The sequence below is a fragment of the Ornithodoros turicata genome, chromosome 9 (genome assembly GCF_037126465.1).
Source record: "Ornithodoros turicata isolate Travis chromosome 9, ASM3712646v1, whole genome shotgun sequence".
NCBI classification, from domain to species: Eukaryota; Metazoa; Arthropoda; class Arachnida; order Ixodida; family Argasidae; genus Ornithodoros; species Ornithodoros turicata.
Genome location: NC_088209.1, coordinates 2,203,916 through 2,276,004, shown reverse-complemented (window position 1 = coordinate 2,276,004; position 72,089 = coordinate 2,203,916). Strand labels below are relative to the sequence as shown.

Genomic DNA, 72,089 nt, shown 5'->3' with positions numbered 1-72,089 from the left:
GTGATGACTTTTTGAGCGCAATCGCTCTCAGTGCGACGAAAGGAGGTTCCTAAGCCAGCCCACAGAGTGATAGTAGAAAAAGTAACAGTTCCTAAAATTGGGAGAGGGAAAGCATTATCCCAACGAAAGTTGGACGTGATAAGCCGTGTCTGTTTATCTCTTTCTGCGATGTCGGGGAGGGCTGGGTTTCCAACTTCCTTTCGTCGGACTGACAAAGATTGCGCTGAAAAATTCATCGTGCGCATTCTGTGCGACCTCCGTAGAGCATGATGTTCGGCTATTTTTTCCGATGGGATAGCTTCTGAATATCCCTGTCAATTATCATTAATTTCACTAAATTAGACACGCTCTTCACATTGGTGGGGTAAAAAAGTGACCTTTACTGAGCAAATTTCCGACTTAAGCTCGCAAAAATTTACATAATTAAACTTACGTTACACGACATTCACACGAGGAGGTGGCAAAAACCCAGTAAGAAGAAATGCCATTGACCACATGACTCTAGGTGGCGTAGTTTTTTTATTATAATTCAATTACACGTTTTCTGGGACACCCTGTTGAGGGTCTGTATATTAAATGACTGCATATTTGTCGTTCGCTGCAATGTATTTATGGTATCTGTACCGCCTATGTCAGCCCGAAAGGACAACTGCGCGCCACACTGATAACATTTCTTGGCTGACCTCTTTTGCAGCTGATATGTCGAGCATGTCGAGCATGTCAAGCATGTCAAGCATGTCGGAGATGTCTGGCATGAGCGGTAAGTCAGCTGAAGTATTTCTAGCTCATTGCGAATTTGATGGCTAGTCACGTGAGACGTTCGCAAAGAGCGTCACGCACAGTGCTGGAACACTGACTGTCTACTCGCTGTGGAAACTGTTGCTGACCAGCAAAATGTGGCTCCCTATGTTGGACGCACAATAGCGGCTCTACGGGGGAGGGGGGGAGGGATGCGAGCAGTGAAACGGTTACCGGTCACACCATGGATTCGCGCAGTTGCATCCTTATTAGCAAGCGGTAGTATACCGCTGATAACGTGGCCGTTAATTTAGCGTGCCTAGCGGAACCAATGACAGAGCTGGATGGTTGCGGTCTGCGCCGGGAACGTGGACGCCCAGTCGGTAATTAGTTTGCTGGAGCGCGAGGCTTTCAGAAATACCAAAGTTATAGGACAACTGACCTGCGTTCCGTAGCAGAAAGTTGTGACTTTGGGCAACGCAAAGGGGCATAGCCCTGCGCACGACGACACCGTACCGTCTGGAAGGAAATGGGTTGGCTGAACCAGCGATACGCAACATTAAGTTCTACATGACCGTCTACCCTGGTCACCGAGGAGGTTGGAAGGGTGCGTTAGAAGGAGCCGTGCACCACCATAACAGGTGACACACCGCAGCATTAGGTTGTAGTCTCCACTACGCGGTTTATCGAACTGCGCCGACGTTCCGGGCTTACCAGGAGTTGAGAATTGCAGACAAGATCCAACACAGAGAATGTCCACTGACAACTGAGATGGAGGCAGAATACAGGCGACGCACGAAGAGAAACTTCGACCGACTTCACAACAACTTGCTGCCGAAGCTGAAAGTAGACGACATGATACTCGTTCGGTATGGTTTGAGGGGCAGCCGAAACCCGTTCAAGGGTCCGTACCCCGTCAAGAAACTTGTCGAAATTGGGGGAAATCTGAAGGTCACCACCTATACTGGACCAAACGTACCGAAAGAGCGTCAATGGAAAACATCATACCCTACTATCCATGAAGGGATGTGAGCGACAAAGAGGATGCGGAAGCTCAATAAACGGTCCATCCAAGGAAACGGTTGTCCGGGTCTCTATACGGTAATCAGGCATGCTACATCTTTGTGTCCACCGGGCCGTATAACTTAAAGGTGAGCTATGCCGATATCCCAAATAGTCGAAACGGTTGAGATATTCTGAAAGCCCACATCCAGCTCTCCCCGAAATGCACCTTCGTCCTCCCAGTTCGGTACAGTACTACGTGAAAAAAAATAGATAATTCATTCCGAAACACACATGGGCGCAGCCATTTTTGTGACGTAGATGTACCCGAATGGGCATTGTGACGTGTACGAGCCTTCGTACTTGTCAGTGGATTCCAGCTACGGCTTCTCGCGGCTTCACGTATCTGTGCTTGAAGATGGCGGACAGCCGGGTTCCACCGTTCCGCGATAAGTAAACAGTGCAACAGCTGCGAACTCATTCGCGAATCAACCTCTGTACGATGTTGTGACTGGAATTCGGCGTTTGTGTTTTGTGAGCACGTACAATTTGTATCAAGTCGCATCTGCGTTAGCCCTTCTACAGCGCTTGCCCATTGTAGAGACTGACGTTTCGACAGCTGTTTTAGCAAGAAAATGCCGACAGCGTTTTATTCTTGCAGGAAAAAATTGTGCTATGTATGTGAGAAACCGCATGCTGCTATGGGACAAGTTTTACGTACGATTTATCAATATGCAACACCGTCTACGATGGTATGTAACGACGAGAGACGTAAAATGAAATACAAATCACATTTTAAACTTTTTGTGGGATTCTGTGCATTTTCCAGAAGCTTTCTTTGAATCACACACTCCCATGTCACGCTGCGTTGTGTAGCACGCTACAAACTACTGCATTTTATGTCTAACATCTGGATATGTTTGTAATGAGCATCGTAGCCAAAAACATGCACACGAAAGCTCCAGAAGCCATGTGGTTGCACACTATGCAGACGCAAAAGAAGTACCAGAGCACATATTGCCACTTAGAAATTGTGTTTTTAGAAATGTGGTGTCTGAAGAGTTAGGGCATAGCATAGATCCTAGAAATCAGGTGCACCTTATCCTTCTGTAGAGTGCCGTTTCTATTCATAACTCAGCCCATGGGGTGTAAAAGTGTTAGAGGCAATTATGTGACTTGTCGTCCTGGGTGACATCACTGGCCAGCCTCGGAATTAATTCCGTGCTCATGAATTATTGTACAAATCACTTTGTATTTAATATTGATCACGTAGGACATGATAAGCAATATGTAAATTGGAACCCCATCTGCAGCATTCTCGATCGCGTCTTACGTTAGAGATACGTTACCAAACCATTTGCAAAGTGCACTCTTACAGGGGCCGTGTAATATAAAATTTATATAAAATAAAAAATAAAATTTATAAAAAGAATTTATAAAAAATAAATAAAATGGCTTCTTAGAAGCATGCGTTAGCATACCCATTGCACATGAAGCACAATTATATATGCTTGGACATCATCTAATTAATCTTCTGAACCATATGTGTGGCCGCATACGAAGTTTTTATGCGCATGCTCTACCTTCCTATTCCTACATGTGCACACGAATAACAGTGAATATGTGGCAAGTGGCAAAAAGCAATGCTAGACTCTACCATCATTGTGCCCCTTTAACTTTTCCACATTTATGTCTGGTTAACAAGGGATATCTCACTAGAAAAGAAGACATTTGTGCATTGTTTTGCGAGCAAATAAATATATTTATTTACATTTTCCATCAATCAACTATGTTGTGACCTGGTGCAAATATTAATGTCAAGGAGGAAAGTACTTACAAATTATTCATATGTACTCAAATGCAGATATGACAATTCTTTTTTTTTGTACTTCAGCACAGTACACACTCTTAAAAATGAACTTCACCTCATAGCACGCTCCTAGCCAACCATTATCTCGAATGATATCGTTATCTGCCCTGATTTGTTGAAAACGGGGGGCGTACGCCATTTCTGTGACACTTATGCTGTTCATAATTGTCACAGAAAAGGCGTACGCCCCGTGTTTTCAACAAATCAGGGCAGATAACGATATCATTCGAGACAATGGTTGGCTAGGAGCGTGCTATGCGGTGAAGTTCATTTTTAAGAGTGCAGTTTCGAAATTAACAAACTGCACAGCATCAGCAGTATCTTAAGTATCTCAAGAGGGGAATCACATAAAGCTCCAATAATAGACTGTGCAAACAAAGCTAAAAACAAAAACAAAGTACCTAAAGAAAAATCTGAATAATCGGTTACCGTTGTGATATGTACTACTATGCACAGTTCATTAATGGAACATGTTATCTCATTGCATTGACTCCATGTGAGCTTTTTAGGTCGCTCTTTTCGTGTTTTTCTATGGTGTTTTTTGTTTTCTGTTTTTGCAATAGCAAGCATGGCCATAGTGAAACACAAGCAGCCAAGGACAGGATGAGACATCTACAAGGCGACAGCTGGCTCTAAACTGATATATTTATTAGCAGACCCTGGAATATACACATATATGCTGCTAAGCAAATGACAATTTAACCAATAGAATAACAGATAAGAAAAAAGGGTTATATACAGACTTGTACACGTTACCGAAAAAAACGAACTAAATACCGTTACTCGTTACAACGAAAAAAAAGGAACTAAATACGTTACCCGTTACCAAAGTAACAAAAGGAACGCGTTCCCGTTACTCGATAGTAACGAGTTACTTTTACGTTACCATGCTATTACAGAGCCACAACCATATCAAAATTGACACGTGCTTCATTTGGTCCGACAATTTCCATGGAATTTGCTTTGAAGAATAGTTGGCGCTCGAAATGGGCATCGGTTATTTTGGTGCGTTTGCTCGAGAGAGCCTCTGTGGCAAGACTGAAAAATTGCTGAGGAAAGGCATGGTTGCATCAAATACAACCACCTTTGTTTGATGCATGAGTTGGATGCGCCTGGTTAGTAGCGAGGCTGACTTTCCTTCTTTTCTTGTTCTGTGAATTCAACGTCAACAGCTGCTTTTATTCCCTTATTTTGGCACCACGGTTAGGAGGCTACACGACGTCAGCGCGATATTGTGCGTTTATGTTCTGATAAATATGTGATATATCTAATATGTTCTGATAAATGCTACACCAACGTCTACAAGCCGTTGTATAAGCTGGCTCTTTGCATAGCTAACCTTTCCTTTCTTTCAGTAAACATACCCCCCCCCCCTCCTGTTGTAAGCCATCAAACCAACAAAGGTTCTCGGGCCTCACAACACGGCATTTGCTCCACGAGGTATTCGATGGGTTCGTGGAAAGCAGTGCCTTTAACGTGTAATCCTCGATACGGTAACTGATACAGCTAACTAAAATATTGAAGACGCTTACCTGGGCACGCTTCTCCAAATTCGAATGCGACGAGTGAGATGCACTCGGTCATTTTTGTTTGGGAAGGGAAAGAAGACACTAAAATACTACACTCCCGTCACCTTTTTCCGCATTCACCCTGAACGTCTCGTCCAACCCAGGCCACACTTACGTGATTATCATCTGCGCCGTCTTACAATCCAACGAGTGATCCTCACTGGAGCTCACAAGTGTGGAGGCGGGAGCGAAAATACGGGGACTAATGTTTCTTCCTGGGATACGCTGGTAGGCCAATGACACGCGCGAGCTGCATGTAATAAACCTGGGATTTCGTAGTCCACGTCGGGTGGACCCAGTTTACAACAACACGGCGAATCAGCAGAGATTGACAGTGCCATCTCAGGATCCGAGTTTCGGCGAGCTTAGCTACTCTAGTATATCCATTGGCAGCTGCTGGGAGATAACGCCTACACCCACAAACAAATCCAGGGTATTTTTCCAAGAATGCTTTCATGGTCAATGACACGACCGGGAAGTTTTGCGGCATTCGTCATGTGAGTCACCTTAGGACCCAACAAAAGAGTGACTGTCGACCAGAGGCTCCCAGGAGCTGAACATCCAGGTCAGGTCACCTCGTGTTAGAAGCCTACGAGATTTCGGGAATTTCCACATACTAACTGACCATGTCGTCCATGTTGAAGCCGAGCGTAAACGAAGGAAAGGAACGAGTAACGTGAGTAACAAGTTACCGATTTTTGTAACTGAATACGTTATTAGTTACAATTTTTAGAAAAGTAACTAGGTCGTTACTTCGTTACCGAAAAAAGTAACTGGTTACTGGGTAACGAGTTACTTGTAACGAGTTACGTACAACTCTGGTTATATATCTCCTCCTCTCCTCATTCTATTTCACAGGCAGCCATAGTATCATTCTGAGTGTGTCCATGCGTCCCCTTTGAGATAACGTATCTCGGACAGAAGCAAATCCAACAGCGGACTGCTTACACATGCAACTGTCTTGGACTTCTCAAACCATTTGTTGTTTAACCGCTGCCTTGAGCTCTGTGTTCTGGAAATTTAGGCAGCATCCAGAGTCCCTGTAATGTGTTATGTTTCTCGAGGGCATCAAAACTCTGTCCTTGGCTGCCTGTGTTTCACTATGGCTCTCAGATACAAACTACCCCATTTCAACACAGTAGGAAACACAGATTTGTAAATAGCATATGTTGATTGCACTGTGCATACCCTCCATATAAAGGATCATAGTGGATTCTACATCTTGTGCGATAATGTCAGGAACACAAAAAAGCTAGATTTGAAACCACTCTTACGTCGTAGTAGTAGTATTTGTGTGAAGCTACGCAATTCCTGTCCTGCAAATAATTTAAACCATATGTTTCATCTGCCAGCGTGATGATCCCCTGAAAAGCAGTTCACACTTGGCCGGAACTACCGGTTCTGAAACCTATCCCTGACATGTGTAGCCGTCAGGGAGGAAACCCAAGGGCTGCGGTGAAAAAGACAAACACACACCGGCTATGTTGCTGCTCTGGCCACTGAAAAGAATATGTTCTAAATTAATACAACATGGCTTGACATTATATGCCGGCGAAAGCGAACCAATAAATTAGTAGTTAAAAGTAAATACATAAACACTTGCCATAACATGACAGTTTCTTTCCTGCATTGATGCGCTACCATTCAACCCACATAATGAGTGTACTGATTTTTTTTATATAGCATTACACGTCGTTGAAGCTAGGAAGCAAGCGAGTTGAAGATGATGCATGATGTAAAACCCCGAGACTTTGGATCACAAAGGGACGTGTTTGTGTCTGTCCCTAGTCTTTGGGTTTTACATCATGCATAACGTGCAGCTTTCCATTCATGCTTAATGGCCGTAGCAGTAATGCATGAAGGCCACTGCTAAGTTGTGTTGAGAAACACCACTTTATGTTTGACATGTCTAAATGAAACGTACCTGACCTGATCCAAATTAACCGTTCTGAGTCTGGAACACACAAAGAGAAAAACTCAACACACGCCACAACATTAACAGATAGGCAAATGAGCTGTGGTGAGCTCCACCTTGGGACAAAGTCAACAAGTAATTCACCAAAAGCCAATGAGTGCCTGAAATGTAACATCTCTGACTGGTAGCCAGGACGGTCAACGTTCAGTTCCTGGTGCAATCACTGACTGGCTTTTTCAGGAATTATTTGTTGAAGTTTCGATGTGCTTGAGAACATGAACCATTCGTCAACCATTGTGTCCTCATGAGGTGATGAGGGTTTGTCATACCAAAGAGACTCTTTCTGGCATGTGTAATTATGGTTGGTCATCACTGCAGAAAAAAAGAAGAAAAAAAGAAAAAGCATTTAATGACAAGAAATGGATAGCCATATTTACTTTATAATGATTGTGCACAACAGCAAGAAGACTTTCGCACAGAAGGCTGTACTTCTTGAGGTCTAACCTCAAGTTACAAAATTCCAGATATTATTGTTGTAATGACATGTTGTAAGGTGGAGAACAAGTAGAGTTATTGAGTTGTCGAGTTGAGTTGAGGGGGGAGTTGTACTCCCTTTTTATTTTATTATATATGATTGTATAATTATTTTTATGTCTGTACCAACCCTCGCTCTCTACATTACAACATGTTTTATATATTCTGGGATTTTGTAACTTCATGTTAGACATTAACAAGAGCAGCCTTGTGCACGAAAGTCTCGTCTCATTAAAATTTAGATGCTCTCGACAGTCTTCTTTCTGTTGTGAATCTCTATCGCAGCATACCTGCACACTGCTGTTCTACGTACTGTGACTTTGCATTAAGAGTATATGGACTTTCTGTAAAAAGACTACACAGTACTGCTCAGGTACTTTTGCCTATCGAACAGTATGTATGTATGCAGTATGCACACAGTATTTGTGCACCGGACCCACTAAAAAGTTAATGAATATGGCATTGCCCACGGTAATGCACCAAGTTTAACACGATTATTGTAGAATCCAGGTATTTCACCTTACATGTCAATCCAGTACCACACCCAGTGTGAAGTTGCGACAAATAGATAGTTTCTATTTTTCTTAGCTCTGAGAACACAGACAGTGGATTAATAAGAGTAGGCAATGTTAACATGAATTCTGTGCTATTCCTCAATTGAAGATTCACAGATAGTAAAGGCACCTTCCTCAATGGACGTTGATGACACTGAAATTTCTAAAATCGTTATCAGGGGCGACATCAGCTTCTGCGTGTCAGAAAGGATTGCGTGTCCAACAGTAATCCAGCTAACAGTAACAAAAATGTGCGAAAGACAAATTAACTGAACTAGTGTAACATACCTTCTACAGGGTGCCTCAGATAAATCCCCGGTCTGAATAATTCGGGAACGGCGCCGTCTATCGGGAAACTTTCTTTTTTGTTGCTATCTCTGAGATATCGTCCACCAGCCATGCAGTGTGAAATTGATGTGCGCACTTTCATTAATTAGCTAAAAATAAAAATCAATTACCCGGAAATGACAGCTTTCAAAGTACGCGTCCGACGGTACCGCGACATCTACGCCTCAGAGGAAAAAAAATCATCGAGTCTAGTCATTTTCGCGAGTAATTAATTAGTTTCGGTTTACACATTTCCCTCGCGTAGGACCGCAAACACAAGTTCTTTCACATTGTTATCCGCCTCGGAATTACGTGTTCTTCCGCATGTTTTGCAGCAGGGAGTGCTGATAGAAAAGTAACAGCCGCAGAACCCGCTTCGCCAACCTTCCTTCCTGTTTATCTGATTGATGTACAGTCCGCTCTATAGGGCCGTCGTGTAGTCGAGGTAACCCAAGCAGCACAATGTACTGAAAGTCGAGTGCAATAGGGGTGGACGGTATGTTTGTTATCAACGTTCTTTAGCGTTATGAGTCTGTTCAAGGCCTTCCACCTACCCGTCCACCCCTATTGCAAAAGCACGTTAACGTGCTTTTGTCGCGAAAACAAAGAATGTACGCACGAAACAAACAAGCAAAACAAAGGAGTGAAGCGGGGATTCTGTTGTTGTCCTGAGCTTTCGTACCATGAAATAACAAGCCATCTGACCAATTGACCTTCTATTCACTTCCAATCTCGAAGCGGGAGAAATTATGCGTATCATGCCATTTCCCCACTTGGTTTCGGCTCTGTAATGCATTATTCTCTGAATGTCCATAGACGATCATTGGACGATGTATCGACGGTGGTGTGACAGTGCAGAGAGCGATGTGCTCCTTATGCACCGCCACGACGTATTCTTGTGCTTGCAATCGCAATGAAGATTCGTTCTTTACTTATAATGAAGGCAACCTCTTAAGTTCAAACTACAAAATTAGGAAAACACAAATTTGATTGATTGCGGCACAGAAATCACAGGACGTGTTCAAAATACCTTCCTTCCGCGGCAAAGCACATACGGAGCCGCTTTTCACTAGATCGGACAAAGATATTTCGTCGAGGTAGTCTTGGACAACGTTCCCGAGCACTTCACCGATGTACCTATGTGAAGTTAGGTGCCCGTCAAAAATGTATGGGCCAATGACGTTGTCACCATGAATGCCACACCGGACATTAATTGACTATTGCCACTGGTGCTTAACATGCAGCAGCCAGTACGGGTTAGTAGGATCCCAGTAGTGCCGATTCTGGGTGTTGACATTTGCGTCCCGCCCAGATCGCGATTCTGCCGTAGTCTTCTGCCCGTTCCGCGCAGATGGCTCTCTCGTATGGGGCGTGATGAAATTGCCGTAGATACACTGCACTGTACATATCCAAACTTTCTGCAGGGGAATTTAGAGGCCTATTGGGATGGCGGAAGGGGCTCCGGGGGCTACTCCCCCCCCCCCCCCCAGATATCCTCAAGGGGCTTAAATATTCCCCTGCAGAAGGAGCGCGAGCTATGACGGTTCGATGGTAGTACTTCACACACGTGAATTCGCTTTGTGTATTCCATTTCACGTAAAGGCTCACCGTGCCAGAGCTCGAAACGGGATACAAATCCGCAGTGCATGTAAGAAGCGCCGCATTAACCTGTGCCGAGGACAAAAGCGTCTGCTACTCATTTTCTTTTCTTTATTTAGACTAGCTCGAGTTTGAGGGACGTAGGCATGAATTGAAAGTGCATGGTGGTTGTTTCTCGGCTGGGGGAGGGGGGCACCGTTTAGCAGGTACCCAATAAATTCCGTACGTTGTGACGACCCTGGTGAAGTCAACTTTGTCTTGGCAATGATGTGCTGATTTCACTAAGGTGTGCACACAGTGAGACTGGCCTTGATCAACGCGATCTGCCAGCACCTGACTTCGTACGTGGCATTGATAGGGTAGGATAAATCGCACTTTATCGCACATGTGACACTGATATGTCTTCTTGTTTTCATTGAGCGCAACTTCCCAAGTAGCACAATGTACTGAAAGTCGAGTGCAATAGTGGTGGACGGTATGTGTCTTATCAATGTTCTTCAGTTTCACGAGTCTGTTCAAGGCCTTCCACCTACCCGTCCACCCCTATTGCACTCGACTTTCAGTACATTGTGCTGCTTGGGTTTGGTTTGGAGGCAATAAAAACCCCAGAATATTGCGCCATGTCAAATGTCAAGATATGGGTTCCTACGCCAACGAAGAACGAGTGGACATGATCCTGGCCTTCGGGGAATCTCAAAGGAGCGCATCTTTGGCTGCAACAATTTACGCCCAGAGGTTTCCCCAGAAGCGCCACCCGGATCATAACACAATATTATCCGTCTACAGAAATTTTTCAATCTACGGCACCTTCGTCAAGCCCCACACGAGAGAGCCATCTGGGCGGAACGAGCAGGTCACGTCCAGTGTTCTCGAACATATCCGCGATCATCCACATGCAAGTGTCCGTTCCACAGCAGCTGCCCGTGAAGTGAGCCGAGCGACAACATGGCGCATATTGAAAAAGGCCGGTTGACGTCCTTACCATTCCAAATACATCAAGGACTCATTCAGGCTGACTACGCCATGCTAGAGGGCGACGAGGACTTTCTATCAAAAGTCATATGGACCAATGAAGCGCGATTTGGGCGCGATGCAAATGTCAACACCCAGAATCGGCACTACTGGGCTTCTACTTACCCGTACTGGCTACTGCCTGGTAAGCACCAGTGGCAGTGGTCATTTAATGTCTGGTGTGGCATTCATGGTGACCGTGTCATTGGCCCATGCTTTTTTGACGCACACCTAACTTCACATAGGTACGTCGGTGAAGTGCTCGGGAACGTTGTCCGTGACTACCTCGACGAAATGCCTTTGTCCGACCGACGCGGCGTCTGGTATCAGCACGACGGCGCCCCAGCTCATGCATCGCGGACGTCCTGCCTATGGTTAGACTCCGTTTCCGGAGACAAGTGGATAGGCGCAACAGGTCCTGTTCCCTGGCCAGCCCGATCCCCTGACCTGACTCCTTTGGACTTTCTTTTGTGGGGATACATAAAGGACAGTGTACGACACCGATCCAGCGATTCGGAAAACTTGAGGCGAAGGATCGAGGAATGCTGCACACAGATAACCGTTGAGCAGCTACGAGAAACCGTGGAATCAATTGAAAAGCGGCTCCGTATGTGCCTTGCCGCGGAAGGAAGGCATTTTGAACACGTCCTGTGATTTCTGTGCCGCAATAAATGAAATTTGTGTTTTCTTAATTTTGTAGTTTCAACTTAGGAGGTTGCCTTAATTATAAGTAAATAACGAATCTTCATTGCGGTTGCAAGCACAAAAATACATCGTGGCAGTGCATAAGGAGCACATCGCTCGCTGCGCTGTCACACCACCGTCGATACATCGTCCAACGGTCGCCTATGGACATTCAGATAATATGGCATTACAGAACCGAAACCAAGTGGGGAAATGGCATGATACGCATAATTTCTCCTGCTTCGAGATTGAAAGTGAATAGAAGGTCAATTGGTCAGAAGGCTTGTTATTTCGTGCTACGAAAGCTCAGGACAACAACAGAATCCCCGCTTCCCTCCTTTGTTTTGCTTGTTTGTTTCGTGCGTACATTCTTTGTTTTGGCGATAAAAGCACGCTATCTCGTCTACACGACGGCCCCGTAGAGCGGACTGTACACTCTTAAAAATGAACTTCACCGCATAGCACGCTCCTAGCCAACCATTATCTCGAAAGATATCGTTATCTGCCCTGATTTGTTGAAAACGGGAGGCGTACGCCTACCGTTTTCAACGAATCAGGGCAGATAACGATAATAACGATTCGAGGTAATGGTTGGCTAGGAGCGTGCTATGAAGTGAAGCTCATTTTTAAGAGTGTACATCAATCAGATAAACAGAAAGGAAGGTTGGAGGAGCGGGTTCTGCGGCTGTTACTTTTCTACCAGCACTCCCTGCTGCCAAACATGCGGAAGAACACGTAATTCCGAGGCGGATAGCAATGTGAAAGAACTTGTGTTTGCGGTCCTACGCGAGGAAAATATGTAAACCGAAACTAATTAATTACTCGTGAAAACGACTAGACCCGATTATATTTTTCCTCTGAGGGGTGTGTACTCAAGATCCCCAATGGTGTAGTAGATGTCGCGGTACTTTGAAAGCTGTCATTTCCGGGTAATTGATTTTTATTTTTAGCTAATTAATGAAAGTGCGCACATCAATTTCACACTGCATGGCTGGTGGACGATATCTCAGAGATGGTAACGAAAAAGGAAGTTTCCCGATAGATGGCAGAGTTCCCAAATTATTCAGCCGGGGGATTTATCTGAGACATTATGTATACCAGACAGTGAAGCTTGTAACACCCCATCCACAGGAACCAGTGTCCAGACAGCAAAAGTGATTGAACTGGCAGATAGCAGCTAATCGGAACGGCGACCTTTGTTTTCCACCCTGAAAGCACAGGTTGTAACTTTGAGGGCAGATTTAAAAGTGGTGTCAAGATGTCTGCATGCGAGCGCACATGAAAAGTTCAGCATAGGTGAATACTCAAATTATAACATTACATTGTCATACCTGTTGGTGGAAGTAGACTGCAACTGACGTGTCAGCAATTTCTCGCACCAGATGCAAGCCAGATCCTGCTTCATTTCCGCCTTCAGCGTGCACCTGTGATAATTCAGAAGTTAGGTTGTCAATACTATTGTGTTGTTAATCGTGGTTATATCGGAGTAGGTGCAGTAGGACAGCTGCACAATCGATTCATTAAGCTTGCTACTTTTTATATCTGACCCTCGACTTACCTTTTTTGCTCTCGTTTTTTTGCCTTGATCCTCCGTGGCACGTTCAAAATGTTTTGCGTCGGGCACCTCAGATTTCCATCAGACGATTTCGTGCCAAATTGCCTGTGGAGTCGCGCGTAACCTATGATAACATTCGCGGGCGAAATCCTTGCAGTGGAAATTACGTAACTCTTGAATGCTCCGATGAATTGTTCTAACAGCGTAGCACCGTCGCATCTACGACAACTTCGCTAAGCCATATCACGTATCATATCGCTCAAGCACATAAACGGCAAGGTCAGAACAAGGAAGTGCACTTTCCAGACGACGCCGTGCCAAAAAATACTCACATGCTTTGTTTCCTGCTTAGCAATAACATAACAGCTGTTCGCTTACGCACGATGCACAGAGGACGAAACGAAAGAAGCCAAGCGGTCAAGCCAAGACTTCATGCCAAGCCAAAGACATATAAACCGAGAGCAGTGACGTCGGTGCGCCAGTGCGCAGGGTTTGCCGACGGTCTGACGGGCGGGCTTGAGAACTACAAAAAATGTTTTCTAAAAAACTACGAACAGTTGGACCAGGATATTTCGCACACATATTCAGTCTTCGCTAACGAACACACAGAGAGTATCGCTCAGTTCTGCGGCACTTCAAAATCGGCATATCTGACCTTTAACCGTAAAAGTGGCGTCCATGCTGCTCTAATTTGTTGCAAAAAAAAACTGTAGTAGCAATGGTACTGCGCAACATCGAACTCAATGTAAGGTTACACTACAATGCATCTATATGGTCTGCGGTTCCTATGCGGCACTAAGTTACATAATGGGATTCAGAGTGGTGATCAACATTATTGCGTCATGGGCTGAGGGTCGTTGAGCCCTTCAGGTCATATGACTCCACGTAGTCCGTGTTGGCGTGACAACACACTGCAAGTGAGGTCACGCTCTGTGATTCACAACTCACATAGGAGTGCCAGGAAATGCAGTGCCAAGGATGCTCCTCAGTAGGTCGGGGGCTTTATATTTGATAGTAACACCTGCCAGTACTAACATTCTAGTAATCCATTTCATTTCCTGAATCCTCTGTGTTATAGGAATTTCCACAACCGGAGGTGCTGAAGAAAGTAAGTACGTCGTATTTGGAGTAGTTTGCAATCATTTCCATCAAGGTGAATTTGAAAACAAAAATATATCGAACGAATTAGTTTGGAATCGAGTGGTTTCTGGCGCGCCGTGAAGAGTACTAACTCCTCCCCCGGCTGCTATATTTTTAACGAACTGTACCGGGACTAGGAATAGAAGGTGCGACGTCCATCGTGCTTGAATATATATTCATCACCGTATCATACCTCCATAACGATGTACTGGGCTAGTGCTAGGTTCCCGCATCATGCCATGCACATACATTTCAGCAATTTCGAGGGTGCAGGCAGATGTCGAGTTGAGACAAGCGTTAACGAATCCCAAATCAATACACGGACCGACCAGCCTTACGTCCCGACTAGTGACTAAATAGGGAAGCAGAGTATCACATTCATTTTTCACTCGGCGTCGCCGTTCATTATTCGCGAATCCAATCAAGTCACGTGCTTTCACCTGCCAGGTAGAGTCACTAAATAAGCTACGCTTCACAGTATCGACACTGAGTTGAAAGGGAGCGCCATCTTGTTTCCGCACCACACCGGTACCATCCCGAATTGAGGATCAAAGACTGCTACCATAATGCTCCCTATGGGATAGAGAAGCGTGCATGATTGTTGTGCGATAATCCATATGTTGTCAACCAGTATCGTTACTCTGCTCTCTATTTAGGGTCGACCGACCGGAATAATCCAGTGACTTTCTCCCGTTGTGTTCTCCTTAAACGGACATTCGCATCCGGAAGCGTGTCTTTGAGACCATAATGTCTGGCGCTGCTTCACACTTAACTGGCTCGCATATTAAATGTACAAGTTAAAAATAAAATGTAAACGTAAAGGGTAAACAAGTTACTAAGTAAAAGTTTGCAGTTCCTCTGCGGATAAGAAAGTCCCGGTGGTATTAACACCATGATCTCGTGTCACACGGTGAATACGCTGGAATCCTCGGTAAATGCACTCAACTTTGCTTACTAATGTGAGTTCTGAAGCGGCCTCGTTGCTTAGAACACGGTGCTGTGCTCCTCGCTGTACGAGCTAGAGCACTGCACAGGCTGCATTCTTAGGCCCAGCCCGACCCAAGCTTTATAGATTTCCGGCCAGGGTCTGGCGCAGGCCGGATAAATTTCTAGGTGACGCGTCCAAGCCCGGTCTAAGCCCAAGCCCAAGCCTAGTGTAGCCGGCTGTAAAAGTTGCATAGATGTAGACGAGACTAAAAAAATCTCCCGTCTCTGACAGAGGATGTGGATTCGAATCCCACTGCTGGTACGTTCTCTTCAAGTGTCATAATTCAAATGTACCACTTGACCACGGCTAACTAACAGTGGGTTAACACCGGGACCGTCCTGGGCCCATACAGCCACATGGGGCAGACCAGACTATTGCGTAAGCTCGAGCCCGTGCACTGCTCTAGTACGAACACGTCCTACGCTAACCAGAAGCAAAATTTCACAAGCCCGTCACAGACTCTAAGCAGATAAGGTCCTTTAAGGTACTCCATGATTGGCCCCGCCCCAGGGACGTTTTCTTCCATTTATACGGAGACAATTCTGGTATATACCCTCAACCTCCGTCGTCGACTCTTCCAATGCATTCCATGAAGCTGCACAGAATTAAGCTGCTCCTCTAATTCATGATGACGAAAAGCAGCAAGAAGACGAGGACAAGACGACTGCAGACTCTCAACTGAAGTTTAGTAAAGGAACACAGCATCTTAAACGCTAACATCTAGGTCACTGACTATCACCTAAAAATGTACAGAGGGCAAGGTTTATGCTGCCGGCTGGGAGATAGTACGCAACATCTTATCTATGCGTAGAAAATCTATTTCCACATCTGCTAACGTGACAGAAGGGGAGCTGACACATCTGTCTTCACACGTGGCAATACGAAATGCCTCCATTATCTCCCGCACCAACTGATCTTTATGAACTGCCGGCACATCGGTCTGATTGAAAACACGACATACACTTACAATCACGGCAATGGACGCTCAAGTGACCTGATGGGGTTCTTCCAAGTCTTCTCGAGGCGTGTTCCATAAGCCTAATGTTAAGGCATCTACATGATTGACCAAGATAGCATCTGCCACACTGAAGCGGTATGCGGTAGACGATATCAAGCTTGCAATCCACGAATGGCTGTCGATGTTTCACATTACATTCTAAAGGCCTATGCCGTAAATTGATTCTTGCGCAAAGAGACTGCAATTTCAACCGAGCCTTAAATATAACATTCACTCCACATTTCGTAGCCACCTTTTTTTTAAGTTGAGATACCCTGTGGATATATGGGTTGGCTACTGTCCTACCAATTATGACGGTCTGCCCTAGCGGGTGACTTACGCTTACTGAACTCCCTCAAGAGGACCTCCGCAGTTGACAGCAACACTTGCTCAGGGTAACCCGCATTCCTCATTCTAGAAAGTTGCATCAGAAAACTGGAGGGGGCAGTGTGCACACAGGACTTAATGAGAGAAGATCTCATAGCCGACTTAACTATTGCCCTCTTGACCACCTTGGAATGGGCTGACCCATAAGGAAGCAAGCCCATTTTTGTATGCTGTGGCGTTTTCTCCATGTGTCAGTCCAAAAACTGCAAGACATCCTCTCTAGGGAGCTCAGACGTCAACCTGAGCCTTTCGGCACAATTTCTGAACACATCCAGCACTGTCTCGGCTCCTACCTTAGCGGCTTAATCGTATATCATCCACGTACCTAAAGACATGACACTGACATAAGTTGTTCAATTCCCCCTCAATGCGGTCGTCACATTTTCCAATTAAGATTTCAGAGTATGCGCGAAACACCTGAAACGATGGGAGTTCCGCATTTTAACATATCTTCATGTTTGATCAACGTAGCCGCAAGGTAGGTAGAGAATAATTCAAGAAATGAACTCGCGGACATACCAGCAGCATTCTGATAACCCACCAACCCCTGTCCCTCAGTTTGGGTTTCAACCGCTTGTAAAAGAGCTGCCTGTGGGATTGAATAGAATAAATCCTGGACATGTATAGACAAGTCCCATTCTGTTGCAACCATTCTGCTGAAGAAACTGCACAACAGCGTCAGAGTTTTTCATTGTTCCGTTGTTCCGTTCATTGTTTGTAGTGAAAGACGCTGACGCTGTTGTGCAGTTTCTTCAGCAGGATGGTGCAACAGGATGGGACCTCTTGTGTATTGTGTCAAGGATTTATTCCGCAGGCAGCTCTTTTACAAGCGGTTGAAACCCAAATTCAGAGACAGGGGTTGGTGGGTTTTCAGAATGCTGCTGGTATGTCCGCGAGTTCATTTCTTGAATTACAGTCTACCTACCTTGCGGCTACAGTGATCAAACATGACACGTTTTACATCCAAAAAAGCGGAACTTCCATCAGTTCAGATATTTCGCTCATACTCTGTGAAATCTTTCTTTGCAAATGTGACGAACGCATTGAGGGGGAATTGAACAACTTATGTAAGTGCCATGTCTTTAGGTACGTGAGTGATTTCCTAGTGTTTTACGATGAAGCCGCTGAGGTAGGAGCTGAGGCAGTTCTGGATACCTTCAGGAATTGTGCCGAAGGGCTCAGGTTGGACGTCTGAGCTCCCTAAAGAGGATGTCTTGCAATTTTTGGTCTTACACATGGAGAAAACGCCACAGCATAGGTGCAGGATGTATAATCCTGGAACAAAAAAGGGCTTGCTTCCTTATGTCAGATCATTCCAAGGTGGTCAAGAGGGCAATAGTTAAGTCGGCTATGAGATCGTCTCTCATTAGGTCCTGTGTGCACACTGCCCCCTCCAGTTTTCTGATGCAACTTTCTAGAATAAGGAATGCGAGCTACCCTGAGCAAGTGTTGCTGTCAACAGCGGAGGTCCTCTTGAGGGAGTTCAGTAATCATCAGTTACCCGCTAGGGCAGACCGGCATAACTGGTAACCCAGTAGCCATCCCATATATCCACAGGGTATCTCATAATTTAAAAAAAAGTGGCTGCGCGATGTGGAGTGAATGTTATATTTACGGCTCCGTTGAAATTGCAGTCTTTTTGCGCAAGAATAAATTTAGTGCATAGGCCTTTAGAATGTAATGTGAAACATCGACAGGCATTCGTGGATTGCAAGCTTGATATCGTCTACCGCATACAGCTTCAGTGTGGCAGATGCTATGTTGGTAAATCATGTAGATGTCTTAACATTAGGCTTATGGAACATGCCTCGAGAAGACTTGGAAGAACCCCATCCGGTCACTTGAGCGTCCATTGCCGTGATTGTAAGTGTATGTCGTGACCGTTGTGCTGCCAGTTCATAAAGGTCAGTTGGTGCGGGAGATAATGGAGGCATTTCTTATTGCCACTTGTGAAGACATGTGTCAGCTCCCCTTCTGTCATGTTAGCAGATGTGGAAATAGATTTTCTAGATTCATAATAGATTTAAATAGATTCGTCAGCGTTTAAGATGTTGTGTTCCTTGATTAAACTTCAGTTGAGAGTCTGCAGTCGTCTTGTCTACTTCTACACTGTCCTCGTCTTCTTGCTGCTTTTCGTCATGAAGAATCAATACCAACTACCCCGGATTGCTCCTATTGTCCACTAATTCACATCGTGTTTTCGGCGTCTGTGACGAAGGGGGAGTAAAATGACATTGTAGTGTCAGAATGGACTGCGACGTATGCGACTGTCCCTTTAAAGGAAGTTTCTAATGAGTGCACGGAAACGGAAATGACACCCTACTATCTGTAACCAACGATGTTTGCGCAACGCAGTAGCTAGCCAACAGTACGCGACATCATAGCAAATGTTGCTACCACTCTATCATATATGTTCGACTGTGGTAGCCGTGTATTCTAACGCATGTGTTTTTTCGTTGCAGAAAAAGAGTAAGATATTTCTTTAACTGTATTGCAATGCTTAGCAAACTAGTGAGGCTATAACCCTAACGTCGTCTCGTTAACGGAATCGTTGAAAGCGTAGTGAAACAAAGCATCGCTGTGGTACAGGGGCGGCGCGACGTCCTAGATTCAGGGGTTCCCCAGATCCCCCTTTCATCCCCCACCCTCACCACAATCCATGTCCGGGTTCCAAAAACCCGAGGCTGTCCTAATGCAAAAAGTAGCAAGTACAGCTCATGGCACGCATGAGACAGAGTTGTGTAAAACATAATGGAACCGGTGAATACTTTCAGGTCATGTCGTCACGAGTTCTACCGCATCAATCGACTGATCTTGGAGTGGAAATTTGATCGATTCAGGAAATGGGTTTACGGCATTTTATTTCCATGCGGCACACGAGAATCATTCAAGAGTGAACCGCATGGCCCGAAAAGCGTCCGAATTGTTTCCGAACCGAATTCGGGACTGAACTGGAGAACATAATTTTTCGGAAAACAGAATTTCGGGCTGAGTTCCGCCCGATCTGGCCAAGCTAAATTTCTCCTTCGAAATGGGAAGTGACGCCAATCGAAAAAGTAGAAGCAACCACTGGCTATTCAGCCGGAAGGAGAACCAGCAACGATGATGAAGCAATCGGGTCGACTGTTGCCGTGGGTGCGACTTTTATCCCTATGAATACAGGGATTATCTCAGTGAGCTGGATGATTGAAAGGCGATGTCCCCCACGATCAGAAGTCTTCGGCCGAAATTCGGGGTGCATTTCGGTAGCTTACCGTGGTGCACAGAACAAAAAAGTTCGGTCCCGATTTCGGTTCGGCTAGTTTTCCGTGCCATGCGGATTTGCTTTGCTTCAAACTTTTTTCTACAAAGTGATAGCATTTCAAAAAAAAAAAATTATTAAAACTTGAGGTGAATGAATATCAGTATGCAAAGTTTGAAGCACTAGAAACGACATTTTCTATTTTTACAACGGGACCAAATGTGTTGCCGGCGTGAACTTTACGAACACTTCATGTGTTGAAAGTGTCGTGCCTTTGCTCCACTGAGTAAAATCATCTCCAATATTTTCAGCGAGGACAAGAAGAAAGTGATCATGGTCGCGGCCGTTCTTTGTCTATTTTTGCTAGGGATTGGAGTAATCGTGGCTGTAGCGACGTCCGGCTCCTCCAGTAAGTTCAAGGTTTCGTTTCAGCATCTGCCCGGGTACCCTGGTATTGTGCCAGAAAATATACGCGGATCTAACTTCTATTGCTCGTTCGAACGAGAGGAAAGCAGTGCAGAAGTGCACTCTAAAACCAAAGTGTCACCGCATAGCACGCTGTGCGCCAACCATCGCCACGAATGATAGGATTATCGCTTCGGATTCGAGGAGAGAAGGGGGCGTACGCCTTTTTTGTGCCAATTTGGGTATACACTGTTAAAACAGAACTTCACCACATAGCCGAGGCTATGTACGCCTTTTCTGTGAAAAGGCGTACGCCTCCCGTTTTCAACAAATCAGGGCAGATAACGATATCATTCGATATAATGGTTGGATAGGAGCGTGCTATGCGGTGAAGTTCATTTTTAAGAATGTACGGTGACTGCCACAAAAAGACGTACGGCTTCCTCTCTCCTCGAATCAAAAGCGATAACCCTGTCGTTCGCGGCAATGATTGGCACACTACTTGTTATGTGCTGAAGTTCTGTTTTTAGAGTGTGCTAAATTGAAATCGTGAAGCTTCTGTCGTGTTCGTCAACTCAGTGTTTCTACACTCTGAAAAATGAACTTCACCGCATAGCACGCCACTAGCCAACCATCATCTCGAACGATATCGTTATCTGCCCTGATTTGATGGAAACGGGAGGAGTGCGCCTTTTTTGTGACACTTATGCTGTTCATATTTGTCACAGAAAAGGCGTACGCTTCCCGTTTTTAACAACTAGGGTAGATAACGATATCATTCGAGATCATGGCTGGCTAGGAGCGTGCTCCGCGGTGAAGTTCACTTGTAAGAGTGTAGATTACGATGCAATGAGTCGTTTAATGACGCCGACGTACCGGTAGCATCATAAATCTAAGCCATGTCACTGTATCCCACGTGATTTGTCCGTGATTTGTCCCTGCGCAGTATATTGTGGGACTTGTTCGTTATTACTATACATTTTGCTGAACTGCCCGTAAAGCAGGATTCATTTGTACCAGCGAATACTAAAACCGATCATTTTGATTACCTTTGGTGTTTGGTGATATTGACCGCAGAGTTCAAGGTAACTCGTTACAAGTAACTCGCTACTGTAACTAAGTTCCTGTTTTTGGTAACTTGTAACTTAACCCGCTGCTATTGCGCCGTGGTAACTCTCAGAGGAATCGTTCCTTTTTCAGGTAACTTTGGCAAAGTAACTCGAGTTAAGTTCCAAATTACTTTTCACTCTCTCTCTCTCTCTCTTCACTCATGTCCACATATTTTCTTGTTTGCTCTCCGGTTCCTTCATGGCATATTTTGCCATAAAACGTGATATTCGATCAATGACAGTATTTTATTCAGGAAGTAAGCACCACTGCCATTGAAATAAAGCCGAACCATTGTGCACCCACAGGGAGTAAGATGCAAAGCGTTCGAGTAAAGCTCTACCAGAGAAACGTCATCATGACATTGGTAGACAGACTGAAACCGAAACAAATCAGAAGGAGAGGGCTGGGTTCCACGAACGGGCACTTGTTCGCTGCCTCCCATTGAAAGAACAGTGGGGCCGAGGGTCACGTCCCTTTAAAGCAACAGTTCGGACCTCCGGGGGTTTTCGGATTGCGACTCCATTCGATTGTGCTCCACACGTATATCATCCACGTAAAATAGAAAGGGTGAAAACTTCCCTGTTTTAGAGAAATTGAATTAAAGCCTACGGTTAACCCATATCCGGTTTCGTTTTCTCCGTGACGTCACTCTTGTTCCCGACTTCATAATTGCGCAAGACGACACAACAACACTCGGCGCGGAGATTATCAGGTGACACTTGACACACTTGGGATTGGCGATTTGTTTATTAACTTATGTTATTCCTAACTATGTAGCTTGTAACATTTTCTATGCAGGTGTTGGTGCTGTAACTCAGAGAGACGCACCTGACAAATGTTTATGATGTGTAGGCCATACCTGTGACGAGAACAAGGTCAAAACTTAACAACACTTACTTGGGTTTTCAAAAGGCATTGGTACTGTTCCGAGGTTTTATCCAGGACGGTGAATACTGCATGGCTACCCCCAACTGTTTTAGGGGTTCGGTCTCCGCAAACCCCAAAAATGACACGGACGTTGTTCTCACGATGTACTAAGGAACACATATGCTTCATCGCTCTACATACACCGTCACATATGCAGTAACCAGTCACTGTTAATAAAAGGCAGGAATGCCATGCGTACTGAAACTACGGAAACCAAGAACTGCGGCGCACAAAGAATAGACAGCCCGCCGAGTGGAGCCGAGCAGACGCCGCAAAGGCCGGAAGAGAACGCTCCTGGCGTTACGACTGTCCAAGTGCGGTTTCCAGTCGGGGGCAAAAGATGCAAGTGTAAGATTGCATTGAAATTCTGGGAGCCGAATACGAACGAAATATTTGGCATTGCGGCATGAGAAGGTATAGGGAATTATATGATGAGTCCTATTTACTTCACATCTGGGGCTAGACTGTCCCTTTAAGGGACCATATCGTAGCCCGCTCAAGACCGTGGCTTTCGGACGCGACCTTGTTCACCTCTAGCTTCGAGCGTAGTTCAATTCTACCAAATTTGTGGCGCAGTCGAACACTATGACTTCATTTGTTTACAGACAGGGACAGGTCTACTGTTGGACATAAATGAAAACGATCTAGGCATGTTGCACTCCTCCGCAGGCAACTCAAGGTCTAACTCAGCTGCTCACGCGCGCTGCACCTGCGTAACGCCATTTTGTGTACGAAGTAACTTGGAAGTAACTCGTTCTTTTTCTAAGTAACTCAGTAACTGCTAGTTACATTTCACGCTGAAGAAATTCGTTATTAACTTTTTACGTTATTAACATTCTTTTTGACGGGTAACTTCTCAATCTATGGTCGACTGTTACCTCGTGGGAACGGTTATGGCGACCGGAGCTGTCTTCTGAGCTGATTTTCACGTAGTGCGTCTCATCTGAGCATCGGTTTCACACTACGTATTTGTCGTCCGTTTACTCCTGAAGCAATAGAACATAACTTACGCAATCCAGCCCCGCATTTTCAAAGGGATCCATTTTGATTTCGTTAAAAACGCAGACCAGAAAAACGGCAGCGTGTTAGCGGCTTGGAACAAATTCCACGTGAACAGGTTTCCACCTGATTCAACCTGGTCCAATCCGCACCGAAGACCGCCGTGAACATTATGTACAGGCTATTTCCTTCTACACTGTTAGAAAAAATTATACCGTTTAGGGTATAAACGGTTTGTCACAGGGCGCATACCTTTTGAGGCATAAACGCTATCCCTCCTTCGAGGTATAGGGACTTTATACCTCCCTGAAGGTATATTATTTGCACCTCATGGTATAAACATATATATACCCTTGAAGGTATATACTTAAAGCCGGGTGTAATGATGGAAAACTGGAATATTCGATTTATTTCAGCGTTATATAAGAGTGGCACTTTCCTGATCCAGCTCGTAACAAAATTAGAACAAAATAATATTGCGCAACAAGTGCTTTAATAACAACTACCGCGAGAAGGAAAGCGAGAAAGACAATACCTGGAGACGCACGCACACAAACGTACCCACAACGACATATTCATAAAGTGAAGGTGTTAAACGGAGAGGAGAGCTCCTGCAGAATACACGCCACGCAAGAAGCAACTTGGGAGGATTTGGTGGAGAACAGATACTGGTATAATGCATCGTGGCTTCGCAAAATGTGAGGCGCCTTCGTCCTGCGAGCAACTATGAGTGAGGACGTGTAGATTTGGTCATTTCAGGAAGAAATAGCACGCTGCTATAAACCACCCCCCTATTAATTGCGATGGAACTGTATTACTGACTGTGTTTCCTAATTAAATTACTGTTTAGCTGAGATGGTACTGTCTCCACCACAAATTAATGTGGTACCACAGGTACAAAAAAGGTATACAAAAAGGTATAAAGGCAAGACAAAAGTACCTCATCATACCCTCAACTCGTGTGGAAGGTATAGCCTCGGCGATTTATACCTCCCACATGGTTTAAACGTGGTATAGACGTTGATGATGAGGTATAAATACGGTAGTTTAGTCCTGGCTTATACCTTCGTTATACACCTTCTATACCTTTTCTTCTAACAGTGTAAGGCGTTTAAGACGTTTTAGAAGTACTATGGGGGTACATATTCTGCTGAAAATGAAGCATTATTAAGTTTCGTTTTCCATTAACCAAAGGCATATTCTGTTTCAAAACACTTTTCACCTGAAGCGTTGCTTTTTTTTTCTTTTTTAAACTCTTTTTAAGGAAATGCTTCGAAATGTTCGAGATTCGTAAGATTCGTGGAACCTTCCTTCGGATTCGGATTCGGACTCGAAAAATCCCTATATATCTGACTATATATCTGACAGACATTTCAAATATACGTATTCGTGAGGATCAAAGGAGCAAAGAGATTCTGCAGAGAGAGAAAGAGAGAGATATTCTATAACATTGTTGTAGGATTCGAATACTCCTTCTGATTGCATGGGAGTCTTAGGATTTCCGCTATGGCTTGGGTAGTTAAAATCAGCTTGGGCAGTCAGCAACTTGAGTAGTTGTAACTGGATTAAGCTGAGAAAATGTGTAGAAGCAGAAACGAATGGAACGGAAATGCGAAAGAGCACCGCACACAGTTTCCTGATGGACACAGATGAAATACTTTATTTATTTATTTATTTCGTGGTACGTTAAAGGCCCTTGGGTACTACATATCGGACGGCGGACACAGCACATATAATAACCTATAAGAATATGTAACACACTATGTACATACTATATGGGTTAACATGGGTTATACAACTTACAAAGACACGAAAAGTACCGACTTCAGCTACACACTGTTCTTTCATTGTCCCCCATGATGAGCGCGGTGACTGCTTTTTTGAATTCTAAAGGATCATGAAGCACTGCAATGTTACGAGGTAAATCATTCCAACATTTCGCTATGTAACAACCAAATGAGTTAAGGAAGAAATCATGGTGGCAATGGGTGTGTGTGTGGGGGGGGGGGGGGGTTAGTTAAACCTTGTAGTCATGATCCAGTCGTGCAGAGATGAACGCCGCATTTCTTAAAAGTCTGTGCTTAAGATTGTGTTGTGGAAGACGTTATGAAAGAGACAGAGACTGGATACCTTCCTACGTAAGTCTAATGTTGGGATATCAATAGACGACTTCATTTTTGATATACTACTATATGGAGAAAAATTATTTAAAATGAATCGAACTGCGCGGTTCTGCACCGCCTCAACTGCACAAGAAAGATTGGAGTGGGAAGGACCCCAGATGGGGGAGGCATACTCAAGTATGGGCCTGATTCGTGTAGGCAGCTTTTTTGTTATGGGTGGAAAATAACAAAGATTACGGCGAAGATACCCAAGGGAGCGGTAACCTTTCGCTGTGATGTATGTAACGTGCTCACTCCAAGTCATGCCACAAGTGAGGTGGATGCCAAGATATTTGTAGGTCTTTACCTGTTGTAGTTCGCTGGGTCCGAGGTACTATTTAACGATGAACTAAAAGGCAAAAATGGGAAAAGTCTAGCGCTCGCAAGTGAATAAGATAAGCATAAGGAACTGAAACATTTAAATAATGGCACTTTCTTCTTTCAATAAACTTTCGCATGGAGTCCGTCCTTCCTCAGGGGCGGGGAAAAAGTTCAGTGAAAAGCCCAAAAGTTAAAGCGACAGTTAATGTAAATAGTATATTATGAGACATGAAGGGCTGTACCTCCACAAAGAGGCTGTCGATTGCGAGATCGGCAAAAATGCCAGTGCCTTGACATCATCACGTTTGCCGTTCTACACAGATAACTAATTTCCTTCTTGCCATTTCGGTGCCACAAGGCAGACGACCCCCATTATGCCGATATGGTCAGCACCTGGAAACATGCAATCTCTTGCAATCTGTTGAACGCTGACACACGCACCTTATCTGTGCTTTGCCGCGGCAGGTATCAACACGGACGCTGTCACACAAACTTTCTTTGACTGAACCACGCGGAAAACAAAATGGCTTAGCGCGCGTAGTACTATCATTTGCTACGGGATATCCTGTGATTAAGCTGGAGGATATTCCCTGAAATACATGACGCGCATCCTAGCAGACGACAGGACCAATGGTGTCGTCTGTTACATACGTCGTCTTTTCATGCTATTCTAACCCTGGGGAATATCCTGCATATCTATCACAAGATATTCCTTCCCAGACGTCAGGGCCAATGGGCCTTCACCGACTTCAGGGCGGCAACACTTGCGGTAAGGCTTCTTACACGGTTGATCACGCATTGTGAAAATAAACTTTCAAACTTGCGTGACGCCTTTGTGCGACTAAACCATAATCTCTCTTTCTCACACAAGGATCGTGAAGGTTGAACGTTGGACAATCTGAAGCCGTTAGCAATTCGCACTGTAATATCACGCGCGTCCCAAAGTTGACTGCCTTTTGCGCATGCCCACGTACTCCGCATGTTCTGCGCATGCTCACGTACTGCGCGCTCGCTAGTGTAGTTGGCAGGATGTGCACCAGACACCTGTAGAGGAAGTGGTGTTCCTCTACACGAGTCCTTGCCGGCGATGATGGTATGTCCCAGCGGGCAGACGTCCGTGGCCTTACACCAGGACGGTGCCGGTGGAACTGGCTGCCAGGCGCGCGTCGTTGTCGTACGAGCCGTCACATCCCCCCCCCCCCTCTCATACGCGGAGCGGTAGATGCGGTTGAGGTCCGCGTGCAATATACCATGAGGAGGCGAATGAAGACGACTCGTGGATAATACACGACTGGAGACAGGGCTTGTAATTGTGGCAATTGCAGCAGCAGCAGTGGGGTGGCGGGAACAAGAGCGCTGCAGTCCGGGCGGGTTCCAGAGATAAGGTGTGAGTGCTGAGTGGTTCGGTGCTTGAGTCGTTGCTGGTGATTGTGTTGAGTGACTGCTGATTGAGTTGAGCGGTTGTTGCGTGCGTTGAGTGACCCCTGGTGAGCACTGATTGGTGGTGGGTGCACGGCAATGCACAGGCGTATTCTTATAAAAACGTCACTTTCTATCCCAAAAGTGTAGCAAATGGTGTGAAAAGAGCATTGGAATATCGACATACACAAATACACTACGTTCTGTCCCATGTCGATCATTAAGGGTAGGGTATAAAGTGAGGTGTTGAAAGGGCTATTTACGTCCTATACACTTTTTTACACCCTATTTGAACTTGGAGTACGGTGTTGAAAATGGTGCTTTAATTCGGCGACAGACGAAGCTATACTGCTTTCACAGCTCCACTCAGCAGTCAACCACATTAAAAGAGATAACTAAAGTTAAAAACACATTATTTGATAGGAAAGGATGTCAGGAATTTAGATGCTATCCTTTACTCCTTGCAGCCGTACGTTTTAATTGCACGGACGAATTTCCGTCACCGCTACAGACGTTTTCCGCGCTGCTACACTTAAGGAACATGCTCCCAACAAATTGTATTACAGTATATGTTCCATCCGATAAGCCAATATAGGCTACCGAGGGTGCCCAGGTCTCTTCAAGCTTCCTAACCCGGCGTGCTTGTGGCGCATTGTGCTTCGGGTTAGGTTGTACCAGGGGCGCGAAGCTGTAGTAGAAATCTATTGTAGCTGAAAACTCACGTGACCTCCGGAGCTCGACCAATGACTGAGGACTAGCCACCCTATTTTTTTTTCTTTTTTGATTATGTCGCGAATGACGTAAATGACGTGTTATCCGTTTCTCTCTCACTACTTTCCTCCTCTCTGCTCTGCTTCCCGTCTTCTTTTGTTGTTCCTTTTTTTTCTTCCATGCACTGTTTTTTTTTTTTTTGGTTCGCGTTTGTCGGAATGCAGTGGGAGTTACAGGAATACGACAGAGCCTTGGTTGTTTGTCACATGAAGTATTTTTTCGTGCAACATACGGTTATGCAAGCAAGACGTACACAGGATGACATTAATATTGCTCCAGAATTTGCTTGAAGAAGCTTGATAATGTCGGACTGCCTCTGGCAAGGACTGCTACTGGGAACTGGAGCTCAGTGGCTGCAAGATGAAAAAAAAAATTGTATCAGATATACGGTTATGCATGTGAAAGGTGCAATGTAAATCGAAAGAATAAAGGTTCTATTGAACGCGAAAAATAAGAGCGGTGGTAGGGTTGCGAGAAGCTCGCAGCCATGGGGTGTGATGAGCGACCTTAGTATAAAAAATACCTTTTATTGCGCTACTTCACAATGATATATTCCGACCGATTAGCCTGACAATCTTGGCTTTGGCGCTACGTACAGAACAGCTACTAAGTCAACGCATCGTACGAAACTTGTCGAGCGAAATCACCAAGAATCAGACTTACAGTAGCGTCATACTGTATAAACAGTACGACGTGAACGGGTATTTAATCATAACGTTTAGATGATACTGTTTCACGAAAAGAAATATAGTCTACCATCGTATCTGCAAAGCTACGCTGTCTGTCTCGGTCACCGCGTATTCCGGTAACTGTTAAGCAACTTATTCACAATACACGAAGTGAATACGGTGTTGTAAGGCAACAAGCAACGACAAATGACTTACCTCTCGGCAGTCGTTGACCAGGTATCGGGTACGAGGCGTTCGGGCGCTCGAATACTTTCTACACCAAGAAGCAGAGCACAAATGTTGCGCAGGCATCTTCCCTGGCAGCTGTTACTGTTCGAGGACACTCACATGATACAGCTTGCGTTTTTAAACAGGAAAAATCAGAACTCATAGTCCAACACAACCGCTACACAACACGAGCCGTCCGAAACGGACGCCGTCGACTCCGTGGACGCCGGTTCCAACCGGCACAGCCGCCGCGCTGTCGCCTGTTCGAGCGCCCGCGAACAAATTTGAAAACGGCCAATCATCGCTCAGAAAACGAATTCATCCTCATGGCAACCAATCAGTAATCAATAGCCACCGGATGTCTCCATGACGTTCAATTTATGACGTTTTCTGACGTCCGATGACGTGAAACGCATGAAGCGCCTCACTTTAGCCCGCAAAGGAACTGGCGAGTTTCGGGCCCTTGGTTGTACGACGGAACCACACTGCTGGAAGCCTGAAGTGTTCAGTGTGGCGCTTGCCATAGACGCAAGGCCGAACCGTATGTCTCGGTGTGCTGCCGCAGGAGCTTGTATTGCACTAGACATTTGAGAGGGAGTATTGTCGACAAAACAATCCCATCCTGAAAGATGTTTTCAATAGAATACTCCCCTTTTAACGGTGTTTCTTTGTATTTAAACGCTCATTATATGAGTGTCTTGGAGGAATACACCTAATTAAAGCGTGTTCTGGACAACATCATTGATTCGCTTGTAAAGGCAGCACCGAAAAGGTCTGCGCCATGGAACAAGCCACTTACACCAAAAAAGTGTAAAAGTTTACTGTGTGTGTGCACGTTGCTGAGTGGGCGGCAGTACCGCGACCCGTACGAGAGCGTTGATGCTGGGTGTCACCAGACCGGGGGTTCCGGGGAGGACCATCATGACGCAAGTGGAGGACGGAAGCTGAACTTGCTGTGATGTCTCTGCGGGTCCCAGGTGGAACTGGGGTCCCGGTGCGACTTACCTGCCAGAGGGTGGTTCGCTGCCGGTTTGCCGAAAAAAATGGGATTATGGATGGCCGAAGTACTTCGAACATGGTAATCGTTCTTCGGGTCACCAAATATAGAGGAAGTGGTGTTCCCTTACATGAGTCCTGGTCGGCGCATCACGGTAGCGGATGACGATGGCTGCAGATCCGCTACACACTCGTTGAACACACACACAAAAAAGTTTCTCCAGTGGTGTTCCGTTACACCACCGGGAGCACTAGGAAACGTGGTGTGTAAGTGGTACGTCCCCTTTGCACCCAGAAAGCACCTTTTGTCTTAGAGAGTAAGGGTATTGGAAGGTGTTTACGATAACCGTTCCGAAAATATGGTACGCCAAGCACCCGATTTCTTGCATGGCTGGTCTCTGATCTTGAGAGTTTGAAAGATTCCTTTGTTTTCCGTGCAACGCTTCCCGCGTGCAAACTCCCCAATGGGTACTTTCTTTTGATTACCCTGTCCTGCAAGCAGCTTCAGCTCTCTCGCGTCGCTTGCCCTTTCAACACCTGTCATTTTGTGTTTTCCTCCTCTCAGACGCGGAGAAACGAGTTTTTTTTTTTTTTTTGTTCCGCACCCACGGCCTAAAACCTTCGCATTAAAGCTGGATTCACACATGCGTTTTTTGAACGCGTTTCGCGTTCGCGGCGCCGCGAAACGCGAGCCGCGGAGCGTTTCCAGCCGCTTTTCGAGAACCGCTCCGTGCTGCAGCTTCGGAGGGCAGAAACGCGAACGCTTTTCATCCAGCCAATCGGAGCGCTCGGAGGGGTCAGGTGGCTTCCTTTTGGCGCCGGCGGGCAATGGCGGGCCTCCCGATACCGCGCTGGGATCTTTTGTCATTTGTGCATGTGTATGTGTTTGGTGCTACCGCGTGAGTAAATTCCTTGCCAGCAATAGCTGTTTGGTGTCTGAGCTGTCAACGATGAGCTCAGAATTTGCGCAAACAACGGAATCGACGAAAATAAATACGACTTGTGTGTGACCGTGTTTTGGTCGTCGGTAGGTAAACATGTGTCTCGCTTTTTCTGCCGTTCTTTCTCTGCTATTGTGTCGCGTTTGTCGTTCCAACGATTGATGATTCCAGTAGAAATGCTTCACGATAATTATAAAATGGAGAACATGCTTCACAATGTAAATTTTGAGGAAGAGAGCTGGAAGTGTCGGTACAATCTTGACGTAGCAACAAGAACGAAGCGCGTTTTCAGGATGGCGGCTCGGCTATGTGCGACAGGCCCCTCTCGGCGGCGCCGCGAACGCTGAGGCGGCGCCGCTTTTTGAAACGCATGTGTGAATGAGCCTTAACAGTTGGCGCTGCGAAAAGCGAGAGGAAATTTCCAGATTGAGTTCGTAAAAACTCACGTGATAATAGTTAGAAAATGGCTCCAAGTTAAATAGCGTTCACCTCAGGAGGGGGCAAAAAACCAACAAAAAACGGCATTGACCGCGTGATTTTAGGAGGCGTAGGTTTGATTATAATTTAATTAGACGTTTTCTGGTACACCTTGTATAAGCTCCTGCTCAGTTTTTACTTTTTGATATGTTGTCATAGCGGGTTCAGGAGGCGACGACACCACTGATGATGCGGCACAAGACTACTACCAGCCAGGCGGAAGCCAGGGAGGCAGTAATGTTCTACCGGCTGAAACGACTATAGTGCCAACAACGACGACGACGACGACCACTTCTACGACGACTACGACAACCAGTGAGTTGCGAATATGGTGCGCGGATCATCCCAAATATGACAGAATTTTTGGAGCCCGGCGAACCTGATTTGATTGCAACCCGAAGCGAATGGGTACATCACTCTCGCTGTGCGCTTTTTCTTTCTCGTACATCGCGCCGCCTCTGCTGACAAGGAACGTAGCGGCAGGCGCTTGCTCCAAACTGGCTGAGTGTCACCCACAGCGGGGGTTTACACAAAGGTATTTTTAATGGTTTCGAACGGGTGTACTTCCCCCCAGGGTAATTCCAGCTCAAACGTCCCAATGGCGTCGCTCGACCATCGCCGATTTTCCTGAAAAAAAAAATATCTGTGTCATTCTCACTGACGTACATACATTCTGTGTGAAATATTTCTTCGGGATCCGCACGGAATCGACGCTAGGGGGCTTTGAATTGCCGCTCCGAAGTTCAAAGCCCCCGACGCAACGTGAAATGGTGCAACGTGAAACAAATAAATTTTGGAGCTGGTTAGCCACCAAAGCCCCTTTTATGAGGGCCGCAAATGGGTGTTCGGAAAACCTTGCTTGCTTTACTATTATTCCCTGGCTAGGACCACCGTCAGTGTCAGAAATGCTTAATCGTGCATTAGAGTTAAATAACGATTTACAATTTGTGAAGGCTTGTGTTCCTGCGCTGACTTTTGTGCGGAAAGGAGGAGGGCGCCGCCCACCTCATGCGGCGCGTCGTGAGAAGCGCACCAGGGTAAACTTAAAAATTCGTCGCGGTCGTATATATATAAAAAAAAACACGCGAGAACTTTTTTGTACTTATAACTGGGAAACTATGCTACATTTGTGCGGAAATTTCGTTCCCTTAGCGCGTCCACCAATGCCACTTTTTCTTCGGCGAAGTTTTCGATTTTTCCTAAAACTGCCGACTTTCGCATTTTTTTACAGCCTAATAGTTTATTTTTTTCTGGCGTCAAACTTTTTCGGTGGAATGTACTGGTAGGTCCCTACAAATAAAAATATAACTATAATTCTTTCGGTTTTACGCCTCTTTCGCGGAAGCGTAGCTCGCTATTTCTCCACTCGCGGCGACTGCAAATCCTATGATAACTAGTGAAATCGACAGCCCGCTCCGAGAAATAGTCCCGAAGTCGGCCAATTTCATTGGGCTTCTATGGACACGAGTATACTTCGTACTTCGATACTTCGTAAGCGAAACAACCGTGCTCCACTTGAACGCGAAAGCATAAAAGTTACAGACGTGGCGCTGTTGCTGCGGCCAATGCGCACAAGTCTGGCCGAACCGCGACGTGCTGCCGATTATGCCAGGTAATCGAGTGCGGAAAAGTGTGCAGTCACTTGTTTCGACCAGATGTTCACAAATCCGCACCCAAATACTACAGTGAGTATGAGAAGAAGTGAACGCGTTTTCAGACGACCAAGCTGTCTCCAACGTGACCACTGTTGTTTAAAGAGCGCATGGCTGCAGTGTGCGGATCAGATGTGTCTCAGTGTTCGTGGGACCATTTTTCTACTCGTCTAGTACCTTATTGCTGTGTAAAATTTAGAATGCTGGCGACGAGGCATGACACGGCATTTTGGGGCTGGTTTATCGCCAATGTGATCAATTTGACCAGTCAAGAGAAACAGTTGTACAGAAACTCGTTTGCAGAGATGGTGAGTAATGTATTATACCTCAGTAGTATTTACTGCTGCGCCTTGCACGCAACTCACAAACCCCTCTGTACGCCACTAAGACCGCTTAATTAGCAATTACGGCCCCCACAGTAATTGGGACCATCCAGTGAGTGACAACACTAATTGGGGAGCACCAAACACCTGTCCAGAGGGCTGTGTGAGTTGTGGGCTAGTCATTATTTCATTCCCCGCACCGGGTAGATCGTCTTAGCAGTGTCGCCCCTGACGATGCACAATCGTGATGCTTTGCAATATTAAGAATTAAGAACCATGCCAGCGCTACTCTGGAACAGGGCTGTGGCAGCACTGTTATCTTTAAGACAAGAATGGTACTATTTCAACAAGAATGTTTCTCGTAAAAATATATATATATATATATATATATATACAGCGACCAGCTAGATATGTCGACAAACGAAAGCACGCATTATAAGAATAATGCGGATTGGACAGGTCTGGGCACATCTGGAAACTGCACAAGGAGTTCTGCCACATGGGGGTAATACAGCCTCACACGACTGCAGCGCAACCAAGTAAAGCATGCAGGCATAGAGAAAGCAGTGGTTACAAGAGTAGAGTGGAAAAGACACTCACCAGCGTCAAAGTATTTTGACATCCAGAGCACTCAGTCAAAAACACTCCTTGTCGTACGTCCTCTCGATACGAAATCCCCCAGAATGGGCACACACCATCCACCAGTGACGAGCCACATGTTTGTGCCGTACGAAAGGCAAACGGAACGGTAACGGTAAATACAACTGCTATGGACAGGTCCACCTGAAACAATGGAGCGGTACACCACCACTGCATGACATTATCACATCCTGTCTGTGGCTGCACCTGCATGGTCCAAGGATGCGTATGTCTGTACTAGAAAGCGGCGGAGAGGCTAGGCAGCTAGACCCTCCTATAGGTTATTGAATCACTGTCATGGGCGTATTTCTTTTATTTTAGTATTAATGATATTCACTCTTGTAACTCTTACAGAAAAGCAGCTTAGCCACTGTAGACGACAGTACATGCGACTATAATTTTAGTAAATATAAATTTTATTCACTCTTTATGGAAAAAGCATGCATGAAAGCTGCACAAAACTGCCTGTAGCAGTTAAGCATTTTTATCCCAAAGACAACGTAGACATACCAAAAAGCACCCTCACTTCTTTGACAACAGTAGTAAAATTCTACTCATTACGAAAACTGCTACATTCCCTCTCTAGAATACATAGAAGAAAAACAATACGTGAGGGTGTGGAACGCCCGACGTCATCACTAGGCTTATGTAATGCGTGAGATGTAACCTTTCCTATGCTCACATTCTCTCATTGTCTGAGACTGCACCTGAAATGGCAGCAAGGAGTATCGGGGGGGGGGGGGGGGGGGAGGTTGAAGAAGTTTCATTCGCGCATGACCGAGGACTATACAGAACACTTGTAACTCAGAACCTATTTATGATGTGGTTATATTCCTATTATTAATGATTTTCTCTCTTGCATTGCATTTCAGAAAAACTGCAACAAAAGGCTCTTACAATACTTAATCAATATGAAGCACAACTAAAATTTTAGGAGCCATAGTATTCGACTCTCTATGGAAACTGCTGCTGCTCTATAAAATAATTGTGCTATCACATAAATTTCTAGCAGTCAAGTTCTCCAAGATGTCCCACTACCTGTCATGCAGTAGTGCTGACTCACACTCAGAAGGAGGAAGATTAATCAATGTGCCAAATATCACTGAGGGTGAAAAGATGGAGACGTGCTTGATAGGAATTTCTATCACACCGCTGAGATACCAGCATTTCTGCCCAATTAGCAAATACCCATAACTGCAAAAAATAAGCACAGCATATTTCATCAACATCATAGTGATCGAGCAAAGGGAATACTGTCAAGTATGACAAACACTCAACAACAACTATAAAGTGACAAACAAGGAAACCCATTTCTCCTGATAGAACACTATTTAGGAAGACCAAGTGGCACAGAGTTCTACTGCATAATGTAAATGAAAAACAAGGGCAGACATTCAGTGGACAGTGAAAAATTACCCAAACTATTGCTTGAATAGCAAAGTGTCAAGCATGGCAAAACACGCATAAAGAGACACATCATTTTCTACTATCAGAAAATTATTGAACAGCATAACACCATATTCTCTGAAGTATCACTAAGAAAACGCACGAGAAATCCAAACACTGACACTGACAAAAGGCGACAACAAGGCAAACACAGGGCCCTTCGTTTCAGCTTCCGGCTTTTCAGTTTGCACTAAAGACATGAGCGACTCGATAAGAACGACGCATGCCACTTGGAAGAGCAGCCTATTCACTTCAGGAACTTCACTTCAGTTCAACAGGAACCACGTCGAAAGCTCACAAATCGCTGTGAATAGAAAAAAAAATGATTGATTGATTGATTGAAATCCTGGTAAATTAGCTTGCCCAAAATAAGGACTTCCACCTTGCCAACTAAGCACTGTACATCCAACATAATTGAAAATGTGATGAACCGTATTTTTGAAACAAATGGATCCATCATTAATAGTAGAAATATAACCACATCATAAATATGCTCCTAGTTACAGGCGTTCTGTGTAGTCCTCGGTCATGTGTGAAAGGAACCTCCCCTCCCCCAGACTTCCGCGCCTTCTTGCTCATCGTTGCAGGTGCAGCGTCAGACAATAAGAATGTGAGCATAGAAAACATTGTGTCATGCCTACAGCATAAGCCTAGTGATGGCGTCGGGTTTTTGACAGCCTCACTTATTATTTTCTTCCCATATATTCTAGAGAGGACGTGCAGCAGTTCTCGTAATAAGTAGAAATTTACTGGTGTTGTTAAAGAAGTAAGGGTACTTTTTATTAAGTCATTTAGTAAGTCTTCGGGATTAGCGTGCTTAATTGCTACAGGCATTTTTCTTAGCTTTCATGCATGATGTTTTCATAAACGGTGAATAAAACCTATAGCTACTAACTGTAACAATACTCCAAAAGCCGGGAGACGACATAACGAGACAAAAAAGTAGAGACCTCCGACTTCACATAACAAAATAACAAGGTTTACTCAGCGTTTCGTCCGTCATGCGATGGACATCATCAGTGCCAATCTGAATGAGAGATTACACAAGCGGTGGCTGTATTGTATTGTATTGGCGGTGAGAGTATTGTTCGGGAAGGGGGCCACGGTTTTTGTTACAAACCGAGGGGTCACCGCATATGTGCCCCTAGAAGCTTCCTGGGTCCTCATCTTTGTCCTCGAGCCAAGGTCACTGCGTTGTTGAAGTCGACACAATGTCCCGTGTCCCAACAATGTTCTGTAAGCTACGTCTTAAACCGTGTGGCGTGCGTCGCGCTCTTTACGTCCCGCTTATGTTCCTTGAAACGAGTGTTCCGTTTCCTGCCTGTCTCGCCAATCACGTGTCACAGTCTTGGCATTGTACTTTGTAGACTACTCCAGACTGGTCTTCCGGGGGGGCAAGGTCCTTCGGTTTTGATATGAGACTTCGGAGTTGTGCGGTTTGAATGTAGTCCTGATATTCAACGGACGCAAAGCAAGGCGGATACATTCAGAAACGCCTTTGAGATAGGGAATGACGACGCATGTCTGACTGGTGCGGTTCCCGTCCTGCGGTCCAGATACTTGCATGCGTTTTCGAGTGTCCTGAACAAACCTGCGTGGGTAGCCACGTTTGTCCAAGTAATCGGCGATCGTCGCGTCCTCAGAAGCCCGTAACTCGGTGCAAGATGACAAGTGTTCAGGTCGGTGAAATAATGTTCGTACCACACTCCGTTTGTGCTCCGTGGGGTGGTGTGAGTCAAAACCAAGGGAACTGCCGGCATCACAAAGCTTTCGGTAGACACACGTTTGAATGCCTCCCGAGCTACATCACACATCCAAGAAAGGAACCTTGCCATTTTGTTCCATCTCGTACGTGGAATTGATCGATGGCTGAATGCTGTTTAGAACCGAGTGGAACTCCTTAACGTGGTCACTGTTGAGAATCACGAACGTGTCGTCGACGTAGCGGCGATAGAACTTGACCGGGTGGCAAAATCGTTCCATGGCAGCTTCTTCAATATGCTCCATGACAAGATGACACAGAGCTACCCATCGGGCAACCTTCGATCTGGTGGTAAGTCTTGCCGTTGAAGGGGAAGTGCGTCTGATTGAGGCAAAACCTCAAAAGAATAACCACCTCTTCAACTGTGAGCGACATTCGAGCTGGCAGGCTGCTGTCCTGGCGTAGTCTTGCCTCCGCCACCTGTACCGCGAGATCTTTAGGAACGTTGGTGAACAGAGACACCACATCAAAGGATACCATAACCTCATTTTCATTGAGAACTGGCGTCCGGACCAACTGTACAAACTCCTTCGAGTTGCGGACCGTCAGGCTGTTGTCACCGGTGACCTGAGCTATGAGTTCCAACAAGTATTTGGCTAGGTTGTATGTCAGACCCAACGAATGAGACAATAGGCCTCAAGGGGCATTCTGGCTTATGCACCTTGGGAGACCGTAGAGTTTGGGGGTGGCTCCGTCCGAGGAGAAAATGCGACGATATGTAGCATCATCTATGTGCCAGCCCGTCTTCAAATTACGTAGGTGGTCAACCAACGAGTGTTCCGATTTCGGGGTTGGGTCACGCGGCAAGGCGACAAAATGCGTAGCATCGTCAAGTGTCTCCTCCATCTTTGCATCGTAGTGCTGTCTGTCTAGTACAACCGTACCTTTACCTTTGTGAGCTGGAAGGACGATGACGAATTTATCTGAGCGTAGGTCACGCAATGCCGAATGTTGCTGTTCGGACAGATTGGAAGGCAGTCCTTTCACGTTGTTCAGTGTGGTCGCGATGCGGCTACGTGCCACATTAACACCAGTTGAGTTCTTGACGTGGCGGAGGTTGTCTTCGATTTCCACTACGATCTCCCTTATCGGAACAGAGCGGGGCGCGATGGCGGAATCTAAGCCCTTCGAGAGCAGACTCGCATGATCGTCGGAAAGTGTCTTCGATGACAAGTTGAGGGCATTGTTATAGTTCCGAACGAGAGGTTTCTTCGGCAGGAGCAGGGACACTTTCCTGTCATGAATATCGGTCCGTTTCTGTCTCTCAAGCAGCTCGGCCTGTTTCTGGGCGCTGAAAATCTGGTGCATCTCGTCGGGTGGAAGGGTCCACAACAACGTTTTCTCGGCTAAGTCAAGTCGGTGATCAGAGTCGTTGAGTTTGGACTTGTTCTCGAGGACCCGGGCTTTCAAGCAGTCGATGCCGAAGGTTATGAGCCAGCTTCCGGTCGTACGGCGTATCCACAGGCGGCCGACAACGGAGAGCTTGAGGGATGACTTTATGCTTGAGGCACTCTTGGTTGAAGCGTTGATGGCATTCCAAGCGAACAATCTTTGTGGCCTGGTTGCAGTACTCTCTCACACCGCCTATGGCAGCTGAACCGTGGTTGGATCGAATAGATGCAAAAATACTCCAAAAGCCGGATTTTAATGCGAGAGCCAATATAATATATTAGTAGGGTAAAAGAAATACAGTAGGATCTCGATGATACGTGCACTGATAATATGAATTATTTTCCGGTCCCAAGAACCTGTTTAAAAAAACATGTTTGAAAAAAAAGCCAGGTTTAAAAAAAACATGGCTTTGGACAGGCACCCCAGGGTATATGTGCCATAACAAAGATTTAACAACTATTCAATTGAAATAAATTTACAGAATTCAACAATTGTATTTGGTAAGTTAGCCTGGCGTTCTCTTTTTCTTTTTTACTAAAATGGAAAGCGCCATACTAAGAAGTAGAATTGGGGTAGCTGGTATGACATTTTATGAAAAACAGCCACAAAAAAGACAAGGGCGAATGGATGTTGTCCTGAGCGCTTCCGTTTGGCCTTGTCTTTTTGCGGCTGTTCTTCATACAAGGGAAGCCCATTTGGATTTATCTAGTATCGTCACTGAGTGCATTCCCTACTGCAACCGGGAAAAAGCAAAAAATAAACGCGGAAATTGTGGTTTGCAGTCGCACAGTTTGTCAGCCGCTATCTGTTTACTGCTGAGAAGGCCTTACCATTTCTCGTCCATGTCACTGAAAATGACAGAATAGAAAGCAGGAAAGACAGGTCAAATCACAATGCACCGATGACGTTGTCAACAAAAGCAGCTTGTGTGGATGCGGAATCTCAAAAGGGGGAGCAAAGGATTCATGTCCGGTCGTGAAGTGAACAGATTGTGGCCGACAATATTTGCACCTGAAAGCTGCGCCATTTCCCCGTTTTTTTTGTTTTTTTTTCACTGTCTTTGTTATGGCATAGAACGCACTCCGTGACCTTTCCGGGTAAATCTGGCACGGGCTTTCCATTTCCATTAAAAAAAATGTCACGGCAAGTTGACCAGTTGAGGAATGTAATCTGAAAAATCGGGATTTATTTTTGCTGAAAACCAAAAATAATTTTTGACATCGCCAAGCACCTCAGACACGAATGCTGAAAGCTTCAGGTGTACAGTATGTGAGATTTAAGTATATGTATTCGGCGCAATAGAGCAGATATCCTGTGCACCTTACATGACGCAGTCGTTAAAAGGCCGAAAAAAGGAAATGCGACAAGCAATACCGGAGCGCTTTTTATTTATATTTATATCCGCGTTTTATTTTGTTCTCAGTTCTTTTATAGTTGTATAAACCACCTGCTCGTATCAGTTATACATTCGTCATTCGCAAAGATAAACTAGTTACTTTGGAGGCTGGTGTAACCTTGATTGGAGACGAAAATTGTTGGCCAACAAAGTCACAGGGAGGTAGGTTCCCTTATAAAAGTTAACTGTCCGAGAACAGAATGAACAACTGGCAATCGATCAGCACGGTATTCACTTTTTTTTTTTTTTCATTTTGAACGTTTGTCTTTGTTTGTAACGCTTCTGTTATTTCAATCATGAGAGGCCAACTGCCACCAGATCATGTGAATTTTACATACGAGCTTATTCTGTCTTGGGTACTGTGTGATACCAGCAATGTTCAGGTCAGAGTTTATTACCAGATTGTCCTAACAACACTTGCTAACCAAGCTAACAAAGTACTCGTCGTCGTATTTTGCAGAAGTCACAGTGATGAAGGGGAGAACTGATGTGGAAGTTCCACTGCCATGCGGACAGTGCACATGCGACTATCCTACGACGTGCCCCGCAAACCAGACTACAAGAGAGACGCGTTAAGTTCAGCAAGTTGTAATCACTGTCTCTGTCTCTACTGTCACTTGTAAGTTGTAACAAAGTTTGATAAAACCCTGTGACTGATGCCTGTGTCCCCTGCGTACATGATTCATCTAAAAGCTGCTCCTGCAGGACCACATTGAACAGACCACATTAGGTCTCATAAAAATAGACCACATTTGGACCACAATGAAATATCATCCTATGTGACCTCAACCAATGGGAACCTAGAGGACCACCTGAATGAGACCTAATAAGGCTGGACTGAATGAGACACACCGTTATAATCACATATGGGGTGATCCTTGTGGATCCCATTCTTTCATTTTTTTTAATAGGGTTAAGTCTAATCATAATGTGCGCTCCAAACACGACGCATTTGAGTCTTCTACGAAAAGTATGGGAAATGAATCTCACTACGTAAGCCGCAATCAATTAAATATAATCAGTGATTTTTTCCTCATCTCGCTGGATACGAAAAAAATTGATACGCGTGCACTTTATCGTACGAAGGAGGGTCTGCCCTATACATGTACCGGTAGGCAGATACCATAATGCGTACCGATAAGCGGGTGATGTGTGGTGAGCAGACTTGTACAAAATGCTGCGCAGAAGTATTTAAAATACGCTGCTCAAAAAAGTATTCAAAACAGAGCACAACGTGCTCAAAACGAAGTAATTTGAGCACTGAATACTCTAGGAAGTATTGAAAATACTTTTAAAAAGTACTTTTCGGTACCCTTTGCCGCTTACTACTTTTAAAAGCAAGTAGTAATGTATTGGGAGTAAGTGAAACGCGTATTCTGAACGCGGGGCCTTACAAGTGGAAGGAATAAACTTCTTCAGCATTGCTTCAGCGTTTCTTTCAGTTGCGAAGTCTTCGTGTCAATTAGAAATGTTTGGTGAGCTTTGGTAAACCCAAGTATACTTTGTCTATATGTCTTGACTAAAAAACTTCAATCCGGCGAATCACGAAATTCGAACCACGGCAAGAGCACTGCTGCCAACGACCACTACAGTCACCCCTGAGGAAGGAGCCGAACTGGCTCCGAAACGTCGGGTATCCCCGTCCTGTAACTTGGTTGGAGATTTTCGTTACTATCATCACTCCTGTATGTACGTTCGATCTTTCGACCTCATTGCTTTGGTGGGGTGTCGCGGGGTCAAGTTCCAGTGAGCTGAAAATCTGGACACTTCGGGAGGTGTGTTGGATATGACTTGATGAGGAAGAACGGTATTTTGAGTATTGAGTAGCAAATACTGAACAAAAAAGCATTTCAAATATATTAAAAATACTTCTCGCAAGAAATGTACCCACATACCCGGAAAAAGTATTTAAAATACTGTAGTTTGAGTACGTACTCAAGATATTCGTACAAGTCTGGTGGTGACGAAGGCAGGCGTACAGAGCGTATACTTGTTAAACTGCTCGGGTAAGCCAACATGGGGAGTTGCTTTTTCCTGATGCAGCTACGACAACCGAAAAGCCTCAGCTGCGATCGAAGCCATCTCTCTGCACGGTGACACTACCTGTCCCCACAAGAGCAAGGTTTCCTTCTTTGGCGCTCTGCGATTTGATCTTCTTCACACACGTCGTCTTCGACGACGCAACCACGAAGATCAGGGCTTCCACCAAGCAGTTTGAGCCCACCAGCTCCAGCTTTGAGGTCTTCAAGGACTTCGCAAATTCTGCAAAACAGATTCCGCGTTCGTCGCAGTTTGGCATATCCGTAGACGCTGGGTAAGTAGTGGTGCAACACTAAGAAAACTAACGGTAGCTATTGGTAGTCTGCTATCGAAGATCCTTATGGTCTGTCGTCAGCCGACTATGGTACTATCGCACACAGTACTATCAATAGCCGACTGTCGACAGAAAGCTATCACTATATACAATCGATACGCAGCTACACTCTTCCAACCTACACAAGCCTACACTAGCCAACCATCATCCCGAATTACAACGTTCTCGGCCCTGATTTGTTGAAAACGGGAGGCGGATACTATTCTGTGCCGTGCATAATAGGCACAAAATAAGCCCCACCTCCCGTTTTCAACAAATCGATGGCGAGAATGTTGTCATTCGGGATGATGGTTGACTAGGAGCGTGCTATGTGGTGAAGTTCATTTCTAAGAGTGTATCAGCAAATTATCGGCACTCGACTGGCACACTGCAACACTAGCAGGACGCCGTCCTCCAGAAGCGTCGCCTACACCGCACAGTTTCTACCGAGGAGCAGAAGAAAATGCCTCAGTCCTGCTTGCAGGGCATAATAAATTACAGCGAAACAGAAAGTATGTTAAAATGCGATAAAAACCGGGTTGTTTGGTGGTACATTCCAAAAGCGACGAAACCCCAGCGCAGGGGACACGGACAGACACAACACAGACGAAACACTGACTGAAAAACACCTTTAATTGCGGAGACACCGCTTAAGTACACCATCTGCATACAACCGACCCCTAGTGGTAGCCAAGACCATCATGTTGTAATCACACCAGTTATAACGCAAACAGGAGCACCAAGCTCAGTGCTTCGTCTGTGTTACTTTGGAGGCTGGTGTAACCTTGATTAGAGACGTCTGTCCGTGTCCCCTGCACTGGGGGTTTATCGCTTTTAGAATAAAACAGAAAGCACTTGTGTCGCACGTAAGGCTGTTTTGGTTGCCTCGTAAGATTTCTCTGCCCACGTTACATTACTGTACGTTACATTTTAAAGCGCACCAAGGCCACGGAGTTAGGATAGGTGGTGGAACTGTCCATAGAAGCAAGCGCAGGCGCGCGAGCAAGAGACTGTTACGTTGGGGAAGAGAAAAAAGCAGTTGCTGACTTTACGCGACGGATGGTGGGGCGGCGCTGTCTTCGGTTTTGCGCTTTTGCATGGAAGGCTATGGGGAAAACACGAAGGGAGTTGCCTCAGGACAGAAGCCGCCGATATTTCAAACAGAGATTGTTCTTCTTCTGGGCACCGTCCTCATCATTGGCATGGTATTTAAAGGGTTAGGTGTGACGTGTTTAAAGGTTCATGCGAATTGTGGGTCAACAGCCCGGAGGGAAGAAAGGGTCCGTACGGGCTTCTACGGCCGGAGTGAATGGCTGCTTTGTTAGACTGTGGAGGGGATTATGTGAACGTAGTGATCTAGGCTACAGACCGGTTACAGAAAAAATGAAGGTTCACGAACACGTGGGCGAAACGGGACAACAGGCAAGAATTGGCGAGCGTAGCGAAAGATAAGGATTTTAGTGGTTACGTGGGGAAAATTCCAGAACGAGCAATGTTTTTCTTTCTTTTTTTTTTTTTTTTGTAATGCAAAGTTGTGGGTGGCATGCAATAAAGAAAGCAGGAAGAAGTGGCCATGCAGAACATAACAGATGATAATGGAGGTAGAGGGGAAAAGCATATTTCATTTGTGAAGTGTTTCTAGGGTGCCTCGTGATTTGTTGATACCGGAGGGTGAAGAGCGTTGCACTTTTATATGAGATAAGACTCCTTGTCGCGTCTGTCACGTGTGGATCTAAACCCGGTTTCTGGAATATATAGTTTAATGCTGTCAACATTGTGACCAGGAACGTTAAAGTGTTCGGCGACTGGTTGGGGAGTTTGTTGGACGTGTCGGTTCTGTGTCCGGTAAGGCGGTTGTTCATTTGTTGGCCGGTTTCACAATGAATTGCATAGAACAGTCGCCGCATTCAATGCAGTATATGACATTGGAGCTTGTGCATGTGAATGCGTAGTTAACGGGGTAGGTGTAATTGCTCGCAGTGCTTTTGATGGAGTTAGCGCGTTGAACATGCTTGCATGTCTTGCAGCGCGGGAGGTTGCAGGGTCGTCTTCCCGTGTACGGGGTGCTCGTTTTGCTGATTTTGGTATTGACCAAGGAGTCTGCTAGGTTTTTTGCGCGTCGGTTTGTCACCTGTATGGGATGGTCACTGCTTTGGAAGAGGGGCTCGTGCTTCTGTAGAATGGCTTTGATGTTTGTAAGTGCGTTGGAATGTCTTGTGATCAAGCTGATGGGGATGAGGAGGAAAACAGTTCTTTTCACGAGTCGTACGGCAGCATCTACGGGTGCAGACAAAGTGATGAACGTGAACGATGTGCACGATGTGAACGTGCAATAAAGATCACGCTTGTCAACTACATGGCGCTTCTTGTTCAGCGAAATCAGCGGAAAACAAGTATCAAAACAATTAACAATCCTTTCGTTTCTCGGTTCTGTTGACAGACCACGGGAGCACGATTTCCGCGAAAGCTTTTCATCTTCTTGTTTTCTAGGGTTTGATTCACGCGTTTTAATCGCGCCGCCGTACAAGCGACGGTACCACGTGTCTGCAAACTCGGCAAATTTTGCGTCCTCTTGCAACAGATGGCACTGTGTGCTGGGGCGCGGAGCGTGCGCTCCTCGTACATTCTATTTTCACGGGAGAGAGTAAAGTTTCCTCTTCTAACTCGGTCTTCTTACTCCGTGACCAAGGCCCCTATCCTGAACTCTGACATAGCAGGCGTTCCCTTTTGGTAAGATCGCGCTAGAGCTCGTTGCTAATCGCGGGCGGAGTGGCGATAACGACAAGATCGGGCTTTGGCATACAGTGTGAATGGACGCGGAACGCGAAATACATTGGCGAAATTCCTTGGCATGACACCCTAATAATCCGCAAGTTATGCATAACATCACAGGAGAGTTTGCGAATTTTTTGTCTCGCTGAAATGCAAAACGGACAACATAGGCCCTCACTGGCCTCCGCATGATAATTGTGCCTGCACTTATCTCATCGTGAACATTTCCTTCGTGCATAAATCACGAATGCATGAATGTCTTCACTTTTCCTTGCTGCCGAGATAGTGTCCCTTGGTGTGGTCCTCTTATTGCCTAGCTGTGTACTCAGTGAAACATGTTCCCGCACTACTCATACAACGGCCATACAATAGATAATTTTAAAAACGATGCGCACGCCACCATACTGCTCAGTCGTCTGCTTCGGTTATGGTTTGCCCCGTCTGACGCTGCTGCTCCGGTCACCGGGAATGTTATTTTTCTACCTCGGCCTCTGGCCCCCTCGTAATGATGTAAGACGCTCTATGTTCCCAGGAGTCCTTGCTCAGGTGGCGCTTGTTTTTCTAAAAAAGATTGTCCTGCTATTCGTTTTTAGGACGAGAGCAGTACTATTTTATAAGTGCGATGCGGGCAAGTTTTCGCTTGTCACAGGTCATGTTCTGACCAAGCAGCACCCCGATGTCGGGCCGACATCGGCCCGATGTGCTCCTGCCGACATCCCTGATATCGGCCCAACATACACTTTGCAACACCGCCCAGAGTTGGGCCGATGTCGGGTCAGGATATTGGTCCGATATCGTTTGGACATGCTGCCGATGTCATTTCGACATGCTACCGATTTGTGACCGATGTTGTGCCAACATAATTTTGTATTTGTATTCGTGTGCTGGCGATCGTAACTAAACGTTAGATCGGTTATTTGCGACGAAACAACGTTTTATTTCTGCCATTGTTTCTTACTCGTTTCATTTTCTGATGGTTTCCTTTGTTCCTCGTATTTCCCGTGGCGGGCAATGAGCGCGGCGTTACAAAAAGCGAGACGAAAAAAAGTTTAAAAGCTCCTTGGACCACGAAGTCCAAGAAGCTTTCAAAAGGAACCGGCATTCCTTTTCCAAGCGAAAACAGATACTATATATTTTTATGTCTTACGAGCTTCCGCAACTTCAAGAGCCCTGCTCGTCTCGGAATCAAAATGGTGGAGGTGACGTGTCTCAGTTTAATTCGCTCAAGCATACAAACGAGGCTCAAGTGAGAAATTGCTTCGAATAGTAACTCGACATTAACGTAACGAATATGTTTCCTACTTGTTTTTGGCGCGGGACACCAAGGAAGTCGATGGAAAGCCAGTGTCAGCGTCATGTCGTTGGCTTCGGTCAACATCGAGCCGACATTGCCAACTTCAGTGGGATGTTGGTCGCAAGTTGGCAATGTCGGCGTCATGTCTCTGGTTTCTATTATCATCAAGCCGACATTGTCAATCTCTGTGGGATGTCAACCGCAAGTTGACATTGTCAGCGTCATATCGCTGGTGTCGGTCAACACCAAGCCGACATTGCCAACTTCAAAGTGATATTGGTCGCAAGTTGGCATTGTCGGCTACATGTCGCTTATTTCGGTCAACACTGTGCCGACATTGCCAACTTCAGAGTGACATCGGTCGCAAGTTGGCAGTGTCTGCTAGATGTCGCGTTTTTCCATCAACATCGAGGCGACATTGCCTACTTCAAAGTGATATCGGTCGCAGGTTGGCATTGTCGGCTACATGTCGCTTGTTTCGGTCAACGCCGAGCCGACATTGCCAACTTCAGCGTGACATCGGTCGCAAGTTGGCAGTGTCGGCTAGATGTCGCGTTTTTCCTTCAACATCGAGCCGACATTGCCAACTTTTGTCGTACATCGGTCACAAGTTGGCAGTGTCGGGGATATGTTGGGCCGACATGCCCAACTTGCTGCCGATATCGGCCCGATGTCGTGTGCTGCCTGGGCGAAGACGCTCTAAGTTCCCAGGAGCCCTTGCGTACCACAGGTGGCGCTTGTTTTTCTAAAAAAAGATGGTCCTGCTATTCGTTTTTAGGACGAGAGCAGTACTATTTTATAAGTGCGATGCGGGCAAGTTTTCGCTTGTCCCATCTCACAGTTGTCAATACAAGGCGTATTCTTGGCGTCGTACAGAAGCGATAAATGTTCTGACATTTCTTCAGGTGCTGTTAGAGGTAGTGTCCGTAAAGTAGCAGTCTTAAGGTAAACGCAAGATTCTCGCACGAGGGGGTACGTGCATACACGGTACTTTTAAGGGGGTTCGCCCGTCGACACGTTACTTTTGAGATTGGTGTGACGCAATCGGTATCAATACTTTAACAGCTGACGCGTACCTTATCGAAAATGAATAGTTGAAAACTGTTTTTTTTTTTAAATCCCACAATAGGAATTCCTGCTGTGACATCAGATTTCCTTAATGTGACAGTTAACTTGCCTGCTGTGGTGTTAGGTATTCTTACTGTGACACCTCTCTAACGTGACGTTAGACTTTTTTAATGTGGCGGTTAACTTTCCTAATGTGGTGCTATGTCTTCTTAGCGTGGCAGTTCGCTTACCAAGTATGGCATGAGGTGTCCCTAATGTGACAGCTACGTGCCGTATTGTGATATTGACCTCCTGATGGAGCACAGCAAGATGATTGTCTCTTAATGTTGCTAAACCATTTCTCTTCGCTGCCTGATTGTTCAAGATATTGAGTACCAGATTTGATAAAAATAATCAGTTTATTTTCTTCCCAATATTTTCATTTTTGACATAAAATGTGAGTTTGCAATGCTGATTTATGATCTCACGTACGATTAATGTGTAACACTATGCAGACTTTAACATTATGATTGATGTCTAATGCTATAATGCCGACATTAGGAGTGGCCTGCCGCAAACGTCGACATTACCATATCAAATGTCAACATTAGTGTTAGGGTGTCCCAAATCACATTAGGCAACATGTCGCCATTTTCAATGGGCTATCTACAGGGTTCGCCAAGATAAACTTCGGGGTTTGTTACGAAGATAAAACAAATTAGAACAGTATAGGAAAGCCAAAGTACATGTTAGAAGACGTATTAAGCCCCAAAATTTTATGTCGATAATTCCGCTTGGTCTGTTTCTTTGCTGATGAATCGTTAAAATTAAAAAAAAAAGAAAAACGCCACTGGCCTAATCGCCTGTACCTGCGTTTCAGCCTCTTTCCGTCAGACGGCGAGACACTCGAACGCGGCGTTGCAGAGTACGAGTTTGCATTCAGTTCCACTTGTTTACTTGGGCTGCGTTCCAATAGCTCGCGCCCGCGAAGCCGCCTGACTAGGCAGCTGAGTAGACCCTTTGCTTGTTACTTTTGGAACAGGCTTGCCTTGCCTAGCCTAGCCTTGCTGCGCGTGTGGCGCCATCTGGTTGCTCACGCAAGAAATGCGTACGGCGCAAGCGCAGCAGGTACTAGCGTTTCCCGCTGTCAGCCATCCCGGCTGTCAGATGGTCAGGCGTATAACTAGACTGCATCGATGCGCACTAGGCGGTAGCCGACTGAATAGCGGGCTTGGCGAGATTTGGAACGAGACTTAACATGGCGCATTCCGGTTAGACCGCTAGGCAGTCGACTAACCGGGGTATTGGAGCGCAGTCTTGGTTTCGATGTCGTCTGCAACGCAGCGTTCGACCGTTTCGCCATCTGACGAAAAGGAGCTCACAGGTATAGCCGATTAGGCAGCGACGGTTTTTTAATTTTCACGATTTATCGCAGAGAAACGGAGCAAGTGGCAGTATCGACATGAAATTTGGGGCATAATACGTCCTCTAACATCTACTTTAGCTTTCCCAACACTGTTCCTATTTGTTATATTCTCATTCGAAACCCCAAAGTTTATCTCGGCGAACCTGTAAATTTCTAATTTTGTGTGTGGCCCCTAAGAAAGTTTGTCTTTTTTTTCGCGTACAGGTTCTTGGGAGCCTTTAAGAGTAAACTGGAATCAACTCCTGGTGCGAACGAATTTAACCACCTTATCGACAACAACATCAAGCATTTTGGGGTTTTGAGTGTTTTTGGCGGCTCAGAAACAACAACGCGCGACCTACTCCAGGTATGTCCAACAATCGTAAATGGCTACTTCTTTTAGACTGTTGTGACCGTTTGTAACGATAACTGGTTAGTTTGCTGGACCGTTTTGCATAGCAAGAACAATGTCCGTCTAGATAGGGGTGTTAACAGTGGACGTTGCACATATGCGACAATGACCACTCACAGAATGATTTTCACACCAGATCACTGAGAGTCATCTTTGCCTGTCTACACATTACAATGGTAGAAGTGCAAGGGTGCAGGCGAGCTGGTACATTGTAAAAACGACGATAAAACCAGAGACACGGAACAGAACGTGTCGTGTTGTCTTTTTCTGTTCCGTGTCTCTGGTTTTATCGTCGTTTTTGCACATTACAAAACTCGTGAGTTCCTTGGATCGTGGAGTTCGTTACTCATTGAGTAGTACCTTCGCTAGATTATGCAAAAAGTGGAGTAGTCTCAAGTGCCGTTCGCATATGCGTCGGTAGAGAACCGATTAATAGCAGCACAATGGATTCCGGACGGCGGAACTGTTCATAATGTAACTCGTTTGCCTCCGCGTGTTACACGCCCTTCAGAAAAGAAAGGTACTTAGAGGTTCTTGAAAACAGTACAGCGTTCGTGGTAAAAGACCGTCGTCAAAGACTGTCGAAAGGACGGTCGAACTTTCGGCTGCACGTTACATTAATATCGTCGGGATAAACTCTACGAGAAATGCGCGTTGCAAATAAGTTTAGAGGAAAATTGATGTAACAAAGTTAGTAACTCGATTGAAGTATCCCTGCAGAGGGTAGTGTTAAAATATGTCTTGAAGTTGTGGGCAAACTTTTCATTACTTTCTGCCATTCGGATTTCTGACAAAGTGTACCGGAAGCCAACGCTTTCCGCCATTTCGAAAATTCTTTGTGAAACACCAAGAACACAAAAATATAATTGAAACGTGTGGATATACGTATAGCTTAGCATCTTGACAACCCCCATGCGCAGTATCATGCAGCCAGCTGCAAAAACAAAGGAGCAGAATTACATCTCGGCTTCCGGCGTCCCACAAGGAACCATACTTGATATCCTGCTCTTCCTGCTCTATATCAACGAACTTCCCTTGCCATGGTAGAAGTGCAAGGGTGAAGGCAAGCTGGTACATTGTATAAAGACCATGAACCTTTGACGCGGAACAGAAAAAAGACAATACGACACTTTCTCAACACAGCAACCATTTAATTAAATTGGTAAATTTGATTAAATGGTTGCTTTTTTGAGAACGTGTCGTGTTGTCTTTTTCTGTTCCGTGTCTCAGGTTTATCGTCGTTTTCCTTTGCCATCTCGTCCAACAGCACGACTTTTCGCCTTTGTGTTCTTTATCGATCAATCTTGCACAAGGCAATCTTGGCACAGGATCAAGCAGCACTGCAGCCGCATCTTTCAAACACAGCGGAGTGGTGTTCGAATTGGCAGATGCAACTCAATAGCTCGAAGTGCAAAGTAGCCCAGTTTTCAAGGAAGCACATGGATGTACACCACAAGTATACGATTGATCATGCAACAGTTACTTGAAACGTACAAGTACTTTTGGAGTTACACTTACAAATGATTTTGTTTGGGTTGGGCCGAATCCAGACCACCAAACTGTCTGCGCTCAATCCTCATTTGATATTTCTCGACACAATCGCACTTCGTTCCTTACTGTGAAGGTGCTCATTATTTCATTCCCCACATCACCACCATCAAAGGGGTTGAGTATCGCCTCTGACGATGAAACTATCCATTCATCACCTTAAAATAAACTTGTTGTTGTTGTTGTATCACCACAGAAGCGAACAGTACACTAGGCTAACCAAAACGTATTCGCCTTTCTACTCCGAATGTCCGCCAGCAAGCACATGTAGCCCTTGTCAGACCAAAACTATAGAGCATGCATCTGCAATTTGGAATCCACACCAGCCGTACCTAATCGCTTCTCTGCTCTCGAGGTCACTGAGGCGCATGGTTCTGGTTTCGGTTAACTGACATAGTATCTTTCGCAACAGATATTTCACGGCACACGTTCGTTCCACAACCTTAAACGATAGAATGGCTTTCAAAGAGAATTGTCCTGATTTTGTCCGAAGTGCCGTACTCAAAGGGGTAATGAATTATTTTAGGTAATTAGCTATTTTGTAGCTGCATACTCTCTTGGATAAAATGTCTGCCTGACCGTAGCTCAACTGGAGAAACTAAATGTATGCATATCAAAATGATTAAAAAACATGTGCGTATACTCGTACCAAGAGCAGATCTCGAATATACGGAACCAGATCGACTGCTCATGTTTAACGAATATCATTTGCTGAAAAACGTACAGGGTGTTTCACTTAAAAAGTGATAAATAAGTCTGGCGACGTTTTCACCGGAGGATTGTGAGACTTTTGCGACCATTGAGGAAGGCTTTGGACAGTTTTGAATTGCGGGAAATCTTTTTCTTCGATGCAACATTGAAAATTGCCAAGCGAACCTCACTTTTTTAAACAGAAATATGGAATCCTCGACGGGTAGCCGCGGACACAACAAAAACCATGCCCAGTATCGCAACAGAAATAGTATTAAAAAATAGTAGAAATCGTGCTTTAGCCCCCGTCTGTTCGATTTTCGCAAAGAAGCGCACGCGAAACGTGCGTCTTGAGGATATAATGTCCCCGCCTTCATTTGTTATGCCTTCTTTGTGATAAGTTTAAGAGGGCATACCAGCTCTCCGTCCCAATGTATTTCCTATGGGACAGTTTTTATGCTTTCTCTCGGTAACCGCCGCGCAGATTTTGACGCGGGTGCTTTCATCACAAAGAGGAAGACGAGATGAAGAGAATTACACTACAGGATTTCTCATATATGTCGTATGTATTTTACGGCGACGTCACGAATGCGAAAAAAATACACAATTTTTCTCCTCCCTCTTTGAAAAGGTTTTATTAAACTTCTATAGCCATTTCGAAAAAAACTTTTAGATTACTCTCTCTGGAATTATTTCAGGAATCGATAGACATCAAATTTATATGTCTACCACTTATAGTTTTTATAAAAAAGCATGAAACGTGAGTACGCAAAATCGCCCACTCAAAGCCCCGTGAACGGCGTCATTCTGTGTTGCCATCTGGTGACGCGACAGCAAAACCGCGCGGATCGTATTCTTCCGCCGAGCAAGCGTGCGCGTGCGCACCTGACCGTCCTGTTGGCTCCTCTGTCCTCTTTACTTTCCCGGACCGCTGACTTAGGGCATGACCTTGGAGACCAGAACAAAAGCTTACTTAGCTGCTCGTAAAGGGATTATTGCCTGAGCCTGAGGCATTGTCGCCAACAACCAGAGACCAACAACCGTCTTCTTTTTTCGGTGCGCGTATAGAGAATTGAGATGAGTTTATTAGCTTCACATGAAACATCAATTTGCCCGATTTTGACGTTTCGGGTTTGTGCTTACTCAGTCAACTGTCTCATAAGGCTAACGAGAATCTGTCGTATTTACGATTAGTGGAAGGCCGACTTTACAAACATTCCAGTGACGTTCAACAGGACTGCCCTGTAATGTTCGTAATGTTGAAACAGCGATCAAGCGGATTACACACAGATAAATGTTCCTCAGGATAACTGCATTTAGAACTGCAGCTCTCTTTGTTCTTCTCTTTCTTTTATTGATCGATTTATTTTTATGTTTATCTTATTATTTTCTTTTTTTTTTTCGTCAACGCTCCACGTGAACCAATAAGAAAAATCGATCAAGCGACTGCTGCACAATTATTTCCGCCCACGCAATGGGCAACCGTCTTTTCCGGAACCCAAATTCACGTTCGCGAAAAAAGGAAAACCAATGACAATGCTCGATTGCTTCGAACGGTGATATGCCATGTTTAAAAGTCCGACATCACTATTTACCACACAAACTCAACAAATTCCGATGAAAAAATGGCTAGGAAGCAAGCGAGCTGCTGAAGATGATGCATGATGTCAAACCCCGAGACTAGGGAACACGAAGGGACAGACACGAACAGGTGTTTTTGAGACTTCGTGTTTGTGTCTGTCCCTTCGTGTTCCCTAGTCTCGGGGTTTTACATCATGCATCAAATTTCGCTATCTGTCCAAGTCATTTTAGCGAACGAGATCCACATTTTTGGCTCTTAGGCTTAGCGGGGCGGACGCGACGGAACAGCACGTTAGGTCGGTGTTTGCATTTTCATGTTCATGTTGTTTATTTTTCAACGGCGACTTCGATCACGTTATTTTGAGATACGGCCAATTTTTCCATACCGGTTCCCTGGATTTTCCATCTTTCGACACTTCTTGCTGGTTGCGCGTTGGATGACCCAAAACCTGTACCCGTCGTTCTTTGCACCGCAAACAAAGGGAAGCCTTCTGAGGAAGAACTCTGGGTCACTGGGGATTCTCAACTGAACTAGTGACGAAACTAGTAACGAAAGGTCTGGTGTAATGTGAAGTACCCTGTGAAAACCAAGGAGTGTCTAACAATATAGTACTGAAGTTTCCGGGTAATAATCAGTTCATTATGAGACGTAATTTGTGCTCCGAGACCTCCTCGCGTACATAAAGACGGAGTTCAAAGAGTTTTAGGAGCTTCCCTTCTCCTTTTCTTATTTCTTTTTTTTCTAAATAGCTGTTGCTAAATGCAATGCATTTATTTAGGCTGACTGAGTGTAAGTATTGAGCCTATCAAAAGGCCGAAAATCATAACGTCGAACTATCAGAAGGCCGGAAGCCAAAAGACCAAAAAATCATAACGTCGAACTGTCAGAAGGCCGAAAATAAGAAGGCTGAAAATGGAAAGGCCAAAGAGACACGGGGTGAGCACTCCAGTGAATGACCACTGAATGGGATGATGTTGATTATGAAAAAGTTTTGTGGCTATTGTATTAGAAATCAAATAACTGGAATGCATAGCATTTGGTGGTCGCAAATAGATTAGCCAGCGAAGATGAAAAACACACCGATCACATTATAACCGAAATTATATTCCGAAATCCTAAGCTGTTATTTGAAGAAAAGTAATTGATAACAGTACAAACATGAGTAAGAAACATCATAAACAGCATAACAGCATTTGATCGAACGCCGTTTGGTCGAACGCCGCTTGGTCGAAAGCCGTTTGATCGCAAGCCGGTTGATCGACGCCGTTTGTTCGAAAGATGTTTCTTCGAAGGGAGCTCGAAGCTCGCAGCGTGTCCTTAGCACCTCTTTTTCTGTAACTTTTGACTCGAACATATGGAGCAGGCAATCAGTGTCCTCTCCTTTTTTGTTTGTTTGTTTCTTGCTTCTTTTTTTTTCAGCTAAAGACCCCACTGGTTATTTGCAGACCTTTGTCATTCACGAACAGCACAGCCTTCTGGCTTTTTACTCTCTCCCATCTGAAAATAAAATAAAATTGAATAGAACAATGTGGAAGTATCCCGCGAAATTGTAACGGGACCCATTACTTCAATCCCCCGGCGATGAACTCCCTACCCATCATCCTGAAATAAAGTTATTGTTGTATCCCGCGAACCAGTGGGACACATACCGAAGAAAATGTCTTCACGATCGTACGATCGTATGGTTTCTTTTTTTTTTCTTCTTCTTTTTTTGGGGGGGTAGCAGAATTCGCTTGCGCGAATTCAACCTCCCCTTGTTATTTATTTATGTAACCAACCAACAACAACAACAAAATGTCTTCAAGTTGGGAGCAGCCAATAGTCTGTGCTTCTTCTGGGCATGGCACGAAAAACTGTCCGAAAACTGGCCGAACCGAAATCGGGACCGAACTTTTTCTGTGCATCACCGCGTGCTACCGAAATGCACCCCAAATTTCGGCCGAAGACTTCTGGCCTTGGGGAACATCGCCTTTCAACAATCCAGCTCAATGAGATAATCCCTGTATTCATAGAAGTAGAAATCGCACACACGGCAACAGTCGACCCGACTGCTACGTCATCGTTGCTATGGTTCTCCTTCCGGCTGAATAGTCATTGGATGCTTCTCCTTTTTCGGTTGGCGTCACTTCCCATTTCGGAGGAGAAATCTGGCTTGGTCAGATCGGGCCGACTTCGGCCCGAAATTCTGTTCCCCGAAAAAAGTCCGGTCCCGAATTCGGTTCGGAAAGAATTCGGACGCTTTTCGGGCCATGTGGTTCACGCTAAATGGGATAGTGATATGTGGACGAAAGGCACTCGAAGTCTGAATGCTAAGAAGGAAATTTCGCCATAGTATAAAATAAAGATATTGTATTAACAGCCATATAAAACTAGTTCAATCTTGTTTAGAGTATGTATCTGCTTCGAACGTGTTGCCCTACAAGAACTGTGTTGCCCTACAAGAATGGTGATTTTCATGTCCCACATGATAAGGAGACCGAGCTGCACTTTTTGCAACACTCAAACAAGAACCTGTTATGTTGTCAGGTGACCATTGTTAATATTTTTCTATTGTGTGCCCTTTTATTTTTTGTCGAATCGTTCCTCTTGGCGTCCAGAAAAAAAAGTATATGTTGGGAATATCGCGACTCCCGCTGCGAGGTCTCGCCGCTCGACCTTTCCGTATCTTCCTTGGTTGGGTCGACCCGAAGCCTTTATCGCCCTTCATGTTCTTTGTACGGTTTTGCAAAGTGGCACACCAAGGCGAGAAGAAGGGAGTCTTCTGTCACTGGGGGTTGTCGACCGACATCATTTTTCTGAGCCGATGTGAAAGAAAAAGGAGAGGCAACATGGGGGAAAGGATTACTGTAGTTTTCTGGTAAAGAAGTCTATTCTGCGATGAAAATTTTGAAAAGTATTTTGCACCAACGCCCTGTAAATGAAGTCAAATATTTGATAATGCTTACTTACCAGAAATATACATACCAAAATGTCATTTTTGCATGAATAATAGAGTTATTATCAAGGTAAATGGCGTGTAAGCGTGTGCAGAAAAAAAAAGAAAAAGGGAATACTGTTTTGAGCACTAGATTTTCCTGACTGGCATTGTAAGCGCTGTGTGTTTATAGCCTAATTTACAGCCGCCGGTACATCCAGTTGAGAGCCTCCGTGATACCGACATCTCGGGCGAGCTTTGATAGCATATGAGGTTACCTTTCCTTGGCCATTTCCTGATTTCTTAATTGGCAATCGCCTTGTGCTCAGACTCACTGCTGGCAACATTCGTTTATAATACCATCTGTGTGTGTGCCCATATTGCCATCCATATTATCCGATCACACCTATACGTCGGCATACACTAAGTATGCACTAGTAAAGTAAGCACTTGTAAATGAATTCAGATATTTGATAATGCTTACTTACATGAAATATATATATCAAAATGTCATTTTTGCATGAATAATAGAGTTATTATCAAGGTAAATTGCATGTTGTAAAAACATTTTTGGGACCCCTCATATAGGACCCCGGTTAGCGAATGCTGCCCTGTTGTGCATTTCTGACACACAAATTATGGACTTTGTCGCAGGCAATGCTATGTACCTCGTATCTTTAATGAGCTACCCTTCGACAATCGAAGTACAAACTAAAAAAAGCGCTACGGCAACTTTATCATACGATGTAGTACCTTTATATGTTCATGTACTGTCAAACTGTATGCCGCTGACTGCTTCAGGCCCAGTGCCACAAGCTTTTCCGCTTAGACGGGCCTGTTTTATTATATTTGTAGTTTGCTTTTTTGAGTAAAATTATTATCATTATTATTATGTAAGCGAGTGCAAAAAAAAAAAAAAAAAGGAATACCGTTTCGAGCAGATTTTCCAGACTGGCATTGTAAGCGCTGTGTGTAGGCAATGTTTATAGCCTAATTTACAGCCGCTGGTAGATCCAATTGAGAGCCTCCGAGATACCGGCATCCGTACTATCCGATCACACTTGTATATCGGCATACAGTAAGTATGCACTAGTAAAACAATACGAAGAGCAGCTAAAAATTCCATAATCAGTCAGTACAGGCGGTAGTGACTTGTGAAAACAATAATTGTAGCATGAATATATAAGAACAAAAAAATAAAAATAAAGTACTCATGTAGCAATAGGAGACAAGCAAAAAGACGTGAATGTCTCGAATCGAACTGCGGACCTTTCGTGGCAAAGTCCGACACATTACCACTCGACAAACAGCGCAGAGGGCGCGGGCCGCCTTAATCTCGCGAGGTCAACCATGCGCAATGGGGATTATTTCGTGAGTCGGAGGCGAACGGCGTGATAAGGATCGGCGAGCTTGGCGCCATCTAGAATCGGGAAAATCGTGAATCGGAGTTGCTCCCCGACTGGTATGGCCTCTTAAGGTAGTTTTGTTTCTTTTGTGATAACACAGTTGTGACCAGCATCAAGGCCAAACATGCGACGGGAATCTCCGCGCATCTTCTGTGCACTCTTCTTTGCAATAATCATGCAGGCGGCGCTAAAGAGTCATTTTTACTATTTTTGACTATTTCTATCGCGACACTGCGCTTAGTATTTGCTGGGTACGCGGTTATCAGTGGAGGAGTTAATATTTCATTTAAAAAAGCAGGTTGGCCTGCCAATTTTCCATGTTCGATCGAAAAAAAATCCCGCAACTAAAAACTGTCTAAGGTCCCAAAGTCTTCCTCAGTGGTGGTAAAAGCTTACAGAAGGTAATTGCTGAGCGTACGTCGCCAGTAAGAATTTTTGATCACTCTAGATGAAACACCCTGCATATCTATTAAGAGCAGATGTAAATAGAATGAACAGGTATGTATGTAACGTGGATGTGTGGGGGCACTGTAAGCACTTGCTCGTCTCTTTCGGCTTGCAGAAGTTCCGGAGTATGTGCGACCAACACGATCCTAATCCCGGAGTTAATCACAAAAGCCTCATCGTGATCGGCATAACAGCACGAAGAGGGACCAAACAGTTCAAGACATGGATGGAGCACGTTAAGAAGTAAGTGGGGCTCGAACTTTTCGTGAATGGTTTTGCATCACCTCGACTGGTGGCTCGAAAAGCAAGGTGCGGTCCCTCACGAAATGGCTGGATTTCGTCGCCACCGAAGCTCCACGGATCCAGCCCTCGACCTCGCCTTCAGGAATGGCAAGTCCGCCTCGACATTCGTCGCGCCATCCGAAGTCGTAGTGCAAAAACGACGCCTTTCGTACCCAACCACATCAACAGCTGCAGAATAATACGCCATTCTTTTCTTTCTGCAGCACATCGTTGATTTTACCCCGCAGGAATGGGCAGTGTTCGCTGACTCAAAATCTGTACTACAAGCTATTGAAAATGCTGGCGTACGAGACTCATCCGAGACTCATCCTAATGACGGCTCTGTTAATGGCTTACCACCTTGTGTACGAAGCAGGGCATAGGTTGGTTCTCCAGTGGGCTCTGCCCTATTGTGGGAATGAACAGGTCGGCAGCGCCGTGGTGTAGCTCTCTGGTCTCGTAGACGCACGAGTATTGGGCTGCTCAGAGGAGGCCGTCGTTCCATTCTTCGAAGCCTCGTGACAACCCTGCTTCCCGCAGTGCTGATAAGAGTTGATGCAACGATCGCTTTCCGCATACGAGAGGGTAGAGAGGTAGCAAGCGAGCTGATGGTATAGATCCATAACTTAAAAACCCGAGACTAGGGGTAAAAAAAAACACAGACAACGACCTTGTCTCGGGTTTTTAAGTAATGGATCTATACTTCCAGCTCGCTTGCTACCTCTCTATCCTCTCGTTATCGATTCCTCATGCAAGCTTCGTCCCTCATATTCCTCCTGTGTACTCTGTTCCGCCTTCTGGATCCGACCTCCAGTCTCTTCGTCTTCAAGATACACACTGTGTAAACTTGGCCACAGTATTGCCACCGCTCAAGCTGAGTTTTAATTCCTCGGCGTCCAGCTTCGGAAGAAAGAGACCTTGTTTGTGTTGTCGTTTGTTTGTCCCCTAGACACTGGTTGTTGAGTTATGGCTTTCCGCATGCCACGAAAGAGCTCTCGTCGATGCAACTGTCTTTCTTCTGTGCAACTGTTTTTGTTTCTGTGACACGCCTATGATGCAAATCCTTTGAATGAAACAATACACTATACACTAGATGGCATCGGCGCATAACTACCTAACCGTGAACCCTCTTTCTCCACCTTGTTGCGGTGTTATATAATTCTATCGTTCAGACACCTCAAAGTCTTGCTCACCTAGTCCTTTCCGCACGGGGAAGAGATCAAGCGAACCACGGCCGCGGCACAGTCCACGAACCGGTCCTTATGTCTAACATCACATACATGTTGCTCCTCACCCGCCGCAAACGTGCCCGGCTTATCATCCCGCAATGTGCTACATGGGTACGGAAGAATCTTGACCAGCAATGGCACGGACAAAACATAACCAACTTAGCTGTCGAGAACGACAGCCACGCCATTTTGGATTCCGGCACTCGCACTCAATCTGACATGGCAGAAACCAGCAACCGGCAAAAGCAAGCCTCATGTGCCACCAACTGCACTCCACTCGCGTCATGTGCATCAACCTCCACACCTCTGGCGTCCGCCACTCTCCCCTCTTCTCCCGGTTCGCTGCACTCCAACAACCGATTCCGCAATTGACGGTCGCGCGAACGTATTTTTTACGCATAACGGCACTTTTTACAGTGTACCAGGGATGCAGAGTGACTACGTACTCAGTGAAACCCCCAATAGACTACGTGTCTAGAAAGAGCATACAAGAGGTACAAGGAGTACACTAAACGTCTACAGGAATGTCAAATTAATTTTTACGAAGCCGGAAAGCTTTATTCAATGCGCGGGTCGGAGCTAATCACATCTGTGATGATGCTGCCACAGCCGAACGGGCCGCGCTAAAGTTACAAGGGCCCCGATAATGGAGTCAAAATACTGCAGGCAGATGCTGTGCGGAACGTCCGGGTACGGCATTCAGGAACAATGAGGAATGACAATTGGAATGTTTCCATGTTTCGCTACATACACAAAAATATAATCTATATTTCAGTTTCCCTTACGATATCATCCTCATCCATACCCACGTATCCTACTGGGATACCACAAGCTTCACTGGAACCGCTGGGGCCAGTATTTGGGACAGCTCATCCTTTCAGCACTGCAGTATGGTAAGATCATATTGATATTATATCGATTGAGTGATTGATTATTGGATTTACTCTTTCGCTTCTGTGTGTGTCGCAGTGAGTTCGTGCTCACGCAGCTTATGGCAGGAGAAACAGTGCTGCGGTAATTCCTGCTTACTTGACTGGTGTTCCTCATATCGTTACATAAATTAAGATATATACCAGGTAGAAGCGTTTCCCCATCAATGTAATGGAAGTGAGTGGTGTTCACTGTACAAGGTGGTTTGGGCAACCAACATGGTACTCGTGTATGATAGACAAGGAATCCAGAGAACACCAGGAAAAACAAGCAAACCACCAAACATAGGGATGTGGTTTATATCCAAATTATGTCCCTATATAGAAATCGGCGAAGGGGAACAAAGGAGAACGAGGAAGAATTAATATCACGGGTACCTTGTCCCTCACGTACATTCTAGTGTTTGCTTTGTGTTCTCTTATTTGTGTTCTCTATCATGCAAAAAGGTGCTCTTCTGTGTACGCGGGTTCCTGTGTTACATCAACATTAAGCGATGGAAAGTAAAACATTATTTTGTGGCACGCTGAGAACGGGTCCTCAGGCAAACTGGAATATTCCATTGCAGAAGGCCGTCATCTCAGATTTGCAGTCTACGAGCTTTGACCTGAGCAGGAATCCTGTTTACATGTTGACGCTCGGTCTAGCAGTTCAGATGTTTCGCCTTCCGTCTGACTGGCCTTCTGGCTCGACCACGACCGGCTCAAGCAAGAAGGCAACGAGCATGACAGTAGCTGATTACACCGGGGTGAGTAGAGAAATCGTCGATTGGTTTATGATGAGCATGTGACAAAAATGATGCAACTAACTTGGTCCTGCTGGCAAGTAACGGCAGCTGTAGAAAAATTCTTGATACAGACTGGTGAATTGTGTTATGACAGTAAGTAAGTAATGAAGTTAATGCAAAGGTAGTGATGCGGACATGTGTTCATCGTAGTCTGTCAGTACGGCAAAGCTGCAAGCTGGGTCAGATTTCAAGACTGCAATCCCTCTGAGTAAAAAAAAAAAATGTTGCAGTAAATATTAGGTTATCGAAAGTTAGAATTGTGAAATTTTCAGTAACTAATAGTGGAATTCATTTTCCATCGTCGGAGATGATGTAGCAGTGATTGTGACCCACGGCGCGTCAAAGATAAAGCAGCAAAGCGTTCACCGTTCCAAAGAGCGGACCAGAAATGGCGCTGTATGGCAGTTGAACTTACTACACAATACTCGCAATATAATTCAATACAATACATTACAATACCCGCATAGTAGCTCTTCTGCCGCACATACAGATGCAAACAACAAGAAACTCCATTTTGTGGTTATGACTGTGGAGCTTCATCACCAGGAGGCGTGCTAAACGGCTTTTTTTTTTTTTTTTTTTTTTGCGGCAGCGTGGTGAAATGGAACAATGTGTCTCCTCACACCTGCGCGTTACGGGGAAGGTAACAGTGGAAGCAGGGGAAGGTAACAATAGCAGAATTCAACATACAAGAGTTGTTCACGGTTGACAGTGGCTTTCACTTCTGCAAATACAACAGGAAATTCGGGTAGCACAAAACTGAGTTTTCGAAAGCGTTCATCTAGTCCACCGCTAGGTGCCACTGCTATCGCTGTGGCATTTGGCGTAGAATGAAATGGGTTGCAGTCGTTGAAAAAACCCAACATATTTCTGGGGGGCTTCATCTATGTGGAACGTATTTCCTCCAAGGTTATCTATAAGAAGGAAAAATTAAAGAAAACAAAGGCAACCAATTCTGCGTATCTCTGGGATTGAAGGAGCATTGAAGAGGCATGGCCTGTAAAGGCGGTGTCACACTGGGCCAAAAACAGACATAATCTGTCGGCTGACATCCAAAGACATCGTGTCTGTGAACCAAACACTCTGTACATTCAAAAGACGACCCAGAGAGTTGTTGGCTGTCACGGGCTGCCGCTGTCTGCGGAACTTGTAGAAAAGCTGCATTCGGGTCACTAGAGATGGGGGAGATTTCGGACTCGTGGCCAATGATGGGCCACGTTGACACAAGCATCGGGGTGGCGGGGGAACCGGTTGTGGGAACATCGCTGTGACCCCGCGGAGCAATACAGCGCTGAAAACATAGTGCGCACATGAAATGGGCATTGTGGGCTTGTGGTACCTTTTGATCTGGCTACCTTGGGATTGAGGAGTGTAAATATGTTTAGAATTGACCTTACTTCCCGATATTACAACAAAATCAATGCACAGAAATCCCACATTTTGAATGGTACTGATGGTGCGCAACGTCAGAATGAAGTGTGGTTATTTTCGCCAGGGCATCGCAAGGCTGGGTATAGGCTGGTTCACACATACGACAACGGCATAGACGGCTAACGATAACGGCAAGGCGCCGTGCCGCGGCCGCTTGTCGCTGTTGTTCATACTGTCTCTCTTCCTGCCGTGGTCGCCTGCTTTTCCGAACAACATGGGTCCTTCATTATCACCATCTTCTTCCCTTCCTTCTCTCCCATGGCTAGACACGGGACACATGGCTACACACGGGGGCAGTTTTCATGGCGCAACACCCATTGGTCGATGGAGAGTGGGCGATGTCACGGCACGCCAGAAGTTATGTCTCAGCTTTCTTTTGCGGTGCCGCGGAGGCTATGACGGCATCAGAACGGCGAGGAAATGGCGCAATTTGTCTTGCCGTCCACGGTCGCCGTACGCCGTTGCTGTATTGTCAGCACGCCTTATGAGGGCTATGAGGCTTATGAGGGCTGTGAGTGCAGTGAATATTCGATCGTTTTGGAGATATTATTCACTTTTCTTGCGACAAAAATGTTTGTTAAACGTCACTGTAGGAAACGAATCACACTGCATTAGAAAAAAGTGCACCTTGCATACCTGTTTATTGCCCCTTTAACGAGATTGCCCCTTTTACGGTTAATCATCAATGAGTTGATCACTAGTCCTGAAGATAGTCACTGTTACGAAGCTCGGGGAATACAAAGCCATAGGTGTATTTTATTTCCTGTCGTGCTATATATCTCCTGCTTGAGTTGGCCTTGGGTGGTCTAGCAATGCCCGTGGAATACAGCCGGCGAATAAAGCGCGCGGAATACAGGCAGGCCGGAGGTCATGTGTGTTTGCGATTGGTCAACGGTGCTCCGAGTACTGACTTCATAACGTTTAGATTAACCCTTCTCAGCTCCACCCAAATAGGGAGTCTCTGGACAATCGGTCTCCGCAACCGCATGCTCCATTTATTTTGTAGCGACGACGACGACAGGTGTAGTGTGGCTGACGCACATGAGCATATTGCGCTGTCCATCGGTACTACTACCAGAATAAACCATGCCATCACCCCTGTGCCCGACATTCCGCTTCCGTCCCGTCGTTTTACCCATGTTCACGTTGACCTCGTGGGTCTCTTACCACCATCCAACTGGTCCACCTACCTCCTAACCTGCGTGGACAGATTTACACGCTGGCCAGAAGCCATCCCGATAGAAGACATCAACCTGTCTACCGTTGCCCAAGCTATGGTCGCCGGATGAATTGCACGTTTCGGCGTACCGTCCATCATTAAAACATTGAGAGGTCAGTTCGAATCTACTTTTTCCGACCAAATGAATCTACTTGGCATGACACGGATCCGCACGACAGCTTACCATCCTTCACTCAACGGGTTCGTTGAACAGTTCCATCGGCAGCTGAAGACTTCCCTTCGCACCCAAAACACCAGTCGTTGGACGGAAGTTCTTCCTGTGGTTCTCATTGGCATACGTTCTTCCCTGAAAACTGGCCTGCACCGCTCCTGTGCGTAGCTGGTTTACGGCACCACACTCCGATTGCGTGGACAGTCCCGGCACGCTACCGCTCATGCCTCTGGCGCGCACGTTCCAGAATCCCAGCAGAGGCTTCCAGCAGCTGCGACCGACACCACCACATGCTCCTGCTGATGTCAAAGTCTTCGTCAACCACGACCTGACAACCTGCATGCATGGCTTGCCTCCGTCGTGATGCCACCCGTACGCCACTTGACCTACGCTATGATGGCCCTTTCAGGTTTCTGGGGAGCACAGCCAAAACATATGTTGTACTCATTAGTGGTCGTCGTGATGTCATTTCCATTGACAAGCTGGAGCTGGCCTGCAATGCTGACGATGCTGCTCCTGCAGAGCAACCATCGACATCGTCACTTCTCCCTGCGCCTCCTACCCGAGCCTCAACTCTCCTCGGCCCTGGAAAGCGAACACGACAACTTCGTGTGTACTGGTCTAGTTCCATCTTGTCTCTTCCGCTCCCTCTTGACATCCTTATTGAGACTTCGTCTGTCTAGGAGAGAGCCATCTGTGTAACGATCGCGCAGTCCATCAGTATTACGTCCAGAACAAACCGCAAGTGCGATTTATTCTGACCGCAAGTTCCATTTGTTCCGTCTCATGTTCTTGTTCACACCATGCTGTCATGGTCTGAACAAGACAAAAGTCACCATGCCAAACATTGTCACGCAGTGTAATTCGCAATGGCGAATTACACTGATCATTGAAAGTTCGAACCAACCAAAAACCAAACGAACCAAGACCAAACGAAACTAAGTTTCCCTTCACATGCTGAGTCGCGGAGCGAAAGTTTAGAAAATGAACACGATATTTAGTTGTTTGCCCGGGTCCTTTGCTGCTCATCCCACGTTCTACGCAAGGATAACCTCATGTCGCGTTCTTTAGGACGTTTTTTTATATTGCAGGCCTGCTCCACCGATCTCGCAACGACGGTTATGTCTTCTCAGGAAAAGTACATGGTGTCCTATAACAACATAAGGACATACCAGGTCATCTACGACGACAAAGATACCCTGTTAATTAAGGTTCGTTTGATTTCTCCTTTCACATTTGTTTTTGTTTGTACTTGCAATAATCCCGTGACGCAGATTCACGCAAACTAGTGGAAACCAGGTTATGAGGGTGCCTGCAAATGTTGTCGAACGGCTACAGGGAACATATATCATCCCAGTTCACACCACGGTACGGCTCAAGGCCACGTGTCGAAGTATCGGAATCATGCGAGCTTGTTCGACTTCTTCGTGTTGACGTCTTTCCTGCAAAGGCATGACACTACCGAGCTTTAACAGTTTTGATCGCGAACCGCTCCTCCTCGAACCGTTTCACTGACGGCGAAGTACAAATAACGTAACGCGATACGGACATTCGTTGATACCAGAGAACACCACGAGAACAATGAGAACGAGTGTCGCTTTCGACGAGCTTAGCTGCTCGCATCTGAGCAGCAGCCTTTCCTTTCTTTTGCTCCGTTGCGAAGAGAGCGTATTGTGTACTCAGGCGCACATCTAAGGGGGAGGGGGTTCAGTTGTCCGCACGCCCCTCAATTCCAGACTGGAACATAGTGTTCAATGGACGAATCCCAGCATGCACGTGGTACTTGTCCTTAGCGGACGCGCCACCTCCCCCCCCCCCCCCCGGAATATCCTAGATCCGCCCCTGGTTGTACTGGTCATTTCACCGAACTCCTCCAAACGACCGATCCAAAATTATTTTTGGAATCCAGTATACCGGCATGACATTCACACACAAACAAAAGTTAGCGGACTCGCATGTTCCCTTACTTTACCTGTAACTTCCGCCGTGGCCTTCGTCAAAGTCGGTTGAAGAGTCATGAAGGAATGTTGTGCGGCAAATGATGAAGGATGAAAGTCACTGAAAAGGTTAGCAAGCTGTAGGACTCGAACCCCTATCTTCTGGGTTACCAGTCCAGGGCTCTACCAATTGAGCTAAGCTAACACGCCTTCACAGCGACTTCCAAGCTGCCGCTTGCATCGATCCCGTCGTATGAATGTGTGTATAAGCGAGCAAAAATGTAAGATTGAAAGGAGGATAAGTGAGAGAGAGAGAGTGTGTGTAGCTGGTTTGTCCCTTCAGATGACACACCCTTGGAAGTCGCTAAGAAGGCGTGTTAGCTTAGTTCAATTGGTAGCGCCCTGGATAGGTAATCCAAAGATGTGGGTTCGAGTCCTACAGCTGGCTAACCTTTTCAGTGATTTTCATCCTTCATCGTTCATTTCTTAGGCAATTTGAGGCTTTGTATGTGTTTGTCCTTTCTATGTTGTTCCAGCCTCAGAACATCACTTCTCTCTTGTTCAACAGTTGCCGCTTGCGTCGATCCCGTCGTATGAATGTATGTATATGAGTGAGCAAAAATGTGAGAGTGAAAAGAGGATTGAGAGAGAGTGTCTGGTTTCTCCCTTCAGATGAAAGGAGGATAAGTGAGAGAGAGAGAATGTGTGTAGCTGGTTTGTCCCTTCAGATGACACACCCTTGGAAGTCGCTAAGAAGGCGTGTTAGCTTAGTTCAATTGGTAGCGCCCTGGATAGGTAATCCAAAGATGTGGGTTCGAGTCCTACAGCTGGCTAACCTTTTCAGTGATTTTCATCCTTCATCGTTCATTTCTTAGGCAATTTGAGGCTTTGTATGTGTTTGTCCTTTCTATGTTGTTCCAGCCTCAGAACATCACTTCTCTCTTGTTCAACAGTTGCCGCTTGCGTCGATCCCGTCGTATGAATGTATGTATATGAGTGAGCAAAAATGTGAGAGTGAAAAGAGGATTGAGAGAGAGTGTCTGGTTTCTCCCTTCAGATGAAAGGAGGATAAGTGAGAGAGAGAGAATGTGTGTAGCTGGTTTGTCCCTTCAGATGACACACCCTTGGAAGTCGCTAAGAAGGCGTGTTAGCTTAGTTCAATTGGTAGCGCCCTGGATAGGTAATCCAAAGATGTGGGTTCGAGTCCTACAGCTGGCTAACCTTTTCAGTGATTTTCATCCTTCATCGTTCATTTCTTAGGCAATTTGAGGCTTTGAATGTGTTTGTCCTTTCTATATTGTTCCAGCCCCAGACATCAGTTCTCTCTTGGGCGGCAAAGTACAGGGCGGGTGCTCTAAAATGTCAATCACATTTTCGCGCGTGACTCTCTATCTACTTCAGAGTCAGGCTTCCACTACCACACAGTGAATAATTTGTGCCAGAGAAACATAAAGAGAAAAAATAGTGGTGGCCGTGCACGGCGTAAAAAATAAATCAACAAATACGACCACACAGACTTTCGTCTTCGTGCTTTTCCTCTGCGCCCATTTTGCTACAGTTTGTTGTTCTTATTGTATTTTGTTACACAGTGCTTGGTAACCACACTTTTTTTCATAGGTTTCTCTGGCAAAAATTCTTTACCGTGAGGTAGCGGAAGTCTGCGCGTCAGTCAAGGAAGTGTGGGGTCATGCACGAAAATGACCGACTTTTTAGAGCACCCACCCTGTATGAACGCAGGCGATCTCAGCTGGTCGCGCTGAGGTGCAGAGGTACCCGACAATGGCATATAGCAACCACAAGGAGAGAGGCTGGAAGAAAAGGCGGGAGAGAGAGTGAGAGTAATTGGGGAGAGCAAAGGCGATACTTTGTGACAGCGCCCAAGTCTTTGAGGCCCCAAACCCGACACAGTGGGCAGTGGGCCATGGCTCCTTCCCCTGTTTTGAACGAATCACGACACAGTATGATATACATTCGGTGTGGTGGTTGGCTAGGAGCGTGCACTGCGGTGAAGTTCAATTTCAACAGTTTGCTGCGACATGTGAGAACGGCGCACTTGTTGGAAATACCAGTTGTGTATCCAGGAGAACATTTCGGGATGAGTTCCGTGGGGACATTTCTGGGGAAGGACCATTTCACCCCCATTTTCGTTTCCCAAGCGCACTACCAAAGGCGCAATTTCTGGCTGGAAGGGTTTGAACCACACCCCAGACCCAGTGAGAGATATCGTTCTTAACGTGTTTGCCTATCGTATCTCTCAATGCAGTTCACTCCTTGCGGCTCGCCAGCTTGGTTTCTAGTCACTATGAAAGTTCTATAGACAATGGCGATGTGCGAAGGTTCGCTGCAATTGCATCTGAGCTTTCTCGATTGATTTTGCGGTAGTTTTTCATTCCGTGGTTAGCGCCGCGAAGCACTTGCGGCTATGAGCGGTGTACGGACGTGGAGAGATGGAGAGAGGACGACAGGAAGGAGTGGGGGATAGGGTGTTAGTATGCATCTTGGGCCGACTTCAGGGGAACTGTGCCGACATTCGCCTGGAAAGTCTTCGGAAAATCCAGGGAAGACTTCAGACAGCATAGCCGGGGAAAGGATTCCAACCCGTGTCACCTCCTAGTCTCGGCGTGGACAGCGATCACTCTGACCACTATGCCACGGGAGCTTTTTTTGGTAGTGCGCGATTAGTGGCGTCCAATTGCCCGCACAGCACAGCCGCAATATTTCATGTACATGGGACATCTGACGACGATGGAGTCGCTTCCCATGGCGAAGGCAAAGCTGTTCAACATGTTTTGTCACTGGCAATTAATTACGCTGGTAATTATGGGTCGAAAGCCTGGTGCTTCTTCTGAGAGTGCCCCCCATTAGGCGAGAGACTGAAAATCCAACATGAGGTACAACATAAGCCGTGTAGATAGAAAGAGGATCTTGCAGTTGCTTGCAATTATGGCAAATACGGGCCAACAGTGTAGCTTCATGTTATTCGCGTCAATGTTTTACTTGCCGGAGGGTTATGGGTAGAGGAAAGGTTCAACTGGATTTCATAATCGTTCCTGGTTTTTACGGTGATATCCGTGATAACGTGGATTCACATGCATACTTACACCCCCTTGTAAAGCTCCTTGATTTTCATTTGCTCTCAACACATTGCAATCATTTAAAGGACCGAAAAAGCCTTTCAAACTCGTACTACAGAAGGGAGGAAAATTCCACGTTGTAGAACGGCATTGTTCGCTTCGATACCAACTTCCCACGTTACTAAACGAACACATTCGCCTTTTCGAAATGCCTGAGTTGAATAGGATCACTAAGAAACGGCTACGCATGTACTGGGGAATGTACGTAGAGGCTTAAGTTGTGTTGTGTTGTGTTGTTAATACTGCTACTGTTCCTATTTTTCAGGTCATCGCTACATGTGAATCCTATTTATAGTGGTATTCATGCACAGTGTTAAAAAGTGCTTTTCCTTTTCTGTCCTCTTTGGTGAACCATATTGCTGTAAAACATGCGTTTCTCGCCAACACCGCCATGTGATGTCGCGGACCCCAGGTGTTCTCAACTACAGAAATATAGCTTTTTTTCCTGGGGCTACCGCCATCTTGAAGGGAAACGGGAAAAAAAAGAAAAAAAATATAAAAAATGTACGAAAGCACGAACCTAAATTCTACCTCTTCTCTACCCTCACACAAGAACTTTACCTCTTTTTAGCTGCGAGAAGTGAAAAAAGCAGTGGCCAAGATCTCTGGGCTCCCACGACAAGGATGGGCGATCTTCGACGTGGACAGAGACACTTTCGACTGGAATTGTCCGAATAATAACAACAAAGTCAGGGATCGTCTGCAAACTGTCATCGACTTCCTTAAAGCGGAGGGCGCTGATGTCCTTCCTCCGCATCACTAGCTGTTTTTATATTGTGACTGCAAAAAAATAAAAGAAAAAACTGAAGAAATGTGAGGTACTTTTGTCCACTATTTGTTATTTATTTTCTTGGTACTTGCAGCCAAGTTCGTATTACTCATAACGATTCCAACCTAATCGGAGGATGCTTTCCAAAGTTTATTGTCTTTCAAGAACTCCGAATTGTAGTGATAAGAGCTCCCACGTGGAGTCATTATTTTCAGAGGGTCTTTCCGCAGGCCCATGATAGCGTCTACTAGCCTCTGTTGTATGGTCTGCTGTCTCTCTCACTGCGATTAAGTTTTGTCATTTTGGTGGTGGTGGTGGTAAACTGGCTTGCCGTTGTTGGCATCACGGATGTGGGCTGCGTCACGACTGTAGCCAGGATGAGATGAGATGATGTGATAACAGATGAAGAAATGAAGACTGCCGGAAGTTACGATCTAAGGCAGACACTGCCCTATGACAGTGCCAAAGTTGATGAGAAGTCCGAGCAGTGCTCATAGCCTTTGAGCAAGGCCAGATTCCTGGGTTTTGTCATCTTCTTTTCTCGCTAGCACGCTCCTAGCCAACCATCATCCCGAATGGCAACGTTCTCGCCCAAGATTTGTTGGAAACGGCAGGCGGATAATATTCTATGGCCATTATGCACGGCACAGAATAGGCTCCGCCTCCTATTTTCAACAAATCAGAGCCGAGAACGTTGTAATTCGGGATGATGGTTTGGCTAGGAGCGTGCTATGTGCTGAAGTTCATTTTTAGGAGTGTAGTATCTTCAAATCAGGGTATGCGTGTCCTGTTCCCTGGCCCCAACAGATGTTATGATGAGTTGTGCCACAGTTCCCACTTCTTGAGCTATCCTCACACTTGCCAGAATGAGGAACATCACACTGTGCTGTGTACTCCACACTCAGTTGTCTCGCAACGTAAACTCAGTTATTATATTGTTTACTCCATACAACCAGGAAGCACTTCCCACATTCCATTTTTTTGTATGTGCTTAGAGGAATACAGAAGACCATCCTTAAACTTCTCAGATTAAGACGTTTCTTGAAAGTACGTGTCTCTACCGAATAGCGCTAAAGGTTTTGGTGTGTGCAATTTGTCTACAAGAAAAAAATACAAACTCACACAAACATGGCTCCGCGCATTCACCCTTGGCGGGCGTTTACACGGGCAAACTTTGTACACCAACTCGGACCAACTTTGGAGTTGGTGGCAGTCGGCCGACATCACCAACCATGACCAACTCGAGTTGCTGGGAATCGGTCGCCGAGCGAAAACTTCGGAGAGTTGATGGTGGTCTAACCAATTAACGTGAGGAGCATTGCCACGTGACCCTCGAGGGCGTCAAGCGATTTCATTCCTGTCGTACTGCCTGGCATGGCTTCAAATCCTGCAAGGGTACTAGTTTTTTTTTTTTTTTTTTTACTAGCGCCATATAAACATACCAATAGGCATTTTTTTTAGATACTGGTGACCTTCTGGCGAAGGCTTCTTTTTGATTAATGACAGTTAAAAGAAAGTCACCAGCGGTTGTAAATGAACCCATACACCCCGATTGCCGTAGGGTTGGTTGTGGGCGGAGCTAACGAGTTGGTACGTGTGAACGTGGAGACTGTACCGTCTTGAAGTTGGTCCAAAGACGTTGCTTCGAGTTGGTCTGAGTTGGTGCTGAAAATCTGCCCGTGTGAACGCCCCCTTAGCTTGCCACTCCGTGTATAACGGGGACGATAAAGTATGATGACACATCACCGATGACGTAAGGAAAACTAATTCTGGGTTGCAGGTCAGTAGGGGTCAGCGCCTTGTCTCTTTGCCGCCGTAAACCAGTTTTGCCAGTTACCCACGTAATTGGGGACAGAACGAGCGGAAGAATGATTACCGCGAGCCAGGAGAAAGGTGTGAAATCGTTCGTTGGGGAGATTCGCTCAAAGACAGGGACTCAAGCATTCTATCGCAGCATCATTTATTTGCGACCATGTCTCGCGGTACCTGAAGGAAGAAAGCAACAAACACATACACACAAAAAGTTCACGTGCCCTTGCAGGTCGTTGTCGTCTTCCCTTTCTAACACGTTTCCATCCACCAGCACAAAATTGTTACACGCAAAAACGTTCTAACAACCTCCCCCCCACCGGAAAAAAAAAGGGCTTACGCACATTTTAACCGTCGGCCAGTTCTAGCGGATACAGCA

At 45.6% G+C, this 72,089-nt stretch overlaps 1 protein-coding gene and 1 long non-coding RNA gene across 2 annotated transcripts in view; both read left to right on the top strand.

The window, feature by feature from the left end:
- Nucleotides 1-14,474, top strand: part of LOC135367863 (uncharacterized) — a 17,924-nt gene extending 3,450 nt beyond the window's left edge. The window contains exons 2-3 of the long non-coding RNA XR_010414558.1: nt 695-760; nt 14,436-14,474. This is a non-coding gene — a long non-coding RNA (uncharacterized LOC135367863). The remainder of the gene's footprint in view (nt 1-694; nt 761-14,435) is intronic.
- Nucleotides 14,475-20,427: 5,953 nt separating this feature from the next.
- On the top strand, nt 20,428-69,947 carry LOC135369192 (uncharacterized). The gene is made up of 9 exons (XM_064602828.1): nt 20,428-20,519; nt 31,694-31,849; nt 42,188-42,458; nt 49,241-49,382; nt 58,130-58,257; nt 60,301-60,418; nt 61,021-61,200; nt 65,153-65,272; nt 69,704-69,947. Exons 1-9 carry the CDS (start codon nt 20,444-20,446, stop codon nt 69,893-69,895), a joined length of 1,383 nt encoding a protein of 460 aa, XP_064458898.1. The 5' UTR covers nt 20,428-20,443; the 3' UTR covers nt 69,896-69,947.
- The last annotated feature ends 2,142 nt before the right edge of the window (nt 69,948-72,089 follow it).

Excerpts from the sequence above, each read along its gene's own strand:
- LOC135369192 (XM_064602828.1), top strand. The coding sequence starts at position 20,444 with ATGGTCGCGGCCGTTCTTTGTCTATTTTTGCTAGGGATTGGAGTAATC. Across the intron at positions 49,383-58,129 it reads CAACGCGCGACCTACTCCAG|AAGTTCCGGAGTATGTGCGA; the intron begins GTATGTCCAACA and ends TTCGGCTTGCAG. Across the intron at positions 61,201-65,152 it reads CAGTAGCTGATTACACCGGG|GCCTGCTCCACCGATCTCGC; the intron begins GTGAGTAGAGAA and ends TTTATATTGCAG.